At 48.9% G+C, this 70,458-nt stretch overlaps 13 non-coding genes across 13 annotated transcripts; 6 read left to right on the top strand and 7 right to left on the bottom strand.

The window, feature by feature from the left end:
* Window positions 1-313: 313 nt before the first annotated feature.
* On the bottom strand, window positions 314-384 carry TRNAG-CCC (transfer RNA glycine (anticodon CCC)). The gene has a single exon. It is a non-coding gene; the product is annotated as a tRNA-Gly (tRNA).
* Window positions 385-10,940: 10,556 nt separating this feature from the next.
* TRNAV-CAC (transfer RNA valine (anticodon CAC)) lies at window positions 10,941-11,013 on the top strand. Its single transcript has one exon. It is a non-coding gene; the product is annotated as a tRNA-Val (tRNA).
* Window positions 11,014-13,159: 2,146 nt separating this feature from the next.
* On the top strand, window positions 13,160-13,231 carry TRNAE-UUC (transfer RNA glutamic acid (anticodon UUC)). Its single transcript has one exon. It is a non-coding gene; the product is annotated as a tRNA-Glu (tRNA).
* Window positions 13,232-26,251: 13,020 nt separating this feature from the next.
* Window positions 26,252-26,323, bottom strand: TRNAE-UUC (transfer RNA glutamic acid (anticodon UUC)). Its single transcript has one exon. It is a non-coding gene; the product is annotated as a tRNA-Glu (tRNA).
* Window positions 26,324-28,431: 2,108 nt separating this feature from the next.
* On the bottom strand, window positions 28,432-28,504 carry TRNAV-CAC (transfer RNA valine (anticodon CAC)). The gene has a single exon. It is a non-coding gene; the product is annotated as a tRNA-Val (tRNA).
* Window positions 28,505-33,182: 4,678 nt separating this feature from the next.
* On the bottom strand, window positions 33,183-33,346 carry LOC142438268 (U1 spliceosomal RNA). Its single transcript, XR_012782680.1, has one exon. It is a non-coding gene; the product is annotated as a U1 spliceosomal RNA (small nuclear RNA).
* A 3,185-nt stretch (window positions 33,347-36,531) lies between these two features.
* TRNAE-UUC (transfer RNA glutamic acid (anticodon UUC)) lies at window positions 36,532-36,603 on the top strand. The gene has a single exon. It is a non-coding gene; the product is annotated as a tRNA-Glu (tRNA).
* Window positions 36,604-39,058: 2,455 nt separating this feature from the next.
* On the bottom strand, window positions 39,059-39,130 carry TRNAE-UUC (transfer RNA glutamic acid (anticodon UUC)). Its single transcript has one exon. It is a non-coding gene; the product is annotated as a tRNA-Glu (tRNA).
* Window positions 39,131-42,311: 3,181 nt separating this feature from the next.
* LOC142438256 (U1 spliceosomal RNA) lies at window positions 42,312-42,475 on the top strand. The gene has a single exon (XR_012782671.1). It is a non-coding gene; the product is annotated as a U1 spliceosomal RNA (small nuclear RNA).
* Window positions 42,476-47,148: 4,673 nt separating this feature from the next.
* On the top strand, window positions 47,149-47,221 carry TRNAV-CAC (transfer RNA valine (anticodon CAC)). The gene has a single exon. It is a non-coding gene; the product is annotated as a tRNA-Val (tRNA).
* Window positions 47,222-49,352: 2,131 nt separating this feature from the next.
* Window positions 49,353-49,424, top strand: TRNAE-UUC (transfer RNA glutamic acid (anticodon UUC)). Its single transcript has one exon. It is a non-coding gene; the product is annotated as a tRNA-Glu (tRNA).
* A 13,025-nt stretch (window positions 49,425-62,449) lies between these two features.
* On the bottom strand, window positions 62,450-62,521 carry TRNAE-UUC (transfer RNA glutamic acid (anticodon UUC)). Its single transcript has one exon. It is a non-coding gene; the product is annotated as a tRNA-Glu (tRNA).
* Window positions 62,522-64,668: 2,147 nt separating this feature from the next.
* TRNAV-CAC (transfer RNA valine (anticodon CAC)) lies at window positions 64,669-64,741 on the bottom strand. The gene has a single exon. It is a non-coding gene; the product is annotated as a tRNA-Val (tRNA).
* Between the last annotated feature and the right edge of the window lie 5,717 nt (window positions 64,742-70,458).

Raw genomic sequence — 70,458 nt, 5'->3', positions numbered from 1 at the left:
TTTCCCCTCGGCTTCTTTACCGCGCAGGCCCGTTTACAGGGGCTGGTCTCTCCGGATACGATGTCCGAAGTCGCGAGTGCAAGTCTCACTATCTTCGCAACCCAGGAACATTCTGTGAACTTCTTCCAAGACGGATTTGTGTGTCAGGCTCCCCAAAGTCCATGTTTCTTGCTACGGAAATGTTCGATGATCTTCTCGGCTCAGGTCGTCTCCCTGAATCACCATATGGTCGGGCTTATTCTTGCAATAGATAATCCTGCACAGAAGGGAGACACTCTAAGAACCTCGTGTTGAAGAATAAAACAAAGCAAGTTGCACTGGCCGGGAATCGAACCCGGGCCACCCGCGTGGGAGGCGAGAATTCTACCACTGAACCACCAGTGCCCCTGTGCGGCTTGTAGCATAATCATACCTAGAAGTAGGACAGCCACTGAGTAACAACCTTCCCAAATAGGTCTTCTATATGTAGAAACCAAAAAACATGGTTTCATTAAAAGGAGACTTCCATCAGGCAACAGTCTAATGTGAAGACATTCAAATGGAAGTACTACACTATCAAAGTGAGATTTGTTGTGCTTGGTAGTTCAAACCACACACTGAAAAGGCTCTTTCCAACTGCATAACAGACCCAGAGGCACAACATGTCAGGAATTTATTCAGGCCACTTGTTTATGCCCTTTCTCTGAATTGTCAATCTCCATCTGCTACCTTATATTTTTATCGCAATTTTTAAACTGCGCCGCGGGCACGCGCACACACACACATAAAACAACAACCATCCCAAACGCAGGAGACTGGCAAATCCCCAGCCTTGGAAATAAGTAAGAACTGGAAAGGAGCTGGCGGGCTGACATGGACTTCTGCTCCCCTGGAGAATCGCTTTACAAAAGGGACTCCATTTTGAATGCGGTGACTTCAGCCTGGCTCTTAGAATTCACCTCTCATCCACCTCCCTCTAACCTACCTCCCCCTCCCCTGCTCAAGGCCAAATCCCTGGAGCCAGCTCATCCAGGAGCCAGAATGTTTTCTGAAGATATGCACACTCCCCTCTACCTGTCCTCAGACTGATGAATGATAAGATTAAGGACCTCTTCCTTGCTGAAGGCCCTGTGTGCCCAGCTTTCATCCTTCCCAGCTGTGCCTGCCAGCAAGGGGTATAAAAATGCTGCCTGAATTCCCCAAGGCATGGTTTCAATAGCTGAATACCCTGATTGCGGAACCCGCCAGCAAGCTTCTCAATAAAGCCTGCTTCTAAAACTTTGCCAATTGGATCTTCAGTTCTGTTTCGCGCCCCATTAAACCTTACACTTCTAACAGCAAATTCCTGAAGCTCTTTGGTAAGTATCTCAACGAGGAAGACCGCAACAGAAATGGAAAGATATGACTAGAGGTACGAAATGCCTTTGGGAGCAGTAACAGCACATGGTCACTGTACAGCTGTGTACTCGCCTTCATCTCTCCCATTGCCGTGAAGAGATAGGCAGATGTTGACTCTCTTGGTCCTTGATAAATTTTACCTTCTTACAGTCATTGAGCATGACCAAAAAAGCTGCCATGACCACTGCTGAACAAAAGCAAACACATAAATTACATTAAAATGAAAAGTGGCTTCCAATGTGGAGGAGAACTGGCAGCGAGCAGAGGGCAGCGCAGTCTGACCTGGGGGAAGTCTGTTGCCCTGCACCGTCAGGGAATCGGGAAAGCTTAGATGAAAAATGCCAAGGTCCAGGGAGGCGACCCAATGCAGGTACAAGGCCAAGTGCTAGCAAACAGGGAGACTTATTCCGAATCTGGATGCAGACCTGTTGAGGCAGAAGAGAGCTGTCTCAGCCGGGCTGAGGCACAGCACCCATCAGCGCTGAGCTCAAGGACTGGCGCCCCTATAAACTGCAGCGAAACGAGGAACACGGCTCCTCTGGGGTGGAAAATGCACGCGGAAGTTTTCCTGACCCATCGGCACCATCAACGCTCCAGTTGAGGAAAGGCAGGGACTCTGTAGACCCATGTCCACATTTGAAGGACAACAAGACAGGACCGTCTAAGGAATCCGACGTGGTGTCTGCAGGGAAAGCCTGGTCCCCAGGAGAAGGGGCTGAGCCCGTGGAAGGAGGGCGCTGCCACCAGCCAAGACTCGGGCAGCGCAGGGGCAGCGGGTTTTCCAGCGCAGGCCTGGAGGTCAGGAGTCGGGTGCCAGGGCCCTGTTTGCAAGTGTCTTCTAGCCACACGGCCCCCCCTTGGGCGCCTGCCTGTCCGAGACTGGAGATGGCAGAGGATCCATCCAGTCGCCCCCACCCGAGTCCCGGTCCCTATGTTTCTCCACGCTGTCTGCGCGCACTGGCGTGTCTCTGAGTGGGGTCCAAGGTGGGGCGGGGAGGAAAGAGCCTGGCGGGCCTGTGAGCGCCCACTGGGCTTATGGAGCAGGGTGAGGTCCACCGGTCGCCTCTTTGGAGAAAGAGGGCAGGCAGTGAAATTCGGGCTGATCTCCAGAGGAGAGGGAGGCCCCCAGGAGGGTAGAGGTCTGGCGTCCAAGTTTGTGCTAAGCGACAAAGTGTCAGTTGGAGGCAAATCAGATAGCTGCTTGTGATTCCCTGGTGGTCTAGTGGCTAGGATACTGTGCAGAATTGATTCCTGGTCAGGGAAAGTCTTTTAACTAGTCATGGCTTATAGACAACTTTCAAGCTTGGAAAGATGAAAAGTTATGGGTGGCATCCCCTGGGCACCCCAAGCAGTTACCTCCTGCTCAGAGGGTAATAGGCTACCACAGCTCTAGGTTTCCAATCATATTTTTCAAACATACAACGTTGAACAGATAGGAACATCATTTATTACTTCTGTTCCTTCAACTATGAAGATTTCCCATAGTTGCTTTTCCTGTGTACCTCCCTATATATCTACTAGCTACACCTTGAGAGTAACTTGCAGATTTCCTGAGTTTCTTGAATAGGGGAAGACTCTCATTTTGGCAAGTGTCTTTCCTCCCTGTCTTCTCCAAGAGGCCCCTGTTGTCCCTTAGCCAGGTAGTGCCCAGTCTCCTCAGGCCCTGGAAAAGCTTTATTCTGCTCTCCCCTTTAAAGGTGGAGGACAGGATGCTTGTCACTCAGAGGCCCCAGGGGCTGGGCAGAACTGCCCAGAGGGGTCTGAGACTGGGGCTCTTTATGGGAGTGGAAAGCAACTGTGGACCTGCGGATAGCAGCCCAATGCACAAGCATTTGGGAGTCCACTTGAGTCAGTGAGACTTTGAGCATGCTGGTGGTTAGTTGGAGTGTGCGCAGAACTGGGCCTCCTCCCAACTCCTCCTGGTTTCTGGGTTCAGTTGTTGTCCTGGGTCAGTCAGAGCTCTGGAGCTGCCTCCAGGGAAGGGGTCTTCAGGGAGTTTAGCTGTCCTCGGCACACTGTTCTCTACCTTTCACCGTCTACAGAGTCCTGACCAGACAGACAGACAGTAAGGCCTCTCTTATGGTAGGAGAGCAAAAGGAGCAGAGAAAATTGACGCACAGGGAGGAGGAAAACTCCCCGGGGCTTTCCAGAAGGATCTAGGCGGTGCTATAAGGTAGGCGTCGCCCTTCAGTCTGGTGTTCACCTGGCTTTGATCTCCTCCTAATTCTAACCCGCATCCAAGCAGAAAGATGTCCTGATTTGTGGAGTGCACTCAGTTGTGCTTCTGCCCAACGGAGAGCAGCCACTGAGCTTCTCTTGCCACAATGGCCCTGCAGTGCAAGGTGACTGTCCGTGTGTTTCCCCGTGCACTTCCATAGAAACCCTTGAGGAAAAAGATACATGAAGATATGTCACAAAAGGGCCTGCTTCTATTTGTCTTCAACCCTTATCTGAATCAGAAGCGAACAAATGCTAGAGTTGAATTAAGGATGCTTCTCTATGCTGTACTTAATCCTGAGTAAATCCTTACTTGATTATCTGAATCAGGAACTAAGGGGGGAGTGGAAGGGGAGGTAAAGAAAATATATCTGAAACAGTGACAAAACAGTTATTGGAAAGAAAAGAGCACAATTTTCATTAGCAAAGAATGTCATTACATGGAAAATATTGCTATCATCTACATAAAAATGTGATATGAAGAGAAACAAGAAAAATAGGGTCCATATGATATGTGGTACTTGGATCTCGGCCCTATGAAGTGGTGGACCTGGGCTACAAACTGCCATTATCAAGCAAATTTGGTCAGCCCCATAGAGACAGATACTGTATGCGGCCACTATTTTTATCTCTATCCTGGAACATTTATTATTATTTTTTATTCTTAAACGTTTTATTAGTGGCTAATACAACTCTTGTCACAATCCATACATACATTGATTGTGTAAAGCACATCTGTACATTCATTGCCCTCATCATTTTCAAAGCATTTGCTCTCCACTTAAGCCCTTGGCATTAGATCCACTTTTTTTCCCCTCCCTCCCTCCTCCCTCATGAGCCATCTTAATTTATAAATTATTATTTTGTCATATCTTTCCCTAACTGATGTCTCCCTTCACCCACTTTTCTGATGTCCATCCCCCAGGGAAGAGGTCACATGTAGATCCTTGTAATCGGTTCCCCCTTTCCTACCCACCCTCCCTGTATCCTCCCAGTATCGCCACTCACACCCCTGGTCCTGAAGATATCATCCGCCCTGGATTCCCTGTGCCTCCAGCTCCCATCTGCACCAGTGTCCATCCTCTGGTCTAGTTAGACTTGCAAGGTAGAATTTGGATCATGATATTAGGGGGGAGGTGGGAGGACACATTAGGAACTGGAGGAAAGCTGCATTTTTCATTGGTGCTACATTGCACCCTGACTGACTCATCTCCTCCCCTAGACCCCTCAGCCAGTCGATCTCTAGTGGCCGACAAATGGGGTTTGGGTCTCCACTCTGCACTTCACCCCTCATTCACTGTGGTAAGATTTTTTTGTTCTGATGATGCCTTATACCTGATCCCTTTGACACCTCGTGATCACAAAGGCTGGTGTGCTTCTTCCATGGGGGCTTTGTTGCTTCTGAGCTAGATGGCTGCTTGTTTACCTTCAAGCCTTTAAGACCCCAGACACTATACCATTTGATAGCCAGGCACCATCAGCTTTCTTTGCCACATTTGCTTATGCACCCGTTTGTCCTCAGTGATCATATCATGGAGGTGTGCAGCCAATGATATGTTTTTTTGGTGAGGCCACTATTACAAAATTAAGAAAAATATTTTCAAACCCAAAGAAGGAGTAGACTTTGATGGTTATGAGAAGCCTGGGGAGAAGGAGGGGAAGAAAGAGGAGGAAGAAAATAAATGAATAAAATTTATGGAAAAACAGATGAAGAAATGTACAGTCCCCAGAAGTCTAAGGAGTGGATTTGACGTGATGCCAGTGGGCCGTTCCGGCGCACACCCTGGCGACTCAGTGGGCAAGTGTTAGACTGTTAATCAAAGATCCAGGTGTGAGCCCACCAGCTGCTCTGCAGGACAAAGGCGTGCAGGCTGCTGTGGGAAGAGCACCGCCCTGGGGGCACTCTGGGCAGTTCCACTCTGTCCATACGCCATGTCCTGCTTCCCCGACCACTGGGGCATTTCGCTTTCTTTGCAGTTAGGTTTAATCCATAGTATGGGGAATATGGGAGATGGGAAAAATGACGGTTAGTATGCTGTACGTCGCAATAAGGCATACAGTAAATGGACGCAAGGCCCACAGATACAACTGCTTTAGTGCTCTGGGCTTGCATGCTGGCCCGTTGTAGAAGGCTCTCATTGTCAATAGCATCTTCAGTCTAAAGGTATCCTTTCTTTTCCTGACACATCTGGCCTGGTTTCTTGCTTAAGCTTGCATGGTAAGTGACAAGTTGGACAATGACTGAGACCGAAGGGCTGGATCATGGGGTGGAAGTACAGTGAGTGGAAAGGCTGGACAGAGGGAGCAGAGTACATCACCAAACCCTCCCAGCCATGATGGCAGAGCAGTGGGGGGCTCTGCTTTCACTTGCAGGTACTCAGTCTGTCCTGTGGTGCAGGAACAACACTGCTGGATGTAGTCCTGCCCACAACATGCCAATGTGGTTATTCGTCTCTTTTCACAGGTGAGACTATTACCTGAAAAATGAACATTTAACTCTCTCAGAGGACACTTTGGATGATATTGAGAATGGTGACTAAAAATTTTTTAAGATGAACATGGACACAGTGATATGAGTTTGTAAGATCAATTTTAGAGAAAGCTGAGCAGAGGTAAAATGATTAATTTCGTCACAGAAGTGTGATTGTCTGCTTAAAACTGGGGAGATCAAAAAGTGAATATGTAAGAAAGTTAGGTTTCTGAGAAAGTATTCCGTTTGAAGGCAAGTAGCTTAGTATTTCCATTTTATTCGTCAACGGAGAAAATCTGGCACAAGCATGTAAGTGGCCCATCTAGTGAGGACCAGGGCTGTTTCTCATAGTCAGACATTTCGGGTAGTTCCTGGGTGGAGCACATGGTTCCGTGCTGAAATACTAGCCAAAAGGCGGTGGTCCTAAATCGCCCAGAGACATAGCCGAAGGCAGGTCTGCAGAGGGGCTTTTGCGTGTTCAGAGACCTGAAAACGCCGAGGAGCAGTTCTCCTGTGTGCAGATGCGTCCCCACAGTCACCATCAACTAGGGGAACTGGTAGCATGCACATGGGCACTCTTTGTCTTGCCCTAGTCACGTCCTGCTCTAGAAATAATGGCTGTTTCCTGCGGAGTCTTTCTCTTCAGGGAGAGATATTGCCCCTGGAAATTAGAGTTTCCTTGTCGCCCCCCCTCCCTCCATTCTATGAAAGTGCCGGCCACTCCATCTTCTTTTGCTCAATTTCAGTCTGAGCACTCGAAGCTGGAATTGAGAGGATGGAGTCTCCTCAGGCATTCCATTTCCTTGGAGTACCCTGGTGAGCCTGGATGGAAAGGAGGGAGAGAGGAAGAAGGGACTTACTTCAGGTCACGAGGCCTAAGTATATCTCAGAACATATTTCTTTAACCCACTATTACCACTAACTCCTAGAGTCTGGAAGGCGTAGCTAGAATCTCATTGAATCTACACTGTAGCTCCTTCACTAAACTGTGCTCAGTTTGCCCCTGGCCTCCATCACCAGATGGCTCTCACTCTAGCCTCTCGTATTCAGCAGGGACTGAGAGAAGATTATCATTTGGACTCTCTCTGTGTCTGCTAACCAGGAATGCAGGAACCATGAAAAGATGGTCTCTCATTCTCCTCAGTTCCCAAATTGATGACCACGCTGGCACAACAGAACAGGTCAAAGTCCAACCCTGCACAAGATGAGAATCCGATGCCTCACTCACGGAGGATTTTCACTTCAAGTGGGTGCTTTGGTTGCCGAAATCACAACCCCTCTGCCTCCCACAGTGAAAACTGCCTGAAGCCTGGATGAGTAGCTTCTCAGGTGACCAAACCCCTTTGCTGCCCATCGCCACCCTCTGGAGTCAGCGTCACTGGAAGAAAGTCACAAGGACGTGAGGAGGTAAGAACTTCAGGGTAATGCCACTGTACACCATTCATCAGCTCTTTGGGGAGTAGATTCATTTTTCATTAAAAAATGAGATTTTAGGGGAGGGTGGAGGGAAGGGAAGGGAGAAAGGGGACACAGATTACAAGTCTCTCTATATAACCCGCTCCTTGGGGGATGGACACGGGAGAAGTGGCTGAAGGGAGATGTCAGACTGTGTAAGATATGACAAAATAATAATAATTTATAAATTATCAAGGGTTCATGGGGAAAGGGGAGTGGGGAGGGAAGGAAAAAATGAGGAGCAAATACCAGGGGCTCAGTGGAAAGGAAATGTTTTGAGAATGATGTGGGAAATAAATGCACAATGGATGTATGTGTGGGTGATAATAGTTGTACAAGCCCCCAATAAAACGATTTAATTTAAAAAATGAGATTTTATAAATCTTTGAAAATAATCTTTATTTTACATATTCTCAGAAGTCTATCATTTGTGTAGACATAAACGTATACTATTTTATTTTCCAAGCATATTAATATAAGAGCATATCATCGTTAATGCAGCCACTACATCTATACTTCAGAATAATAGGGGTCCAGTCTAGGAACCTCACTTCCTTCCAAAGTCAAATATTCCTAACCACCTGGTTTTAGATAGAAAACTTAAATTGAGTCTCAAGGCTCAGAGCACAGAAAATCAGCCATCCCTGCAGTGGGGCCTTCATAAACGCAAGCATTTGTACATCTGGACGCAGGGAAGCATTGCATCACATGTCCACAACTGGATTCCTAGAAAACAGCAAGGGAATCTCTACTGAAGAAGGACCGTGAAAGTTTGCTGTTGACACACGAGAAGAAAAATATTTCTTACAGGGCTAGCAGAAGTTCCAGCCTGCAACTCTCTGCTGAGAACCAGAAAAGATGGACAGAGTGCACCTGGATCAAACTGGGAGGGCTCAATAGCTTTAGGATCCTGGTTTTGGTCAATGTGGTTTGTTCCTGTTCCTCCTCACTCTGCCCTGAAATGAATGTTTAATAACTGAAGGAAACATCTTGTTCAGGAACTTTGAAATACACAAAGCAGCCCCAAACTTATCAGACTTCCAGTCTAGAGTAGACTGATTCATGGAAACAGTACTAAGGAGATACTGATGTGGATGAGTTTACACAGCAGATCAGTGATCTGTGTTTTCCTATGGCAATGACTGGTTCTGAAGACTGTCACCGTCTCCTGCAGGAGACACAAGGGCAATTTTTAGGCCAAGACTCTACCAGATCTTCAGTTTGCCAAAGTTCACAAGTACAACCCCCCAACTATTTACTGTACTTGGAAAATGTTCAAACCTGTAGAAAAAGTGGAATGAATAACACAAGGATTGCCGCATCCTGTTCTACTCATTTCACGCTGACCTTGAGAGTCAGATAATCTGTTGTCAATTTGAGGCTTAGGAGTGAAGGGGCGGAGTCTAGATGGTCAATCAGATTGCAGCTTGATGAAGTCATCTGGAGACACTAAGGAGGAAACTCTCACCCCATTCCAGACATTCCTGTGGACAAGGCACATGGAGCCACATACACTAGAGTCCTGCAGCTGATGAGCCAGGTGGATATCCCTGCCACTGCTGAGGTGTTTCCACTGCCACTGGATCCACAGGACTTTCCACCCACTGGCCTGTGACGTTGGAATCGGCATCAATGCATGTGATGTATAAGTCTGAAGGGGAGTATATAAATTGGTATTGGACATATGGGCTAATATCAGACTTATGGACTTGATCTGGACTGGCCTGGGATGTTTTTTGTAATATTCAATTGCTCTCGTCTATAAAGCTCTTTCTTAAACACGTATGCTTGAGTATGGATTTGTTTCTCCAGTCGACCTGGACTAACACAGTGCCATTCATTTGTTGTCGACATAACCCACACAAGCATACATATTTCTTTAGTGAATTCAGACAAATCTCTGAGTACATTAGTGTGTACATCCTGAGATTAACAGGCATTATCATGCATAACCATACTATAAATGAATTATCCAATCAGAGAACTATAATGTTAATTCAGCAAGTGTGGTCCTAGGGTCAAGTTACACATGCTGCAGTTGCGCTGGTCCATCCACCCTGTGGACAACAGACTTGCTCTGTCCTCACGATTGTTATGTTGACGCTTATGGCTTCCCATCACAGCCCTTTCCCTTCGGAGGCAAAAGTGCTAACCACTACACTCCTGAAAACTGTATACTCTTTGGGGCCTCAGACACTAAACAGGGAAATACCTAGGGCCTTTCTACTAGGAACCTGTATTTCAGGCCCAACTGACAAAATGCAACATTTCACCACAATTCCCAAATTTTTAAAGTGACACAGAAAGCCCTGCTGGACAGAGAGTGTGCACATCACAGTCGCGTCTGGAAGAGCAGACAATCTGCATGCAAAGGAGAGCCATCAAGACTGACTTGCACTGTGAAAGTTGATGGTGTCTGTACTCCTAAGAAAACCCAACCCAAAGCCTGAAATCTTGGGCAGACAACTGTCCTTAGGTCACACCCAGAGCTCCCCCCTAGAAGCAAGTCCTCAGGAGAAGAGTCCCGCCAGCACCTTGTGCATCTAAGTGTTCCCACCTGCTGTTTGTTTGGAAGACTGCTGCACTAACCAGTGCACAAGTAGCTGATTTCACTCCTGGAATTGCAGGCCTGACACCAGTGTGGCAATTCTTTGTTTAACTTTCTGAACACCCCAAGAAGGATTTCCACAGAGATGGAATCATTTACAGTCTACCAGCTGGTGACAGTTTCGATTTTGCACGTCTTGGACCATAGTTGTTTCCCGCTTTCCTGTGAATGGATGAAGCACCCCAATACTCACGTGCAGGCCAGTGCTGGGGCCCCCAGAGGCCCTGGGAAGACAGCCCGGCGACGGGTCTCTGAAAGACCACCTAGAAAACGCGGCGGAGCAGTTCGCGTTGCACACGTGGGGTACCGTGGAAAGGATCGCCTGCAGCCAACGTGAGTGCTTGTGGGTGTGTGTGGGCGGGTCGTAATGAGGAAGGACACTGAACATCCTTGGCTGGGAGCACTTACCTGTTGTCAAGAGTTCAGAGGAGTGACCACCGCTGAGGACTGGGTCGCAGCTCCGCAGAGAGGGCTGCAGCGAGCTGGAGGCCCGCGGGGAGGCTCGATCTGGACACAGGAGTGCTAACTCGTGAGCCGTGGGACCCCGAACCCGGCCACGCCCCACGCGCACCCCACCCCACCCCACCCCACCCCAGGGCTGTGCTTCTGGGTGGGGAGCAGACAACTACTCTGACAGCTCGCCTTGCCTGCGGGGACGGACTGTGGCGCTTTGCCGGCAATGTTGTCAGTAGTGGTTCCTAACTTTGGGAGGCGAGGTTCCTATGCAGCCTTTTGTCTGTTGGAACCACATACTTGGAGAAGGACGATTTCAGGATGTGGCTGCATAACCTGTGCTGTGCCTCCGTGTACCTGGTTTCCGTAGTGTAGTGGTTATCACGTTCGCCTCACACGCGAAAGGTCCCCGGTTCGAAACCGGGCGGAAACAAGATTCTTTTCTTGAAAATAATGTCGTCTACACCCTCCTAAGAAGCCACATGTGAAAAAAGAAAAAAAGAAACCACGGGTCTGATACCGCGTGCTAAGAGGCCAGGAAGCAAACCCAATCGTCTTGGGAGGAGACTACTGGTTACCAGCATCCATCTGAGCTCTGTTTCCGCACAGGGTCCGATGGGGGTCCAGACACAAGTCTCAGCTGGCTGTGGGGGGGCGAGCCCCGAACAAGCCTGCTTAGTGCTCCCTGGTTTTCCTTCCCGATGGTGCCAAAGCTTCTCTCGCTTCCCATCTGGACCTCAACTTCCCTACTGACTCTGAACGAAGACTGTGCGTTTGAAGGCGCCCTTCCTGCTGCGCCCAGTGTTTGCTGGATCCGCACAGAACAGCTGGGCTCTGAGGAAAGCCCACCAGAACCCTGGTGGTGGAGTGGAGTGGGCCACGCCCGCAGCTGCTAACCATAAGGTCTGCGGTTTGAGCCCACTCGCTGCTCCCTGGGAGAAAGATGAGGTTGCCGACTGCCACGCACATGTCAAATACTGGAACCTTAAGGGCCGTTCCGCCATGAATCCATATCAGCGGATGGTCAGTGCGTCGTGTTGTGGTTTTGTTTTGGAAAAGCACAAGGACCGTTTCCGCAGCCTCGCCCTACCCTCGCCCAAGGCCCAGTTGCTTCCTCTGGCCTGCAACGTAAGCCTTATGCCCACTGAGTCCCAGCAGGCGAATCCCGGATGGACAGTGGCAAACTCATCTGCAACTGTGACAAGGACACTGGTCCGCACGCTTCTGACAGATAGACTCACACTGGCAGCCCGTTCTCACCTTGGGAAACGTGGGCTCCACGGGGCACTGTGCCCCAACGGACGAGCCTCCTCTCTCTTCAGGGAGCACGCTTTGATCCCAGGCTGCCAACTCACTGTGTAGACCATGGTGCTCCACCTTCCTCAGGCCGTGACCTTTCCGACAGCGCCTCACGCTGGGGTGACCCCCAACCATAGTGTTTGCGTTGCTACGTCATAATGTTGCTGCCGTTATAAATCGTCATGTAAATATCTGATATGCACGATGCATTTTCATTCTTACCAAAGGCACAGGATTAAAGCACAGTGATTAATCACGAAAACAACAAGTAATTTTATTTTGTGAAGTATTTATTTCTCATGACAAAAATGAGAGTTTGTCTTGAAGCGCGGTGTAGCATGGGTCCCAGTCCTCACGCAGGGACCGTGGGCATCTCTGCACGTGGGCGGACCCGCCTGGAGACACAGAGAGGAGCGGTGTCCCGGTGTCTAAGGCCATCGGAAGCATGTGTTTCCTGATGGTCTTAGTCGATCCCCGTGAAAGGGTCGTTTGACCCCGCAAGGGGTAGCGAGCCGAAGGATGGGAACCGCTGGTGTAGACAAACGCATTGACATCCTTCGTTCCAAGTAACCTCAGAGCTTTCTTTACCCCACGTCTGTTTCCCCCTTAAAAACATCAGGTTTTGTTGGGATTCAGAATCTCTGGAAAGGCAGGGACTGTGTAGACCCACGTCCACATTTGAAGGACAACAAGACAGGACCGTCTAAGGAATCCGACGTGGTGTCTGCGGGAAAGCCTGGTCCCCAGGAGAAGGGGCTGAGCCCGTGGAAGGAGGGCGCTGCCACCAGCCAAGACTCGGGCAGCGCAGGGGCAGCGGGTTTTCCAGCGCAGGCCTGGAGGTCAGGAGTCGGGTGCCAGGGCCCTGTTTGCAAGTGTCTTCTAGCTGCACGGCCCTCCCTTGGGCGCCTGCCTGTCCGAGGCTGGAGATCGCGGAGGGTCGTGCTCCATCGTCACCCAGGGCGCCACCTTGTTAGAAAGTCGCCCCCGGCCCGGGTCCCCGTCCCTGTGCGTCCCCACGCGGTCTGCGCGCACCGGCGCGCCTCTGAGTGGAGTACAAGGTGCGGGGAGGACGCAGCCTGGAGGGCCTGTTAGTGCCCACTGGGCTCATGGTGCCGGGTTGAGGCGGACGGGTCACCTTTTTGGAGAAGGCCAGCCAGCAGTGAACTTCGGGGTGTTCTCCGGAGGAGAGGGAGGCGCCCAGGAGGGTAGAGGTTTGGCGTCCAAGTTTGTACTACACGACAAAGTATCAGGTGGAGCCAAGTCAGAGAGCTTATCATCGTTCCCTGGTGGTCTAGTGGCTAGGATTCGGCGCTTTCACCGCCGCGGCCCGGGTTCGATTCCCGGTCAGGGATGTCCTTTTAATTTCACCCACTCAATCCTGGGGAACCTGGTTCTCTATTGTCCTTTGGAAAGGTGAATGCTCATGAACACAGAGTGTCTAGGTCCCCCAAGAGCTGCGTCCTGCTTATGGAATACTGGGAACAGCCTCCAGCTCCCTCCATCTCAGGATTTCAGAATGTTCACCCCAACACAGCAAAGACAATGGAGTCCCAATCTCTCTCCCCCACCAAGTTGCAGTATCCACATAGGTGACACCTATCTTTAGGCCCAGAGAAGAAGCCTCTACAGCCAGGATCTGCAGATCCACCAGGCTGTACCTGGTTGGACATATCTGGGAACTGGGTGCCAAAAAGAGGCCCCAGGGCTCTTAGGCGGCTATTCTCCATCTCTCACCCGATGTGTCATCAACTCCCCAACCTTATACGGGGGTCCGACTTGGGGATAGAGGAGAGAGCCCGCTCCCTCTCACCGCAGAATAATCGTGTCATCTTTTACATCAGAGCTGGGAACTCAGCTAGCATTGTGCTTGTGGCCCTGGATTTTTTTGTCATTAAACAGAAGTGGTTCCTACTCTTTCATCATTAAGTAAAGAATAATTATAATATGTTTGATCAACACATATTATACGTATTCTTTATCCTTTACGACAGTGGTTCTCAACCTTCCTAATGCTTCGACCCTTTAGTACAGTTCCTCATGGTGCAGTGAGTCCCCAAGCATAACATGATTTTCATTGCTACTTCATAACTGTAATTTTCTGCTGTTATGAATCGGGCGACCCTGAGAAGGGGTCATTCGACCCCCAAAGGGTCGTGACCCACGGGTTGAGCACGCTGCTCTATGAGCTTACAGGTTACACCACCAGTCTACTAATCCTGTGTGGGAGACTGACGCTGAAGGAAATATGATGGGACTACATTCCCTAAGGGATAGCAGAGGGAATCTGGAAAGCTAATATTATTCCACGGCAGGAAAGCCACCACTGGGGTTCAGTCAGAGGTAAAGCCCAGGTGCACTATGCTGCGCACGGGGGTGATTCTGTCTCGCTGTAGAAGCAGACATTATTTGGTCATCTCCTCCCAGCGCGGCACCCATCCCCCCTCATGCCTTCCCCAATGCAGGTATGGGGTTTCCCCACCTGTGAGCTCACAGACTGTACTGTGGTTACCACCCACCTTGTGACGAATGTAACTACTGAATATGCATGTCTCATGGCTACCTCTGAATATCCCACGATAGAAAAGACTCTCTCTGTGCAGACCTCACTGGTGAGATCCTGGCCGGCCCGAGGGGAGCATGCTATCCTGAACTGTGTCTGACTCCTTTATTTTACGCTCTCTCCTAGCTCTCCTCCTCTTTATGACTTTACTATGATCCTTGTAGATTATAACCGTACAATTCCGCCTACAGGCCCTAGCTTGTTAGAGGCTGGCTTACTCTGACAGTTCTGCTGTGGTCTCTTCCACCGTCAGTAGTTAGGACATGCCTTGGAGTTCACGCGGAAGCCATCTCCAGGGCCAGCCGCATGCCTTTCCCAGAGTTACTGGAAGAGGGCCTTGGGCTTGCAGGCTTATGCCTGTAGGAGAAGGAGAGTACGTTTTAGACCTTCGTTTCTTCCTGCTCAGGGTTCCCTCTGGTTTCCCTAAAAAGAAAAGCTTTTGGATTTCTAGGCAACTATGAGTCACGTCTTTGTGTGAACAACGCCAAGAACCATAGGGAATGAATGAGCAAAAATGGGTTTTGACCTTGTACTATTCCTATTTTTCATTTCACCCCAAGGAGTAAAGTAGAAAACTGTTTCTCCAGGTTTGTAGCAGCCAAGAGAAGGTGGGACATCCACATAACAATCACTGTACTTTCGAGTAAGTGCTGGTGTCCCAATTTTACAAGGAATTAATGAGGACAAGCCAGCTCCAGCTAACGGTCCAGTGACTCCAAGTGTGCTTGGCTTCACAGCTCAGTCTGGCCACTGCCTCTGCAGTCTGCGCAGTCAGGGACCAGGCAGAAAGAGTGCTCTGCCCTGTGCAGATCATGTTTGCTAGACGTCTGGACCCAGGGTCCTATGTATTTCATTGTCCCTGCTTTTGTGCTCAATTCAAAGGTCTAACTTCTGCAAAGGAGACAAGGTGCTATGCATGCTGCATTTCCCTCTAAGAATACACTTCCATGTGGCCAGTGCAGGGTTCACGTGCATGTTTGGACTTAGGTACCAGAAATCACTCATTTCAAGTCCAGTGCTGCCCGGAGAGATGACAGGAACTGGCAAGCACAACGTTCCCGCACCCGCCATTCTTGCAGCTACTTACAGTGAGCTGTAACCTCTGGAGTACTACTCTTAGAAAGCACTCCCCCACCCCCACCCACCCTGCCACTCTCTCCCCTGAGGGAAACAGGTATCTTTTTAATTTTTTTAACCATTTAAATTCATCATTTCTCTGAGAGGCAATTTCCATCACTGCTTCTTCTTTGTTTCCTTTTGAGACAGAATTTCTGAGTCAACCAATGTCGTGGCTGGTGTGGCAGCTTCTTTGTGGGTTAATTCCCCCTTGCAAGGGGCTGGTCTGCGTTGTAGTCATGGTGTGGTAAGTGGTCTGTGTTGTGTGGCCAGGGAACTTTGACTGATCACTGTTACTGATAGACTTGGAGCCCCCCATGGTCTTGCTTTTCTGGGAGGATGAATGAAGGGGGTCTTGAAGGAGGTGGGGATCACACCTTTTATTGAGTTCTTAGTTTAAGTCAATCATTGTGCTAAAGACTTAACCAAGTTTAGCTCCATGATGTTAATTATCATCTGCTACAGTGCGGGTTGCAGCCCTTGGATGGAGTGAATGGTCTGGGGCTGTGCTAGTAACTGAGAAGTTGGTGGTTTGAGCTCATGCCTAGGAAGTCCCTCAGAAGAGTGCATGGAGATCTGCATGTGAGAACCCACAGCCTTGGGAACCCAGTGGGATGCACATAGCCTCTCCACACTTGGAGCATCACCCTGAGCCTGGATCCACTCAGGGACAATGGGTCTTGTTTGTTTCCCTGTTCATTTTGTAAATTGGGCATGGAGACGTGCTGGATACTGACTTAAATATGCAATTCCCTAAAGAGATTTGTCTTGGTTGAGAAGTTAAAAGGATCTTGCTCCTATTTGCTCAGTGCAGAAATGCATCCGTCTATACCCTTGACCATAACCCTTTAGAGGAGCCAGCCTCTTCCAGGGTGTGCTGAGTGGTGGAGGGGGGAGGGGTGGTAACCCTGTTCTCCAGTGCATGAATATCTCATAGGAGAATGTGGGTTGTGATGTTGTACCCGGCACAAACTCAGATTGCTCCAGGGCATAAAGCCCCTGGGTTTTCTGCTTGGCTGGGACTGACTGACACCTAGCATAGGACAGTGTGCAATTCAAATGTGTGACTTGTCTGGTGATTTTTATTCTCTGAGACAGTGTCCATGGACAGGCCTTCAAGCCCCACCACAGCTGTGCAACAAGAAAACACAAGGGAACTTCCTAAAGTTGGCGGGAAATCTCCATCATCTCTTCCTTCCCCTCATCCTTTTGTGGCAGCAAGTCAGAATTCTCAGGCTTCTGAGGGCAAAAGCCAATGCGAGGACACTTCCAGGTTCCTCTTATCTGTAGTGAAAACAAACAGAGGGGGATGGAGAGGACACAATTACGCAGGCTCTACAGCCCCAAATGCGACTAGTTATTCTCAACCTAGCTAAGACTCCAGATAATGAGGTCTATGTATCTTACTCACTCACATGTCTGGTTCTAGGGGCGAGTAGTTCTGAGAAATCACCATTTCATGTATAATGCCCTCCTCCTTTCTTTGGAGAAAACCTGAGGGGTCCCTGGCTGTCAGTTGGAAACTAGCTTAGTATCTGCCTTCCCCTCTTCCATCTGAGTGTGAAGCAGAACATCAGGTTTTGTCTGACTCTATGATGCAGGGAATTCTGTTAGGTCCATTCAGACTTCACTGCAGCTCTGTCTCGCTCTTCCTAGGCACGGCCCACGCAAGCCCAGATGTTCTCTTAGTGACTCCTTATTCATACTCCCAGATTCACCTTTCTGGCTCTGATAAGGAATTCCATGACATGATGCCTGGAAGGTCTGGCAGAACGTGGTCCAGGATTTCTCAGCCTCGATGTGCAGCATCATTTCCTATGTGGACTGGGAGACCTCAATCAGACATTACCTTTGTTTGAATGGATTAAATTAATAAATTATTATTTAAATGTGTTATTTGTGGTTTGCAGGTACTTATTGAATGCCTATAGAGAATAAAATCCATGTGGGAAACAATAAACTAAAATGGCCTTAAGTTAATGAAGGAAAGTTAAAAGAAAAATAATTTTCTTTATTAGCTCGCTCTGTTTCAGAAACCTAGAAAAGAGAAACTAGTGCTAGGGGGAGTTGAGAACTATTAACAGATAACAGGGTTGTTGTTATCTCCTGTTAAATGCATAGGAAGAACAGAAAAGCTGTCGTATGTGAAAGATAATAAGAGAAAAGATGCCTCCCCCCAACAACCATGATCCGAATCCTACCTTGCAGGGCTGGATAGGGCAGAGGTTGTACACTGGTGCATATGAGGGCTGGAGGCACAGGGAATCCAGGGTGGATGATACCTTCAGGACCAAGGGTGTGAGGGGTGATGCTGGGAGAGTGGAGGGTGAGTGGGTTGGAAAGGAGGAACTGATTACAAGGATCCACATGTGACCTCCTCCCTGGGAGATGGTCAGCAGAGAAGGGGGGTAAGGGAGACTCTGCATAGGGCAAGATATGACAAAATAACAATGCATAAATTACCAAGGGCACATGAGGGAGGGGGGAGCGGGGAGGGAGGGGGAAAAAAGAGGACCTGATGCAAAGGGCTTAAGTGGAGAGCAAATGCTTTGAGAATCATTGGGGCAGGGAATGTGCAGATGTGCTTTATAAAATTGATGCATGTATATGTATGGATTGTGATAAGAGTTGTATGAGCCCCTAATAAAATGTAAAAAAAGAAAAGAGGGGGGAAAAAGAAAATGATAAAGGAAAAGAATGTACAGATGTGATTTATACAATTGATGTATGTATATGTATGGATTGTGATAAGACTTGTATGAACCTCTAATAAAATCTTTTTAAAATATATAAGGAAAAAAATAAGAGAAAATATGAAAGTCTTCAATGTGAACAATTTGCAAGTCCCTAGTGAACTGCACTCGGTAGAATCCCATAGCTTACCGTGCAGTGTGAATAAAGAAGTCATGAAGATCCATCACAAAGCTGCCATCAACCTAGAAGATATCCATATCTATGGAATAGTCTATTTTACTTGACCTTTTATTTTTTTAAAGGTAAGTTCATATTTTTTAGGTATCAATGTGATCGCCTAGAAAAGATGAGCTCTGGTACCTAGCACAAATGCACCTGGAACGGGTTAAGCCACATAAGAACACCAGACCAAAGTATGTCCCAGGTACTGTTCAAGTGACCCAAGGAATGTGAATTAGGCCCAGATGCTCCATCTACTTGGCTATAGTTTTGAGAAAACTTTTGGGCAATAGCTTTTTTTTTTCCTCTAAGAGACATAATTTAACCATAGTTCATAAACCATGGTGAGTGAAAAAAATGTTTTATGGAGAAAAGTTAGCTCAGAAGAAAAAACAATCATGTCTTAGCATAAGTTCCATCAAGTATTTGGCTGGCTATGATATGGAAGTGAAATTAGACTTTGTCTGTGGCAGGACAGAGGGCAGAATAAGTTCCAGTGAGTGAAACTAACAGGAAGGCTTAGGTGGACTTAATAGAGGGTCATTTCTAACAACTGGGCAGTGTGGTACGGCTCATTATCCAGTGAGCTCCCTGTCTGTCTTTAAAAGGATTCAAGGCCACAGCATGTGGGATACAGAAAGATTTCTCCCAAGTTGTCTCTCCCAAAGATATGCCAAACACAAGGCGCTGCTTGCTACACATGGTAAATGACTGTACACTAGGAGTTCAATGAAAGTAGATCAGAGGTTATTTCCTTAAGAGTATCCAGAGCAACCAGACTGTATAGTCTGACTCACCTTCAGTAGGGCCCACTCCCTTCTGACATTGTTCCCAAAGGCAAGCCCAGGACCCCTCAAGGATGACTAAGGTTAGGCCACTATATGGAATCTAGGTCCACTCATCTTGCCACATATGTACCCCAATTCTCTCCCTTTACTATTGCGTGCACTCCCCTAGGTCACCCCCTCCTCTTGCCTGTATTGCCTGTTACAACCCCTTCCTATGATGTAGGTCATTAGCTGTAACCAGGGGGCTGGCATGCCCCAACGATATGGAAGGTTTGGTTAGAAATAAAACCTCACGACTCAATAGAAAGTAAATGTCTAGAAGACAATGAGGGCAACACATGTACAAACATGCCCGATTTAACTGATGTATGGACTGAAATAAGAGTCGTATGAGCCCTCAGTAAAACGATTTTATTTAAAATGAAAAGAAATGAAACCTCACGAGATCTCTCTCCTGTCCTCCCGTCTCCCCCCTGCACGTGGACCACCAAGGGAGCTGAGGTGAGCATGCTACCATGAAATGTGACTCCTTTATTCCACTCTCTCTCTCCTTTCTGTCTATGACTTTACTCTAATCTTTGTATATCTTAACCTTACACTTGCGCCTACCAATCCCTTGATTAGTTGTGGGGGGCTGGTTACCCCCACAAGAGCAGATGTCTGCTCCATGCGGAATGTCTTAGAGCACACCCAGGAAGGGAGATAACAGCCCAACCATAAGGCTCTGTGATTCTGTAACTGATTTCTGTAACTTGAGCTCTTGGACCAATAGCTATGTTGCCATATAGACTGTGTAGAAGCCAGGCTTCTCAGCACATTTTTATTCTGTTTTTGTGGTCAAATTAGGTGCCTCAGCTGATATCCGGGTCAGCTCATACTTGAGAATATATGGCACGTAGTTTTTGTCTTTTCATGTTGGACTTTACTGTACTCTACCTTATCGAATGCTATCACAAAGGAGCCTACAGTACCTCAACGATGTCCCCTACACACACACACACACACACACACACACACACACACACATATACACGGCACACTCCCCCATGCCCGGGCCCTCTGCTCAGCTTCCTAGGTTTCAGGCACCACTTTACTTCCCTGAACTCAGATAAATGGCAGCTGAGCATCACTAGGATAGTGCCATCCAGGGAAGTAACAAGATGCCGTCCTCTCCCATGGGCCTCCTCCCAAACCAGACCATATCGAATCCCTAGTAATGTTTATTATCCATTTTAATCTAGAATAAGCTGTGGTATAGCTGTAAATTGCTGAAATGTAATATTTCTTAGATTATATGAACACTAACAACCAAATTGTTTTATAACATCTTTCAACATTTCATCCTTAAGTCAACTATGTAAGGGTTGAAGACAAATAGAAGCAGGCCCTTTTGTGACATATCTTCATGTATCTTTTTTCTCAAGGGTTTCTATGGAAGTGCACGGGGAAACACACGGACAGTCACCTTGCACTGCAGGGCCATTGTGGCAAGAGAAGCTCAATGGCTGCTCTCCTTTGGGCAGAAGCACAACTGAGTGTACTCCACAAATCAGGACATCTTTCTGCTTGGATGCGGGTTGGAATCAGGAGGAGATCAAAGCCAGGTGAAGACCAGACTGAGGTGCGACGCCTACCTGATAGCACCGCCTAGATCCCTCTGGAAAGCTCCGGGGAGTTTTCCTCCTCCCTGTGCGTCAATTTTCTCTGCTCCTTTTGCTCTCCTACCATGAGAGAGGCCTTACTGTCTGTCTGTCTGGTCAGGACTCTGCAGACGCTGAAAGGTAGAGAACAGTGTGGCGAGGACAGCTACCCTCCCTGAAGACCCCTTCCCTGGAGGCAGCTCCAGAGCTCTGACTGACCCAGGACAACAACTGAACCCAGAAACCAGGAGGAGTTGGGAGGAGGCCCAGTTCTGCGCACATTCCAACTAACCACCAGCATGCTCAAAGTCTCACTGACTCAAGTGGACTCCCAAATGCTTGTGCATTGGGCTGCTATCCGCAGGTCCACAGTTGCTTTCCACTCCCATAAAGAGCCGCAGTCTCAGACCCCTCTGGGCAGTTCTGCCCTAGCCCCTGGGACCTCTGAGTGAGAGCAGAATAAAGCTTTTCCAGGGTCTGAGCAGACTGGGCACTAAGTGGCTGCGGGGCAAGAGGGGCCTGTTGGAGAAGACAGGGAGGAAAGACACTTGCCAAAATAAAAGTCTTCCCTTATTCAAGAAACTCAGGAAATCTGCAAGTTACTCTCCAAGGTGTAGCAAGTAGCTATATAGGGAGAAAGACAGACAAAGCAACTACAAGAAATTCATCATTAAAGCTACAGAAATAGGGCTTTTTGTTCTTATTGTAATCTAGCAGAGTATTGTAGATTTTTGTAATAAGGCATTTGTCTGATGTGTCATTGCTAAAGATGTTTTCCCAGTCTGTGGGCCCTTACTACTCTCTTGATGACTCTTTCAATGTACTCAGGTGTTTTATCTGCAGTATATACCACTAGTCAATTTGTGCCTCCACTGTGCTTGTGTCCTTCCCTGTTTCTGATAGCCTATGGATTCCCTGTGCCAAAGTTCTCAGGTTTGTCCCAATTCCTTCATTGATGGTCCTAATAATTTGCAGTTTTACCTCAAGGTCTGTGATCCACCTTGAGTTTATTCTTGTGCGTGCAGTGAAGTAAGGGTCTTGCTTCATTTTTCTGCAGGTAGAGATCCATTTTTCCCCCAGCACCACTTGTTGAAGAGGGCATCTGCTTTCCATTTGATATTTTTGCGGGTCCTTTTCAAAAAATCAGTTGTCTGTATGTTGGTGATTGTATTTCTGGGTTTTCAGTTCTTTTCCATTGGTCTGAGCGTCTGTCAATATACCGAAACCACACTGTTTTGACCACTGTGGCTCTACAGGAGGTGCTAAAGTCAGGTAAAGCAAGCCCTCCCACTTTATCCTTGTTCTTGAGGAGTTCTCTGCTAATTCTGAGCTTCTTACCTCTCCACATGAAGTTGGTAATTAGTTATTCCAATTCTTTGAAGAAAGATGATGGTATTTGTATCAGGATAGCATTAAACTTATATAGTGCCTTTGGCAGAACTGACATTTTTACTATATTGAGTCTTCCCATCCAAGAGCATAGGATATTCTCTTCCACTTGTTGAGGTCACTCTTGGCTGCTTATAATAGTGTTCTGTGGTTTTCCTTGTAGAAATCTTTTGGAGTGTTTTTAGTCAGTTATATCCTTAGATATTTCAATCTGTGCTTGGCTATTATAGTATGTACTACCTTTTGGATCCCGTCTTCCATGGTCTTGTCCAATGTAGATAGCAGTCCATTAGACTTTTGATTGTTCATCTTGTGGAGGTGGGCAAAGGACCCGAACAGAAGTTTCACAAGGGCAGAAATCTGAATGGCCAATAAATATATGAGAAAATGTTCCTGATCCTTAGCCATAAGAGAAATGCAAATTGAAACAACTATGAGATACCACCTAACACCTTTAAAGATAGCCCAATTCAAAAACTCAGACAGCAACAAGTGTTGTAGTAGCTGTGGTGACATAGGAAATCTGGTCCACTGCTGAGAGACCTGTAGGTATGTATAGCCACTATGGAAATCAATTTGGCAATATCTATAACAGATGTAGATCTAGCTACCATCTGGCCCACCAATCCCCCTACTGGACATATATCTAAAAGAGGCAAGAAACAAACCATGGCCAGACATCTGGGCTCCACCGTTCATGGCAGCACAGTTCACAATTGCAAGGACTTGCTAACAATCCAAATTTCCATCAATGGACGAATGGAAAACACTGTGGTACATACATATAATGGAGCGCTACACATCCCTAAAAATCAGTGATGAACGCATGAAGCACATTGCCACATGGCAATAACTGGAGGAAATTATGCTAAGTGAAGTAAGCCAATCAGAAAAGGACAAACACAACATGAGTTTGCTGAGGTAAGCTTTAAAAATGCAAAAGGGGGATAGGGAAAAAGCTACTGTACACAAACATTCTTGGGGTGAGGTCCAGGTAGTATGGCATGGGATGGACCAAATCCAGGGATACATATGGCAGCCAAATAAAAAGGAGGGGGGAAGAAAGATAGATAGAAAGAAAGAAGGAAAGACAAGGGAAGCAGGGGCACAGGGCACTAACACCTAAGGGGAGGGTATTGCTTAAGTCTCCCCAGGAGAGGGAGAGAGGGACCAGATTCCAACCCAGCGTGCCAAGACATACCAGCACAAAGCAGGGAACCAATACAGAGGCCTACCTGGCTGGCCCTACTCCCAACTATGTGGACCCCCACAACCCCCGAAGAATGCACTTCAGAAGACAGCACTGAAGCTACAGCTCAGAGGGAGGGAAACTTCTGATCAGAGCACACAGGAGCAAACCAAGAGGGAAGGAGAGAAACCGGAACACATCTCAGCCCACCAAGCCCTGAGGATGATATTCCTGCTCAGAGCGGCCAATGCACAGAGAGGACCATAGGGTCAGCCCTACCACAAGACATGACATCTTTCACTAACCCATAGCACTCCAGGGGACAACACTGGAGACGCAGTGCAGGAACTGTGCCCCATCTGACCCCCACCACAAGGGGGATGGCGGGGGAGGAGGGGAGACACACTGAGGGCATACAACAGAGCAGGAAGGGGAGACACACTGAGTGCATACAACAGAACAGGAAGGGAGCAAAGCAATGAAGTCCCTGAGGGAACACCAAAAATAGACTTTGGGGCCCAGGGGTGGCACCCCATCAGACTGGAACAGAAAACACTCCTAAAGGTCAAACAAAATTTATAGGCATTTTTTTGGGGGGGGTTGGTTTTTTTGTGTGTTTTCTTTTATTATTTTGTCTAGTTTCTGTGTTTATTGTCTCTGCATATTGAGCTAGATAAGACAGACAGGCTAAACAATCTGGACGAGAAAACAATGGGACTGAGGATTGGGGACGCAGGGACACGAGAGAGTGAAGCAGGGGAAAGGAAGTGGGTGTCAACAAACCCAGGGACAAGGGAACAAGTGATCTAAAATCGATGGTGAGGACGGCATAGGTTGTCTGGTGGAGCTTGATCAAGGGCAAGTTAGCCAAGAAGAATTAGTGACCCTGAATGGAGGCTGAGCATGATTAGTGGGATAGAGGAAAGGAAACGGAAATAGAGGAAAGAACTAGGAGGCAAAGGACATTTACAGAGGTCTAAATATAGGTATGTGCATATGTAAATATATTTATATATAATGATAGGGAAATAGATCTAAGTACACATGTGTTAAATATTAAGTTAACATGGAAGAAGCACAGCAGCCTGTGTGATCATGAGATGTTGATGGAATCAGGTATCAGGCACCAAAGACCCAGAACAAAAAGTCATATCAATGTGAATGACAAGGAGTACGGAGTGGAGACCCAAAGCCCATCTGTAGACAACTGGACATCCCCTTACAGAGGGGGTCACAAGGAAGAGCCAACCAGTCAGGTTGTAGTATATCACCGATGAAACATACTACTTTCCTCTAGTTCTTTAATGCTTTCTTCCCCCCTCTCCCCCCATCATGACCCCAATTCTACCTTACAAATCCAAATAGACCATATCATGTACAGGGAATCCAAGACAGATAAAATTCTCAGAACCAATAATGAGAGTAGCGATTCCAGCAGGGGAAGGGGAAGATGGGAGAGAAAGGGGGAATTGATCACAATGATCTACATACAACCTCCTCCCAAGGGCACAGACAACAGAAAAGTAGGTGAAGGGAGACAGTGGTTGGTGTAAGACATGAAAAAAATGATACATTATCAAGGGTTCATGAGGGAGGGTGGCAGAGCGGGGAAATGAGCTGATAACAAGGGCTGAGTGGAAAGAAAATGTTTTGAATGTGATGAGGCAACGCGTGGACAAATGTACTTGGCACAATGGATGGCCTGGGACAAGGGCTGTAAGAGCTTCCAGTAACATGAGTTTACAAAGGAAAGAGAAAGCACCATTCCGCCGCGAAGCAACAAGTCCACATGGAGGAAGCACACGTGTGACCGTGAGGTGTCACTGGGACCAGGTAACAGGCATCAGAAGACCCATAACCAACCAATAATCAAACAAAACGTATTGCTGGTCACGAGGGGCATCGGAGCAGAGACCCAAGGCCCATCTGTACACAACGCAACACCCCCCACAGAGGGATCGCTGGGAAGGGAAGAGTCGACTAGGGTGCACTAAAGCGCCCGTGAAACACAATATTCCTCTGGCTCCTTGAGGTTTCCTCACCCCCCTCTATCATAACCCCAGTGCTGATCTCACTCTGGACTAGAGCGGAGCTTGCACACAGGGGCAGATAAGAGATAAACGCTCACGACACACGGAATGCAGGAACAGGAAGGGGAATAGCGCTACCACAAGGGTTGTGGGAAGGGGGGGGTGAGGTGGGGAGCAAGGGGAACCGATGGCAATGATCGACACACCCCTCCAGGGGGAAGAGCAACAGAAATCATGAGGGAAGGGGATAGCGGTCGGTGTGAGAGATGAAAATAATAATTAATAATCTATCAAGGGGTCACAAGGGTGGAGGGGAGGGAAAGAGAAAAGAGGAGCTGATACCGAGGGCTCAATAGAAAGGAGCTGTCTCGAGGAGAACGCTGGCAGCATATGTACAAATATGCCTGCTACAATAGATGTGTGGATTGTGATAAGAGTTGTAGAACCCCAATAAAATGACCTTTTAATTTAAAAAGGTACAGAAATAATAAATGATGTGCCTATCTGTCCAACTTTCTTGTAAGTTCGAAAAGTACGATTGGGACCCTTGTGCCTGATTCCAGGTGGCTCCGCTGAGATGGAAAGTATGAACGAAGAGTTAGAACAACCAGTGTAAACGGCTGCAGAGCCATGGTAGCCTACTCTCCTCTGAGCAGGAGGTCTCTGCTGGGGATGGGGGGTTCATTTCTCTAAACTTGAAAGTTGCCCAACACTTCGGATGATAAATGATGGACAAAGTAAAAGGGCTTCCCTGACCGGGAATCGAACCCGGGCCGCGGCGGTGAAAGCGCCGAATCCTAGCCACTAGACCACCAGGGAATGACGGCAAGGCGCCTGACTTTCCTCCACGTCTCACTTTATTCCTAAACACAAACTTGGAGGCAGAACCTCTACTCTCCCGGGGACCTCCCTATCCCCCCGAGATCAATGCCTGCCCAACTTCTCCAAAAAGGCGACCAGTGGGCTTCACTCCGGCGCCATGAGCCCAGTGGGCACTAATAGGCCCTCCAGGCTGCGTCCTCTCCGCCCCCTTGGACCCCACTCAGAGGCGCGCCGGTGCGCGCAGACCGCGTGGGGACGCACAGGGACCGGGACCCGGGCAGGGGGCGACTTTCTAACAAGGTGGCGCCCTGGGTGACGATGGAGCACGGCCCTCCGCGATCTCCAGTCTCGGACAGGCAGGCGCCCAAGGGGGGGCCGTGTGGCTAGAAGACACTTGCAAACAGGGCCCTGGCACCCGACTCCTGACCTCCAGGCCTGCGCTGGAAAACCCGCTGCCCCTGCGCTGCCCGAGTCTTGGCTGGTGGCAGCGCCCTCCTTCCACGGGCTCAGCCCCTTCTCCTGGGGACCAGGCTTTCCCGCAGACACCACGTCGGATTCCTTAGACGGTCCTGTCTTGTTGTCCTTCAAATGTGGACGTGGGTCTACACAGTCCCTGCCTTTCCAGAGATTCTGAATCCCAACAAAACCTGATGTTTTCAAGGGAGAAACAGACGTGGGGTAACGAAAGCTCTGAGGTTACTTGGAACGAAGGATGTCAATGCGTTTGTCTACACCAGCGGTTCCCATCCTTCGGCTCGCGACCCCTTGCGGGGTCAAACGACCCTTTCACGGGGATCGACTAAGACCATCAGGAAACACATGCTTCCGATGGCCTTGGACACCGGGACACCGCTCCTCTCTGTGTCTCCAGGCGGGTCCGCCCACGTGCAGAGATGCCCACGGTCCCTGCGTGAGGACTGGGACCCATGCTACACCGCGCTTCAAGACAAACTCTCATTTTTGTCAGGAGAAATAAATAATTCACAAAATAAAATTACTTGTTGTTTTGTGATTAATCACCGTCCTTTAATCCAGTGCCTTTGGTAAGAATGAAAATGCATCGTGCATATCAGATATTTACATGACGATTTATAAGCAAACCCTATGGTTGGGGGTCACCCCAGCGTGAGGCGCTGTCGGAAAGGTCACGGCCTGAGGAAGGTGGAGCACCATGGTCTACACAGTGAGTTGGCAGCCTGGGATCAAAGCGTGCTCCCTGAAGAGAGAGGAGGCTCGGCCGGCGGGGCACAGCGCCCCGTGGAGCCCACGTTTCCCAAGGTGAGAACGGGCTGCCAGTGTGAGTCTATCTGTCAGAAGCGTGCGGACCAGTGTCCTTGTCACAGTTGCAGATGAGTTTGCCACTGTCCATCCGGGATTCGCCTGCTGGGACTCGGTGGGCATAAGGCTTACGATGCAGGCCAGAGGAAGCAACTGGGCCTTGGGCGAGGGTAGGGCGAGGCTGCGGAAACGGTCCTTGTGCTTTTCCAAAACAAAACCACAACACGACTCACTGACCATCCGCTGATATGGATTCATGGCGGAACGGCCCTTAAGGTTCCAGTATTTGACATGTGCGTGGCAGTCGGCAACCTCATCTTTCTCCCAGGGAGCAGCGAGTGGGCTCAAACCGCAGACCTTATGGTTAGCAGCTGCGGGCGTGGCCCACTCCACTCCACCACCAGGGCTCTGGTGGGCTTTCCTCAGAGACCAGCTGTTCTGTGCGGATCCAGCAAACACTGTGCGCCGCAGGAAGGGCGCCTTCAAACGCACAGTCTTCGTTCAGAGTCAGTAGGGAAGTTGAGGTCCAGATGGGAAGCGAGAGAAGCTTTGGCACCATCGGGAAGGAAAACCAGGGAGCACTAAGCAGGCTTGTTCGGGGCTCGCCCCCCCACAGCCAGGTGAGACTTGCGTTGGAACCCCATCTGACCCTGTGCAGAGACGTGAGCGCAGATGGATGCTGGTAACCAGCAGTCTCCTCCCAAGACGATTGGGTTTGCTTCCTGGCCTCTTAGCACGCGGTATCAGACCCATGGTTTCTTTTTTTCTTTTTTCACATGTGGCTTCTTAGGAGGGTGTAGACGACATTATTTTCAAGAAAAGAATCTTGTTTCCGCCCGGTTTCGAACCGGGGACCTTTCGCGTGTGAGGCGAACGTGATAACCACTACACTACGGAAACCAGGTACACGAAGGCACAGCACAGGTTATGCACCCACATCCTGAGATCGTCCTTCTCCAAGTATGTGGTTCCAACAGACAAAAGGCTGCACATGAACCTCGACTCCCAAAGTTAGGAACCACTACTGACAGCTCTGCGGGCAAAGCGCCACAGTCCGTCCCCGCAGGCAAGGCGAGCAGTCAGAGTAGTTGTCTGCTCCCCACCCAGAAGCACAGCCCTGGGGTGGGGTGGGGTGCGCGTGCGGCGTGCCCGGGTTCGGGGTCCCAGGGCTCACGAGTTAGCACTCCTGTGTCCAGATCGAGCCTCCCCGCGGGCCTCCAGCTCGCTGCAGCCCTCTCTGCGGAGCTGCGACCCAGTCCTCAGCGGTGGTCACTCCTCTGAACTCTTGACAACAGGTAAGTGCTCCCAGCCAAGGATGTTCAGTGTCCTTCCTCATTACGACCCGCCCACACACACCCACAAGCACTCATGTTGGCTGCAGGCGATCCTTTCCACGGTACCCCACGTGTGCAACGCGAACTGCTCCGCCGCGTTTTCTAGGTGGTCTTTCAGAGACCCGTCGCCGGGCTGTCTTCCCAGGGCCTCTGCGTGTCCCAGCACTAGCCTGCAGGTGAGTATTGGGGTGCTTCATCCATTCACAGGAAAGCGGGAAACAACTATGGTCCAAGACGTGCAAAATCGAAACTGTCACCAGCTGGTAGACTGTAAATGATTCCATCTCTGTGGAAATCCTTCTTGGGGTGTTCAGAAAGTTAAACAAAGAATTGCCACACTGGTGTCAGGCCTGCAATTCCGGGAGTGAAATCAGCTACTTGTACACCGGTTAGTGCAGCAGTCTTCCAAACAGACAGCAGGTGGGAACACTCGGATGCACAAGGTACTGGCGGGACTCTTCTCCTGAGGACTTGCTTCTGGGGGGAGCTCTGGGTGTGACCTAAGGACAGTTGTCTGCCCAAGATTTCAGGCTTTGGTTTCGGTTTTCTTAGGAGTTCAGACAACATCAACTTTCACAGTGCAAGTCAATCTTGATGGCTCCCCTTGCCATGCAGATTGCCTGCTCTTCCAGAAGGGACTGTGATGTGCACACTCTCTGTCCAGCAGGGCTTTCTGTGTCACTTTAAAACATTTGGGCATTGCAGTGAAATGTTGCAGTTTGTCAGTTGGGTCTGAAATACAAGTTCCTAGAGGACAGGTCCTAGGGATTTCCCTGGGCAGCTTCTGAGGCCCAAAGAGTACATCGTTTACAGTAGAGTAGTGGTGAGCACTTTTGCCTCAGAAGGGAAAGGCTCTGATTGGAATCATAATCACCAACATAACATTTGTGAGGACAGAGAACGTCAGGTGGTTTCTGTTGTCCACAGGGTGGATGGCACCCAGCACAACCGCAGCATGTGGGACTTGACCCTATGATCAGACTTGCTGAATTAACATTATAATTTTTTTAACGTTATAATTCTTCGATTTGATAATTGATTTATACTATGGCTATATAGGATAATGCCTGTTAATCTCAGCATGTACACACTAATGTATTCATAGGTTTGTCTGAATACACTAAAGAAATATGTATGCTTGTGTGGATTGTGTAGACCACAAGTGAATGGCACAGTGTTAATCCAGGTAGACTAGAGAAACAAATCCATACACTGTTGTCCCAACAGAAACAATGAAAACCGTATTTGAAATAAGGTGATACACATAAAAAATAATCATATAAAAACCAAAATTCAGATAATGAGGAAGAAAGAACAGACCCTCACCAAAAGTCCAAAAGTCAGGGAAGAAATTTCTGTAAGAGATGCTTGTGTAAGGAATTTTGGGGCACGAAACGGAACCAAAGATCCAATCGGCAAAATTTAGAAGCAGCCTTTATTGGGAGGCTTGTGGGCGGATTCAGCAACTCGGGGAATTGAGCTATTGAAACCGTTCTTTGGGAAATTTAGGCTGCAGTTTTTATACCCCTGCTGGCAGGCACAGCTGGGAAGGGTCCAAGCTGGAGAGGATCTGTGCACACAGGTGCTTCAGAAGGGAGAAGGTCTTTGACCTTATCTATATGCCAAGGACGGCTAGAGTGGAGTGTGCATATCTTCAGAAAACATTCTGGCTCTGGGAGGAGCTGGCTCCAGGAATTTGAGGGTTGAGCAGGGGAGGGGGAGATCAGAAGAGGGACATCAGTGAGAGGGAGGTCTGTGAGAGGTGAATTCTGAGAGCCAAGCTGAAGGCACCGGATTCAAAATGGAGGCCCTTTTGCCAAGACCAGGCAACTTGGACACAGAACCAACTCAGGTCGGGTCTATGGGGAGGCCATCTGGGGGAGCCGCTTTCCTGTGGCGAGAGCAATCTGCCAGTGGCTCAGCCTGATGAGATACTCAGCAGACAGGTTTTGGGCTTCTACTACTGTCCTCCTGTGGCCTTCTACAAATTGGGTGTTCATAATTTGAACTCTGATACTTTTCCTTCACCGTAGTTGAACTTTTCCATTGTCTTTGGGTCATACAAGCTGGCGTGCTTCTTCCGTGTGGACTTAGTCGACTCCTGGCTTAAACGGATGTTTGTTTCAATACAAGCATTTAAGGCCCCAGACACTATTCTGATTGATAGTTTGGCACCATCTACTGTCTTCACTACAATTTGCTGAAGTGATCCTTTCATAAGGTGAGTATTGAGCAGGGCCAAATTATCAGAACTAGTTGTTCTTAAACTGAGGGTAAAAAAAGTAAGAGCCTAGACTCCATCTGCTTTTCCCTGGGGTTTGCGCCTCTTAGGTTGACGTTGGTGGTTGTAACATGATAAATCACAACCCCATAATCATCAGCAGCCACACAGCTAATCAGCAACCCAATAACCAGAAGACACATACCCAAAAAGGAAGGAAGAAACAAAGGAAAGAAGGAAAACGCAAATAAAATCCTACGAGCAGAAGAGCCAGACCCCACACAAATACAGATGTCCTGCATCGTCAATCACCCCTAGGGCTTATGTTGATTGCTCCACTGTGGTCATCAGTCTTCCCGATGGCCCAGCGCTCCACACACTGGCAGCTCCAGGAGTCCATGCGAGCACAGTGAGTTTTTGTCCCAAGCAGTTTGATCTCGCATTCCATTGGGCTCCGTTGACCCTAAGTGTGGGGGTGGATGTCAGCAGGGGTCTTCCTGGGCCAACTCCAAATGTAGATCCCAGTTCAACGTGTCCACCCTGTCAAGTCACTACAGGGTGGGCATGGAGCCATTACATGTGTGGTGATCCTGGGTCCCTTTCCACTGGACACCCACCAAGCCGGGGGTTCCCCCACAAAGTCCAATGACCACCACAATCCCAGGGCAGCCACTCTGTGCTTCCTCTCCCATCAAAGTACTTCAGTTCAGGGGTGCGGGCAGCTTTGAGGTAAAGTTCATTCAGTGGAGCCTCTATGTTAAGTTCTGGTGTCGCCCCTGCATTGTGCCCTGCTACCTGCCAGGTTGGCTTCTGTGATCATCAGCGGCTTAGTCCATAGTGTGGTTCACCGAAGGTTGGTTACAAACGAATTTATGGTGTGTACGCAGGTCCCTAACATCTGTTTGTTGCCCTAAGTTCACTGTTTAGCATCCCTTCCTGCTCTGTAGTGAGCTCTCCCCAATCACCCACACTGGCAGCTCTCAAGCCTTGAAGGACTGCTAGTGTCTCACTGCTATATAATTTAACTGTTCATTTCTTGTATCATCTATCTGTATATAATTTAACGGTTCATTTCCTGAATTATATATCTATCTTTATAAATATATTTCTATATAATTACTAGCAATCTGGTTTGTCTCTTCTATAGACCCCTGTCCAATACACCCACTATACTCACCAATAGAACTACCAGTGTCTCCCCCACAAGGCAAGTGGCCCCCTCTTGGGGTCTTGGCCTGAATTTCTGGAAAGCTTCTTGTTCCGTTCCTGTGTGTATGTGTGTGTTTTGGTGGTGGTGGGGTATCCAGTGATCTGGCCCAGTCTTGTGGTGATGTTGTATTGCCTGAAGTGGATGGTTATCTCCCAATTCCCCCTTCCAGAAGGAGTGGCCCTAGACAATGTGGGGTCGTCTCCTCCTTCCCACGGGGTCGTAGACTTCAGTAAATGCTGCATGCAGTCTTAGAACCTCACAGGAGCAGCCTACCCCGTCCTGGAGCCTCACTCTGACTCCACGCAGGGAGTTTGTTTCTAAGGGAGCAGGACTTCAAACACTTCCTGATGAAGATCAAGGACTGCCGCCTCCATTATGGAGTACCACAAATTGTAGAAATCAAAATCTTGACGACTGGACCAAAAGCTAAGGTGACATGATGAAAGGAAAAAAAGATTGAAGATATCAAGTCGTCTGTTTGTCACGTTAGCATCTACAATCAGTGCTCCCGGAAGCAACAGTGAAGACATCAAGTAAGTAAACAGGCTGCAAGAGAGCCTCTTTCCAGCGTTCAGAAGCAAGGTTGTCTTCTTACTGGTGCCTCACCCAAGCCCCGTGGCATTTCCAAGCACCTCCCCTCAGTAAGAAAGCAGGAAACCAATTTACCAGTGGAGAATTACACACAAGTTAATGAAAAGCAACCCACTAAGAGAAATCCCAAAGCAAACTAACTAAATGCTACACTAATCAAGCGCTCCTGCTTCTATAAGTACCACTCACATAAGCAACTCTGACTTTGGAAGACTCAAAGTACAGGGGAGAGCGCGAACGCAGTCCCCCACTACCACAAATTATGCAGTCGAGTTTCCCACATTTGGGGAAATCGCAGAGGTCAGCACATCCGGAGTGCAATGGATAAGCCTCGCCCTGGGAAAACCACCTTCGTGATCATGGTGTCTCCCCTGCCAGGTAAGTATGACTTGCTCGCCCGCTCGCCCGACGCAGCCTCACAACCCATGCACTTTACACACACGGACTTTTCACTCCTTTCACTTGTGAGACCTCCCACACCCTCTCCGGTCCTACAAACAGAAAACTCCACTCAGCGACTGTTTCCAACAGTAAGAAAAATGACGTGCTTCAGTACCATGTGCTGCTCCACCAGCCACTGCGCTTCCTCGTCTACATAAGACACGCCCCTCTCTAAGGGCACAATTCTTTCTTACAGCACCAAAGGCACCCGACGCCCATCCCCAGACGACTCCTTCCTCCTCTCATTCGACCTTGCCCGCCAGACAGCCGGCCCACAGCCACGGGGGAAGGGACGCCGGCGTCGCCCCCCAGTCCCGCCCATCTTCCAGTCTCTATCAGGTTCACTTGGGAACTGGAGCACAGAGCTTTGAGGATTCATTAACAAAATAGTGTTTGCCGCGAGAACTAGAGCCTTACTGATAAAAGCAGAGAGGAAGACCTTCTGTTGACATTGTTGTTGGTGTTGGGTGCCGTCACGTGACTGAGCACCACAGGACCTGTGCCCAGTCCTCTGCAATTCTCACCCCCTTTGCTCTTTGACCACGGCAGAGGGTAGCCTGGACTCGAGAAAAATGCACTCCCGCGCGTGGGAAGCAGCCCCTTATCCTCAGTCGTGTGTGGAGAAGAATCAGAGAAAGAGAGGCAGGAGCAGGAAGAGAAGGGGAAAAGGGCGGGAAGTACGGAGGGGTGAGGAGGAATAGAAAGCTGGGAGAGATAAAGCTAGACTCAAGTACTTAGCAATTTATGTCAATAGGTTGACCTATGTTTAACACTGAAGTCTCATATTAGTGTTTGATTAGCCGAGGGCTCTTCATGACAAAGGCAAATCTGTCTGCATCTTAGGTGTGAATCTGATTTGCTGAGTTTGGTTTCTATTATTTGAATTTTTTTGTCTTTGTGTGAGTGTATCAAGAAAGGAATACAGGAGAGGCTGTATTTTCTTTCTACATGGTAAAAATATAGTCAACTGGCTTTCCTCAAGGAATATTCTCAGTCATATAATTTTCAGTACACGCTTCAAAATATTTTAAACTACAAAAAAAAAGAAAAAATTTTTAAACTATTACAGTCACAAGATTCAGTGTCTTAAAATGCTGTTTTTCACTGGCTGTCTACATGCATCAGTGCTGCTTAAAGAGCTAGATTAAAAAATTCAATATGCCAGGTCAACAATTGGCCTGTTTGGCCAGAGCAGTGGTTCTCAACCTTCCTAATGCCTTGACCCTTTAGTACAGTTCCTCATATTGTGGTGACTCGCCAACCATCAAATTATTTTCGTTGCTATTCCTTAACTGAAATTCTGCTAGTTATGAATCAGGCAACCCTTTGAAGGGGTCTCGGCCCACAGGTTGAGAACCCATGGTCTAGTGCAACAGAAGAAGGAGAGTCAGGAATAAGAAGTGAAAATAGGATGTGTGGCTCACTGCCTCCAGTGAGCTGTTTGCTAAGTAACTTCTTCATATTGAGACCGGGGAAAAACTGGATGATGCCCGGCCACCACAGCTTCCTAGCAAGGGTTACTAAAATTGGCCAAAGCCTTCATCAGTTGGAGCGCCTCGCTGTGCATATCAGAAGTCACACAGGGAGAGAGGCCTTATTCATGTAAGGCATGCATGCTGGAAAGCATGAGCCACTCCTCACACCTCACTCGGCCCCTGAGAAGTCACCAAGGAGAGAAGCTTTAAGGGATGCAGAAAAAACGGGTGGAGAGAGGCCTCAGGAATGTCCGGAATGTGGCAAAACCTTTCAGGGGTCCTCGCACTTCACTGGGCTCACAGTGAGAACCCTGAAGTAAGGACTGTTTCATACACAGTGCTCTAACTTCTAACAGCAAATTCCTGAAGCTCTTTGGTAAGTATCTCAACGAGGAAGACCGCAACAGAAATGGAAAGATATGACTAGAGGTACGTAATGCCTTTGGGAGCAGTAACAGCACATGGTCACTGTACAGCTGTGTACTCGCCTTCATCTCTCCCATTGCCGTGAAGAGATAGGCAGATGTTGACTCTCTTGGTCCTTGATAAATTTTACCTTCTTACAGTCATTGAGCATGACCAAAAAAGCTGCCATGACCACTGCTGAACAAAAGCAAACACATAAATTACTTTAAAATGAAAAGTGGCTTCCAATGTGGAGGAGAACTGGCAGCGAGCAGAGGGCAGCGCAGTCTGACCTGGGGGAAGTCTGTTGCCCTGCACCGTCAGGGAATCGGGAAAGCTTAGATGAAAAATGCCAAGGTCCAGGGAGGCGACCCAATGCAGGTACAAGGCCAAGTGCTAGCAAACAGGGAGACTTATTCCGAATCTGGATGCAGACCTGTTGAGGCAGAAGAGAGCTGTCTCAGCCGGGCTGAGGCACAGCACCCATCAGCGCTGAGCTCAAGGACTGGCGCCCCTATAAACTGCGGCGAAACGAGGAACACGGCTCCTCTGGGGTGGAGAATGCACGCGGAAGTTTTCCTGACCCATGGGCACCATCAACGCTCCAGTTGCGGAAAGGCAGGGACTGTGTAGACCCACGTCCACATTTGAAGGACAACAAGACAGGACCGTCTAAGGAATCCGACGTGGTGTCTGCGGGAAAGCCTGGTCCCCAGGAGAAGGGGCTGAGCCCGTGGAAGGAGGGCACTGCCACCAGCCAAGACTCGGGCAGCGCAGGGGCAGCGGGTTTTCCAGCGCAGGCCTGGAGGTCAGGAGTCGGGTGCCAGGGCCCTGTTTGCAAGTGTCTTCTAGCCACACGGCCCCCCCTTGGGCGCCTGCCTGTCCGAGACTGGAGATCGCGGAGGGCCGTGCTCCATCGTCACCCAGGGCGCCACCCTGTTAGAAAGTCGCCCCCTGCCCGGGTCCCGGTCCCTGTGCGTCCCCACGCGGTCTGCGCGCACCGGCGCGTCTCTGAGTGGGGTCCAAGGGGGCGGAGAGGACGCAGCCTGGAGGGCCTGTGAGCGCCCACTGGGCTCATGGCGCCGGAGTGAGGCCGACGGGTTGCCGTTTTGGAGAAGGCCAGCCGGCAGTGAAGTTCGGGGTGACCTAGGGAGGAGAGGGAGGCCCCCAGGAGGGTAGAGGTCTGGCGTCCAAGTTTGTACTAAGCGACAAAGTGTCAGGTGGAGGCAAGTCAGAGGCTTTGTCATCGTTCCCTGGTGGTCTAGTGGCTAGGATTCGGCGCTTTCACCGCCGCGGCCCGGGTTCGATTCCCGGTCAGGGAAGTCATTTTAATTTGCCCCACTCTGTCCAGGAGAACCTGGTTCTCTGTTGTCCTTTGGAAAGGTGAACGCTCATGAACACAGAGTGTCTAGGTCCCCCAAGAGCTGCGTCCTGCCTATGGAATACTGGGAACAGCCTCCAACTCCCTCCATCTCAAGATTTCAGAATGTTCACCCCAACACAGCAAAGGAGAACCGTGGCCTAATTTCTCTCCCTGTCCAAGTTGCAAACATGGCGCGTCTCTGAGTGGGGCATGAGGTGCGGTGCGGCTGTGAGGAAGGAGCCTGGCGGGCCTGTGAGGGCCCACTGGGCTGATGGCGCCTGGGTGAGGCCTACGGGTCGCCTTTTTAGAGAAGTTGGGCAAGCCGTGAACTTTGTGATGATCTCGGGAGGAGAGGGAGGCCCCCAGGAGAGTAGAGGTCCCGCCTCCAAGTTTGTACTAAGCGACAAAGTGTCCGGTGCAGGTAAGTCAGAGAGTTTGTCATCATTCCCTGCTGGTATATTGGCTATGATTCAGTGCTTTCACTGCCACCATCAAGGTTAGATTCCAAGTCAGGGATGCTTTTTTTAACTTGCCATGACGCTTTGACAACTTTCAAGCTTGGAAAGATGAAAAGAGATGAGTGAGGTACTGCTCAGAGGGTACTAGTCTACCAGGGCTCTCCAACTGTTTACATCTAGCTTTTCTGGCTCTTCCTTCACAGTTTTCATCTCAGTTGAGCCATGTAGAACCAGGCTCAAGGGTTCCAATCGTATTTTTCAAACATACAACGTTGAACAGATAGTAACATCATTTATTACTTCTGTACCTTTAATGATGCAGATTTCCCACAATTGCTTGTCTGTGTATCTCCCTATATATCTACTTGCTACACCTTGGAGAGTAACTTGCAGATTTCCTGAGTTTCTTGAATAAGGGAAGACTCTCATTTTGGCAAGTGTCTTTCCTCCCTGTCTTCTCCAAGAGGCCCCTCTTGCCCTTCAGCCACTTAGTGCCCATTCTCCTAAGACCCTGGAAATGTTTTATTCTGCTCTCACTCAGAGGCCCCAGGGGCTAGGGCAGAACTGCCCAGAGGGGTCTGAGACTGCGGCTCTTTATGGGAGTGGAAAGCAACTGTGGACCTGCGGATAGCAGCCCAATGCACAAGCATTTGGGAGTCCACTTGAGTCAGTGAGACTTTGAGCATGCTGGTGGTTAGTTGGAGTGTGCGCAGAACTGGGCCTCCTCCCAACTCCTCCTGGTTTCTGGGTTCAGTTGTCCTGGGTCAGTCAGAGCTCTGGAGCTGCCTCCAGGGAAGGGGTCTTCAGGGAGGTTAGCTGTCCTCGTCACACTGTTCTCTACCTTTCAGCGTCTGCAGAGTCCTGACCAGACAGACAGACAGTAAGGCCTCTCTTATGGTAGGAGAGCAAAAGGAGCAGAGAAAATTGACTCACAGGGAGGAGGAAAACTCCCCAGGAGCTTTCCAGAAGGATCTAGGCGGTGCTATCAGATTGACAACATCAACTTTCACAGCCCAAAACAGTCTTGACGTCTTCTTTCTGGCCTGCAGATTGCCTGCTGTTCCAGAAGGGACTGTTATGTTCACACCCTCTTGCCACCAAAGGGAGAAAGACAGGCAAAGCAATTGTGGGAAATCTGCATCATTAAAGGTACAGAAGTAATAAATGATGTTACTATCTGTTCAACGTTGTATGTTTGAAAAATACGATTGGAACCCTTGAGCCTGGTTCTACATGGCTCAACTGAGATGAAAACTGTGAAGGAAGAGCCAGAAAAGCTAGATGTAAACAGTTGGAGAGCCCTGGTAGACTAGTACCCTCTGAGCAGTACCTCACTCATCTCTTTTCATCTTTCCAAGCTTGAAAGTTGTCAAAGCGTCATGGCAAGTTAAAAAAAGCATCCCTGACTTGGAATCTAACCTTGATGGTGGCAGTGAAAGCACTGAATCATAGCCAATATACCAGCAGGGAATGATGACAAACTCTCTGACTTACCTGCACCGGACACTTTGTCGCTTAGTACAAACTTGGAGGCGGGACCTCTACTCTCCTGGGGGCCTCCCTCTCCTCCCGAGATCATCACAAAGTTCACGGCTTGCCCAACTTCTCTAAAAAGGCAACCCGTAGGCCTCACCCAGGCGCCATCAGCCCAGTGGGCCCTCACAGGCCCGCCAGGCTCCTTCCTCACAGCCGCACCGCACCTCATGCCCCACTCAGAGACGCGCCATGTTTGCAACTTGGACAGGGAGAGAGATTAGGCCACGGTTCTCCTTTGCTGTGTTGGGGTGAACATTCTGAAATCTTGAGATGGAGGGAGTTGGAGGCTGTTCCCAGTATTCCATAGGCAGGACGCAGCTCTTGGGGGACCTAGACACTCTGTGTTCATGAGCGTTCACCTTTCCAAAGGACAACAGAGAACCAGGTTCTCCTGGACGGAGTGGGGCAAATTAAAATGACTTCCCTGACCGGGAATCGAACCCGGGCCGCGGCGGTGAAAGCGCCGAATCCTAGCCACTAGACCACCAGGGAACGATGACAAAGCCTCTGACTTGCCTCCACCTGACACTTTGTCGCTTAGTACAAACTTGGACGCCAGACCTCTACCCTCCTGGGGGCCTCCCTCTCCTCCCTAGGTCACCCCGAACTTCACGGCCGGCTGGCCTTCTCCAAAACGGCAACCCGTCGGCCTCACTCCGGCGCCATGAGCCCAGTGGGCGCTCACAGGCCCTCCAGGCTGCGTCCTCTCCGCCCCCTTGGACCCCACTCAGAGACGCGCCGGTGCGCGCAGACCGCGTGGGGACGCACAGGGACCGGGACCCGGGCAGGGGGCGACTTTCTAACAAGGTGGCGCCCTGGGTGACGATGGAGCACGGCCCTCCGCGATCTCCAGTCTCGGACAGGCAGGCGCCCAAGGGGGGGCCGTGTGGCTAGAAGACACTTGCAAACAGGGCCCTGGCACCCGACTCCTGACCTCCAGGCCTGCGCTGGAAAACCCGCTGCCCCTGCGCTGCCCGAGTCTTGGCTGGTGGCAGCGCCCTCCTTCCACGGGCTCAGCCCCTTCTCCTGGGGACCAGGCTTTCCCGCAGACACCACGTCGGATTCCTTAGACGGTCCTGTCTTGTTGTCCTTCAAATGTGGACGTGGGTCTACACAGTCCCTGCCTTTCCGCAACTGGAGCGTTGATGGTGCCCATGGGTCAGGAAAACTTCCGCGTGCATTCTCCACCCCAGAGGAGCCGTGTTCCTCGTTTCGCTGCAGTTTATAGGGGCGCCAGTCCTTGAGCTCAGCGCTGATGGGTGCTGTGCCTCAGCCGGGCTGAGACAGCTCTCTTCTGCCTCAACAGGTCTGCATCCAGATTCGGAATAAGTCTCCCTGTTTGCTAGCACTTGGCCTTGTACCTGCATTGGGTCGCCTCCCTGGACCTTGGCATTTTTCATCTAAGCTTTCCCGATTCCCTGACGGTGCAGGGCAACAGACTTCCCCCAGGTCAGACTGCGCTGCCCTCTGCTCGCTGCCAGTTCTCCTCCACATTGGAAGCCACTTTTCATTTTAAAGTAATTTATGTGTTTGCTTTTGTTCAGCAGTGGTCATGGCAGCTTTTTTGGTCATGCTCAATGACTGTAAGAAGGTAAAATTTATCAAGGACCAAGAGAGTCAACATCTGCCTATCTCTTCACGGCAATGGGAGAGATGAAGGCGAGTACACAGCTGTACAGTGACCATGTGCTGTTACTGCTCCCAAAGGCATTACGTACCTCTAGTCATATCTTTCCATTTCTGTTGCGGTCTTCCTCATTGAGATACTTAACCAAAGAGCTTCAGGAATTTGCTGTTAGAAGTTAGAGCACTGTGTATGAAACAGTCCTTACTTCAGGGTTCTCACTGTGAGCCCAGTGAAGTGCGAGGACCCCTGAAAGGTTTTGCCACATTCCGGACATTCCTGAGGCCTCTCTCCACCCGTTTTTTCTGCATCCCTTAAAGCTTCTCTCCTTGGTGACTTCTCAGGGGCCGAGTGAGGTGTGAGGAGTGGCTCATGCTTTCCAGCATGCATGCCTTACATGAATAAGGCCTCTCTCCCTGTGTGACTTCTGATATGCACAGCGAGGCGCTCCAACTGATGAAGGCTTTGGCCAATTTTAGTAACCCTTGCTAGGAAGCTGTGGTGGCCGGGCATCATCCAGTTTTTCCCCGGTCTCAATATGAAGAAGTTACTTAGCAAACAGCTCACTGGAGGCAGTGAGCCACACATCCTATTTTCACTTCTTATTCCTGACTCTCCTTCTTCTGTTGCACTAGACCATGGGTTCTCAACCTGTGGGCCGAGACCCCTTCAAAGGGTTGCCTGATTCATAACTAGCAGAATTTCAGTTAAGGAATAGCAACGAAAATAATTTGATGGTTGGCGAGTCACCACAATATGAGGAACTGTACTAAAGGGTCAAGGCATTAGGAAGGTTGAGAACCACTGCTCTGGCCAAACAGGCCAATTGTTGACCTGGCATATTGAATTTTTTAATCTAGCTCTTTAAGCAGCACTGATGCATGTAGACAGCCAGTGAAAAACAGCATTTTAAGACACTGAATCTTGTGACTGTAATAGTTTAAAATTTTTTTCTTTTTTTTTTGTAGTTTAAAATATTTTGAAGCGTGTACTGAAAATTATATGACTGAGAATATTCCTTGAGGAAAGCCAGTTGACTATATTTTTACCATGTAGAAAGAAAATACAGCCTCTCCTGTATTCCTTTCTTGATACACTCACACAAAGACAAAAAAATTCAAATAATAGAAACCAAACTCAGCAAATCAGATTCACACCTAAGATGCAGACAGATTTGCCTTTGTCATGAAGAGCCCTCGGCTAATCAAACACTAATATGAGACTTCAGTGTTAAACATAGGTCAACCTATTGACATAAATTGCCAAGTACTTGAGTCTAGCTTTATCTCTCCCAGCTTTCTATTCCTCCTCACCCCTCCGTACTTCCCGCCCTTTTCCCCCTCTCTTCCTGCTCCTGCCTCTCTTTCTCTGATTCTTCTCCACACACGACTGAGGATAAGGGGCTGCTTCCCACCCGCGGGAGTGCATTTTTCTCGAGTCCAGGCTACCCTCTGCCGTGGTCAAAGAGCAAAGGGGGTGAGAATTGCAGAGGACTGGGCACAGGTCCTGTGGTGCTCAGTCACGTGACGGCACCCAACAACAATGTCAACAGAAGGTCTTCCTCTCTGCTTTTATCAGTAAGGCTCTAGTTCTCGCGGCAAACACTATTTTGTTAATGAATCCTCAAAGCTCTGTGCTCCAGTTCCCAAGTGAACCTGATAGAGACTGGAAGATGGGCGGGACTGGGGGGCGACGCCGGCGTCCCTTCCCCCGTGGCTGTGGGCCGGCTGTCTGGCGGGCAAGGTCGAATGAGAGGAGGAAGGAGTCGTCTGGGGATGGGCGTCGGGTGCCTTTGGTGCTGTAAGAAAGAATTGTGCCCTTAGAGAGGGGCGTGTCTTATGTAGACGAGGAAGCGCAGTGGCTGGTGGAGCAGCACACGGTACTGAAGCACGTCATTTTTCTTACTGTTGGAAACAGTCGCTGAGTGGAGTTTTCTGTTTGTAGGACCGGAGAGGGTGTGGGAGGTCTCACAAGTGAAAGGAGTGAAAAGTCCGTGTGTGTAAAGTGCATGGGTTGTGAGGCTGCGTCGGGCGATCGGGCGAGCAAGTCATACTTACCTGGCAGGGGAGACACCATGATCACGAAGGTGGTTTTCCCAGGGCGAGGCTTATCCATTGCACTCCGGATGTGCTGACCTCTGCGATTTCCCCAAATGTGGGAAACTCGACTGCATAATTTGTGGTAGTGGGGGACTGCGTTCGCGCTCTCCCCTGTACTTTGAGTCTTCCAAAGTCAGAGTTGCTTATGTGAGTGGTACTTATAGAAGCAGGAGCGCTTGATTAGTGTAGCGTTTAGTTAGTTTGCTTTGGGATTTCTCTTAGTGGGTTGCTTTTCATTAACTTGTGTGTAATTCTCCACTGGTAAATTGGTTTCCTGCTTTCTTCCTGAGGGGAGGTGCTTGGAAATGCCACGGGGCTTGGGTGAGGCACCAGTAAGACAACCTTGCTTCTGAACGCTGGAAAGAGGCTCTCTTGCAGCCTGTTTACTTACTTGATGTCTTCACTGTTGCTTCCGGGAGCACTGATTGTAGATGCTAACGTGACAAACAGACGACTTGATATCTTCAATCTTTTTTTCCTTTCATCATGTCACCTTAGCTTTTGGTCCAGTCGTCAAGATTTTGATTTCTACAATTTGTGGTACTCCATAATGGAGGCGGCAGTCCTTGATCTTCATCAGGAAGTGTTTGAAGTCCTGCTCCCTTAGAAACAAACTCCCTGCGTGGAGTCAGAGTGAGGCTCCAGGACGGGGTAGGCTGCTCCTGTGAGGTTCTAAGACTGCATGCAGCATTTACTGAAGTCTACGACCCCGTGGGAAGGAGGAGACGACCCCACATTGTCTAGGGCCACTCCTTCTGGAAGGGGGAATTGGGAGATAACCATCCACTTCAGGCAATACAACATCACCACAAGACTGGGCCAGATCACTGGATACCCCACCACCACCAAAACACACACATACACACAGGAACGGAACAAGAAGCTTTCCAGAAATTCAGGCCAAGACCCCAAGAGGGGGCCACTTGCCTTGTGGGGGAGACACTGGTAGTTCTATTGGTGAGTATAGTGGGTGTATTGGACAGGGGTCTATAGAAGAGAAAAACCAGATTGCTAGTAATTATATAGAAATATATTTATAAAGATAGATATATAATTCAGGAAATGAACCGTTAAATTATATACAGATAGATGATACAAGAAATGAACAGTTAAATTATATAGCAGTGAGACACTAGCAGTCCTTCAAGGCTTGAGAGCTGCCAGTGTGGGTGATTGGGGAGAGCTCACTACAGAGCAGGAAGGGATGCTAAACAGTGAACTTAGGGCAACAAACAGATGTTAGGGACCTGCGTACACACCATAAATTCGTTTGTAACCAACCTTCGGTGAACCACACTATGGACTAAGCCGCTGATGATCACAGAAGCCAACCTGGCAGGTAGCAGGGCACAATGCAGGGGCGACACCAGAACTTAACATAGAGGCTCCACTGAATGAACTTTACCTCAAAGCTGCCCGCACCCCTGAACTGAAGTACTTTGATGGGAGAGGAAGCACAGAGTGGCTGCCCTGGGATTGTGGTGGTCATTGGACTTTGTGGGGGAACCCCCGGCTTGGTGGGTGTCCAGTGGAAAGGGACCCAGGATCACCACACATGTAATGGCTCCATGCCCACCCTGTAGTGACTTGACAGGGTGGACACGTTGAACTGGGATCTACATTTGGAGTTGGCCCAGGAAGACCCCTGCTGACATCCACCCCCACACTTAGGGTCAACGGAGCCCAATGGAATGCGAGATCAAACTGCTTGGGACAAAAACTCACTGTGCTCGCATGGACTCCTGGAGCTGCCAGTGTGTGGAGCGCTGGGCCATCGGGAAAACTGATGACCACAGTGGAGCAATCAACATAAGCCCTAGGGGTGATTGACGATGCAGGACATCTTTATTTGTGTGGGGTCTGGCTCTTCTGCTCGTAGGATTTTATTTGCGTTTCCCTTCTTTCCTTTGTTTCTTCCTTCCTTTTTGGGTATGTGTCTTCTGGTTATTGGGTTGCTGATTAGCTGTGTGGCTGCTGATGATTATGGGGTTGTGATTTATCATGTTACAACCACCAACGTCAACCTAAGAGGCGCAAACCCCGGGGAAAAGCAGATGGAGTCTAGGCTCTTACTTTTTTTACCCTCAGTTTAAGAACAACTAGTTCTGATAATTTGGCCCTGCTCAATACTCACCTTATGAAAGGATCACTTCAGCAAATTGTAGTGAAGACAGTAGATGGTGCCAAACTATCAATCAGAATAGTGTCTGGGGCCTTAAATGCTTGTATTGAAACAAACATCCGTTTAAGCCAGGAGTCGACTAAGTCCACACGGAAGAAGCACGCCAGCTTGTATGACCCAAAGACAATGGAAAAGTTCAACTACGGTGAAGGAAAAGTATCAGAGTTCAAATTATGAACACCCAATTTGTAGAAGGCCACAGGAGGACAGTAGTAGAAGCCCAAAACCTGTCTGCTGAGTATCTCATCAGGCTGAGCCACTGGCAGATTGCTCTCGCCACAGGAAAGCGGCTCCCCCAGATGGCCTCCCCATAGACCCGACCTGAGTTGGTTCTGTGTCCAAGTTGCCTGGTCTTGGCAAAAGGGCCTCCATTTTGAATCCGGTGCCTTCAGCTTGGCTCTCAGAATTCACCTCTCACAGACCTCCCTCTCACTGATGTCCCTCTTCTGATCTCCCCCTCCCCTGCTCAACCCTCAAATTCCTGGAGCCAGCTCCTCCCAGAGCCAGAATGTTTTCTGAAGATATGCACACTCCACTCTAGCCATCCTTGGCATATAGATAAGGTCAAAGACCTTCTCCCTTCTGAAGCACCTGTGTGCACAGATCCTCTCCAGCTTGGACCCTTCCCAGCTGTGCCTGCCAGCAGGGGTATAAAAACTGCAGCCTAAATTTCCCAAAGAACGGTTTCAATAGATCAATTCCCCGAGTTGCTGAATCCGCCCACAAGCCTCCCAATAAAGGCTGCTTCTAAATTTTGCCGATTGGATCTTTGGTTCCGTTTCGTGCCCCAAAATTCCTTACACAAGCATCTCTTACAGAAATTTCTTCCCTGACTTTTGGACTTTTGGTGAGGGTCTGTTCTTTCTTCCTCATTATCTGAATTTTGGTTTTTATATGATTATTTTTTATGTGTATCACCTTATTTCAAATACGGTTTTCATTGTTTCTGTTGGGACAACAGTGTATGGATTTGTTTCTCTAGTCTACCTGGATTAACACTGTGCCATTCACTTGTGGTCTACACAATCCACACAAGCATACATATTTCTTTAGTGTATTCAGACAAACCTATGAATACATTAGTGTGTACATGCTGAGATTAACAGGCATTATCCTATATAGCCATAGTATAAATCAATTATCAAATCGAAGAATTATAACGTTAAAAAAATTATAATGTTAATTCAGCAAGTCTGATCATAGGGTCAAGTCCCACATGCTGCGGTTGTGCTGGGTGCCATCCACCCTGTGGACAACAGAAACCACCTGACGTTCTCTGTCCTCACAAATGTTATGTTGGTGATTATGATTCCAATCAGAGCCTTTCCCTTCTGAGGCAAAAGTGCTCACCACTACTCTACTGTAAACGATGTACTCTTTGGGCCTCAGAAGCTGCCCAGGGAAATCCCTAGGACCTGTCCTCTAGGAACTTGTATTTCAGACCCAACTGACAAACTGCAACATTTCACTGCAATGCCCAAATGTTTTAAAGTGACACAGAAAGCCCTGCTGGACAGAGAGTTTGCACATCACAGTCCCTTCTGGAAGAGCAGGCAATCTGCATGGCAAGGGGAGCCATCAAGATTGACTTGCACTGTGAAAGTTGATGTTGTCTGAACTCCTAAGAAAACCGAAACCAAAGCCTGAAATCTTGGGCAGACAACTGTCCTTAGGTCACACCCAGAGCTCCCCCCAGAAGCAAGTCCTCAGGAGAAGAGTCCCGCCAGTACCTTGTGCATCCAGTGTTCCCACCTGCTGACTGTTTGGAAGACTGCTGCATAACCCGTGTACAAGTAGCTGATTTCACTCCCGGAATTGCAGGCCTGACACCAGTGTGGCAATTCTTTGTTTAACTTTCTGAACACCCCAAGAAGGATTTCCACAGAGATGGAATCATTTACAGTCTACCAGCTGGTGACAGTTTCGATTTTGCACGTCTTGGACCATAGTTGTTTCCCGCTTTCCTGTGAATGGATGAAGCACCCCAATACTCACCTGCAGGCTAGTGCTGGGACACGCAGAGGCCCTGGGAAGACAGCCCGGCGACGGGTCTCTGAAAGACCACCTAGAAAACCCGGCAGAGCAGTTCGCGTTGCTCACGTGGGGTACCGTGGAAAGGATCGCCTGCAGCCAACGTGAGTGCTTGTGGGTGTGTGTGGGCGGGTCGTAATGAGGAAGGACACTGAACATCCTTGGCTGGGAGCACTTACCTGTTGTCAAGAGTTCAGAGGAGTGACCACCGCTGAGGACTGGGTCGCAGCTCCGCAGAGAGGGCTGCAGCGAGCTGGAGGCCCGCGGGGAGGCTCGATCTGGACACAGGAGTGCTAACTCGTGAGCCGTGGGACCCCGAAGCCGGGCACGCCCCACGCGCACCCCACCCCACCCCAGGGCTGTGCTTCTGGGTGGGGAGCAGACAACTACTCTGACAGCTCGCCTTGCCTGCGGGGACGGACTGTGGCGCTTTGCCCGCAGAGCTGTCAGTAGTGGTTCCTAACTTTGGGAGTCGAGGTTCATGTGCAGCCTTTTGTCTGTTGGAACCACATACTTGGAGAAGGACGATCTCAGGATGTGGGTGCATAACCTGTGCTGTGCCTTCGTGTACCTGGTTTCCGTAGTGTAGTGGTTATCACGTTCGCCTCACACGCGAAAGGTCCCCGGTTCGAAACCGGGCGGAAACAAGATTCTTTTCTTGAAAATAATGTCGTTTACACCCTCCTAAGGAGCCACATGTGAAAAAAGAAAAAAAGAAACCACGGGTCTGATACCGCGTGCTAAGAGGCCAGGAAGCAAACCCAATCGTCTTGGGAGGAGACTGCTGGTTACCAGCATCCATCTGCGCTCTGTCTCCGCACAGGGTCCGATGGGGGTCCAGACGCAAGTCTCACCTGGCAGTGGGGGGGCGAGCCCCGAACAAGCCTGCTTAGTGCTCCCTGGTTTTCCTTCCCGATGGTGCCAAAGCTTCTCTCGCTTCCCATCTGGACCTCAACTTCCCTACTGACTCTGAACGAAGACTGTGCGTTTGAAGGCGCCCTTCCTGCGGCGCCCAGTGTTTGCTGGATCCGCACAGAACAGCTGGTCTCTGAGGAAAGCCCACCAGAGCCCTGGTGGTGGAGTGGTGTGGGCCAAGCCCGCAGCTGCTAACCATAAGGTCTGCGGTTTGAGCCCACTCGCTGCTCCCTGGGAGAAAGATGAGGTTGCCGACTGCCACGCACATGTCAAATACTGGAACCTTAAGGGCCGTTCCGCCATGAATCCATATCAGCGGATGGGCAGTGAGTCGTGCTGTGGTTTTGTTTTGGAAAAGCACAAGGACCGTTTCCGCAGCCTCGCACTACCCTCGCCCAAGGCCCAGTTGCTTCCTCTGGCCTGCATCGTAAGCCTTATGCCCACCGAGTCCCAGCAGGCGAATCCCGGATGGACAGTGGCAAACTCATCTGCAACTGTGACAAGGACACTGGTCCGCACGCTTCTGACAGATAGACTCACACTGGCAGCCCGTTCTCACCTTGGGAAACGTGGGCTCCACGGGGCGCTGTGCCCCGCCGGCCGAGCCTCCTCTCTCTTCAGGGAGCACGCTTTGATCCCAGGCTGCCAACTCACTGTGTAGACCATGGTGCTCCACCTTCCTCAGGCCGTGACCTTTCCGACAGCGCCTCACGCTGGGGTGACCCCCAACCATAGGGTTTGCCTTGCTACGTCATAATGTTGCTGCCGTTATAAATCGTCATGTAAATATCTGATATGCACGATGCATTTTCATTCTTACCAAAGGCACAGGATTAAAGGACGGTGATTAATCACAAAACAACAAGTAATTTTATTTTGTGAAGTATTTATTTCTCATGACAAAAATGAGAGTTTGTCTTGAAGCGCGGTGTAGCATGGGTCCCAGTCCTCAGCAGGGACCGTGGGCATCTCTGCACGTGGGCGGACCCGCCTGGAGACACAGAGAGGAGCGGTGTCCCGGTGTCTAAGTCCATCGGAAGCATGTGTTTCCTGATGGTCTTAGTCGATCCCCGTGAAAGGGTCGTTTGACCCCGCAAGGGGTCGCGAGCCCAAGGATGGGAACCGCTGGTGTAGACAAACGCATTGACATCCTTCGTTCCAAGTAACCTCAGAGCTTTCTTTACCCCACGTCTGTTTCTCCCTTAAAAACATCAGGTTTTGTTGGGATTCAGAATCTCTGGAAAGGCAGGGACTGTGTAGACCCACGTCCACCTTTGAAGGACAACAAGACAGGACCGTCTAAGGAATCCGACGTGGTGTCTGCGGGAAAGCCTGGTCCCCAGGAGAAGGGGCTGAGCCCGTGGAAGGAGGGCGCTGCCACCAGCCAAGACTCGGGCAGCGCTGGGGCAGCGGGTTTTCCAGCGCAGACTGGAGGTCAGGAATCGGGTGCCAGGGCCCTGTTTGCAAGTGTCTTCTAGCCACACGGCCCCCCCTTGGGCGCCTGCCTGTCCGAGACTGGAGATCGCGGAGGGCCGTGCTCCATCGTCACCCAGGGCGCCACCTTGTTAGAAAGTCGCCCCCTGCCCGGGTCCTGGTCCCTGTGCGTCCCCACGCGGTCTGCGCGCACCGGCGCGTCTCTGAGTGGGGTCCTAGGTGCGGGGAGGACGCAGCCTGGAGGGCCTGTTAGTGCCCAGTGGGCTCATGGCGCCGGAGTGAAGCCCACTGGTCGCCTTTTTGGAGAAGTTGGGCAGGCAGTGATCTCGGGGGGATAGGGAGGTCCCCGGGAGAGTAGAGGTTCTGCCTCCAAGTTTGTGTTTAGGAATAAAGTGAGATGTGGAGGAAAGTCAGGACCCTTGTCGTCATTCCCTGGTGGTCTAGTGGCTAGGATTCGGCGCTTTCACCGCCGCGGCCCGGGTTCGATTCCCGGTCAGGGAAGCCCTTTTACTTTGTCCATCATTTATCATCCGAAGTGTTGGGCAACTTTCAAGTTTAGAGAAATGAACCCCCCATCCCCAGCAGAGACCTCCTGCTCAGAGGAGAGTAGGCTACCACGGCTCTGCAGCCGTTTACACTGGTTGTTCTAACTCTTCGTTCATACTTTCCATCTCAGCGGAGCCACCTGGAATCAGGCACAAGGGTCCCAATCGTACTTTTCGAACTTACAAGAAAGTTGGACAGATAGGCACATCATTTATTATTTCTGTACCTTTTTAAATTAAAAGATCATTTTATTGGGGTTCTACAACTCTTATCACAATCCACACATCTATTGTAGCAGGCATATTTGTACATATGCTGCCAGCGTTCTCCTCGAGACAGCTCCTTTCTATTGAGCCCTCGGTATCAGCTCCTCTTTTCTCTTTCCCTCCCCTCCACCCTTGTGACCCCTTGATAGATTATTAATTATTATTTTCATCTCTCACACCGACCGCTATCCCCTTCCCTCATGATTTCTGTTGCTCTTCCCCCTGGAGGGGTGTGTCGATCATTGCCATCGGTTCCCCTTCCTCCCCACCTCACCCCCCCCTTCCCACAACCCTTGTGGTAGCGCTATTCCCCTTCCTGTTCCTGCATTCCGTGTGTCGTGAGCGTTTATCTCTTATCTGCCCCTGTGTGCAAGCTCCGCTCTAGTCCAGAGTGAGATCAGCACTGGGGTTATGATAGAGGGGGGTGAGGAAACCTCAAGGAGCCAGAGGAATATTGTGTTTCACGGGCGCTTTAGTGCACCCTAGTCGACTCTTCCCTTCCCAGCGATCCCTCTGTGGGGGGTGTTGCGTTGTGTACAGATGGGCCTTGGGTCTCTGCTCCGATGCCCCTCGTGACCAGCAATACGTTTTGTTTGATTATTGGTTGGTTATGGGTCTTCTGATGCCTGTTACCTGGTCCCAGTGACACCTCACGGTCACACGTGTGCTTCCTCCATGTGGACTTGTTGCTTCGCGGCGGAATGGTGCTTTCTCTTTCCTTTGTAAACTCATGTTACTGGAAGCTCTTACAGCCCTTGTCCCAGGCCATCCATTGTGCCAAGTACATTTGTCCACGCGTTGCCTCATCACATTCAAAACATTTTCTTTCCACTCAGCCCTTGTTATCAGCTCATTTCCCCGCTCTGCCACCCTCCCTCATGAACCCTTGATAATGTATCATTTTTTTCATGTCTTACACCAACCACTGTCTCCCTTCACCTACTTTTCTGTTGTCTGTGCCCTTGGGAGGAGGTTGTATGTAGATCATTGTGATCAATTCCCCCTTTCTCTCCCATCTTCCCCTTCCCCTGCTGGAATCGCTACTCTCATTATTGGTTCTGAGAATTTTATCTGTCTTGGATTCCCTGTACATGATATGGTCTATTTGGATTTGTAAGGTAGAATTGGGGTCATGATGGGGGGAGAGGGGGGAAGAAAGCATTAAAGAACTAGAGGAAAGTAGTATGTTTCATCGGTGATATACTACAACCTGACTGGTTGGCTCTTCCTTGTGACCCCCTCTGTAAGGGGATGTCCAGTTGTCTACAGATGGGCTTTGGGTCTCCACTCCGTACTCCTTGTCATTCACATTGATATGACTTTTTGTTCTGGGTCTTTGGTGCCTGATACCTGATTCCATCAACATCTCATGATCACACAGGCTGCTGTGCTTCTTCCATGTTAACTTAATATTTAACACATGTGTACTTAGATCTATTTCCCTATCATTATATATAAATATATTTACATATGCACATACCTATATTTAGACCTCTGTAAATGTCCTTTGCCTCCTAGTTCTTTCCTCTATTTCCTTTTCCTTTCCTCTATCCCACTAATCATGATCAGCCTCCATTCAGGGTCACTAATTCTTCTTGGCTAACTTGCCCTTGATCAAGCTCCACCAGACAACCTATGCCGTCCTCACCATCGATTTTAGATCACTTGTTCCCTTGTCCCTGGGTTTGTTGACACCCACTTCCTTTCCCCTGCTTCACTCTCTCGTGTCCCTGCGTCCCCAATCCTCAGTCCCATTGTTTTCTCGTCCAGATTGTTTAGCCTGTCTGTCTTATCTAGCTCAATATGCAGAGACAATAAACACAGAAACTAGACAAAATAATGAAAGAAAACACACAAAAAAACCAGCCCCCCCCAAAAAAAATGCCTATAAATTTTGTTTGACCTTTAGGAGTGTTTTCTGTTCCAGTCTGATGGGGTGCCACCCCTGGGCCCCAAAGTCTATTTTTGGTGTTCCCTCAGGGACTTCATTGCTTTGCTCCCTTCCTGTTCTGTTGTATGCACTCAGTGTGTCTCCCCTTCCTGCTCTGTTGTATGCCCTCAGTGTGTCTCCCCTCCTCCCCCGCCATCCCCCTTGTGGTGGGGGTCAGATGGGGCACAGTTCCTGCACTGCGTCTCCAGTGTTGTCCCCTGGAGTGCTATGGGTTAGTGAAAGATGTCATGTCTTGTGGTAGGGCTGACCCTATGGTCCTCTCTGTGCATTGGCCGCTCTGAGCAGGAATATCATCCTCAGGGCTTGGTGGGCTGAGATGTGTTCCGGTTTCTCTCCTTCCCTCTTGGTTTGCTCCTGTGTGCTCTGATCAGAAGTTTCCCTCCCTCTGAGCTGTAGCTTCAGTGCTGTCTTCTGAAGTGCATTCTTCGGGGGTTGTGGGGGTCCACATAGTTGGGAGTAGGGCCAGCCAGGTAGGCCTCTGTATTGGTTCCCTGCTTCGTGCTGGTATGTCTTGGCACGCTGGGTTGGAATCTGGTCCCTCTCTCCCTCTCCTGGGGAGACTTAAGCAATACCCTCCCCTTAGGTGTTAGTGCCTTGTGCCCCTGCTTCCCTTGTCTTTCCTTCTTTCTTTCTTTCTATCTTTCTTCCCCCCTCCTTTTTATTTGGCTGCCATATGTATCCCTGGATTTGGTCCATCCCATGCCATACTACCTGGACCTCACCCCAAGAATGTTTGTGTACAGTAGCTTTTTCCCTATCCCCCTTTTGCATTTTTTTAAGCTTACCTCAGCAAACTCATGTTGTGTTTGTCCTTTTCTGATTGGCTTACTTCACTTAGCATAATTTCCTCCAGTTATTGCCATGTGGCAATGTGCTTCATGCGTTCATCACTGATTTTTAGGGATGTGTAGCGCTCCATTATATGTATGTACCACAGTGTTTTCCATTCGTCCATTGATGGAAATTTGGATTGTTACCAAGTCCTTGCACTTGTGAACTGTGCTGCCACGAATGGTGGAGCCCAGATGTCTGGCCATGGTTTGTTTCTTGCCTCTTTTAGATATATATTTCCAGTAGGGGGATTGGTGGGCCAGATGGTAGCTAGATCTACATCTGTTATAGATATTGCCAAATTGATTTCCATAGTGGCTATACATACCTACAGGTCTCTCAGCAGTGGACCAGATTTCCTATGTCACCACAGCTACTACAACACTTGTTGCTGTCTGAGTTTTTGAATTGGGCTATCTTTAAAGGTGTTAGGTGGTATCTCATAGTTGTTTCAATTTGGATTTCTCTTATGGCTAAGGATCAGGAACATTTTCTCATATATTTATTGGCCATTCAGATTTCTGCCCTTGTGAAACTTCTGTTCGGGTCCTTTGCCCACCTCCACAAGATGAACAATCAAAAGTCTAATGGACTGCTATCTACATTGGACAAGACCATGGAAGACGGGATCCAAAAGGTAGTACATACTATAATAGCCAAGCACAGATTGAAATATCTAAGGATATAACTGACTAAAAACACTCCAAAAGATTTCTACAAGGAAAACCACAGAACACTATTATAAGCAGCCAAGAGTGACCTCAACAAGTGGAAGAGAATATCCTATGCTCTTGGATGGGAAGACTCAATATAGTAAAAATGTCAGTTCTGCCAAAGGCACTATATAAGTTTAATGCTATCCTGATACAAATACCATCATCTTTCTTCAAAGAATTGGAATAACTAATTACCAACTTCATGTGGAGAGGTAAGAAGCTCAGAATTAGCAGAGAACTCCTCAAGAACAAGGATAAAGTGGGAGGGCTTGCTTTACCTGACTTTAGCACCTCCTGTAGAGCCACAGTGGTCAAAACAGTGTGGTTTCGGTATATTGACAGACGCTCAGACCAATGGAAAAGAACTGAAAACCCAGAAATACAATCACCAACATACAGACAACTGATTTTTTGAAAAGGACCCGCAAAAATATCAAATGGAAAGCAGATGCCCTCTTCAACAAGTGGTGCTGGGGGAAAAATGGATCTCTACCTGCAGAAAAATGAAGCAAGACCCTTACTTCACTGCACGCACAAGAATAAACTCAAGGTGGATCACAGACCTTGAGGTAAAACTGCAAATTATTAGGACCATCAATGAAGGAATTGGGACAAACCTGAGAACTTTGGCACAGGGAATCCATAGGCTATCAGAAACAGGGAAGGACACAAGCACAGTGGAGGCACAAATTGACTAGTGGTATATACTGCAGATAAAACACCTGAGTACATTGAAAGAGTCATCAAGAGAGTAGTAAGGGCCCACAGACTGGGAAAACATCTTTAGCAATGACACATCAGACAAATGCCTTATTACAAAAATCTACAATACTCTGCTAGATTACAATAAGAACAAAAAGCCCTATTTCTGTAGCTTTAATGATGAATTTCTTGTAGTTGCTTTGTCTGTCTTTCTCCCTATATAGCTACTTGCTACACCTTGGAGAGTAACTTGCAGATTTCCTGAGTTTCTTGAATAAGGGAAGACTTTTATTTTGGCAAGTGTCTTTCCTCCCTGTCTTCTCCAACAGGCCCCTCTTGCCCCGCAGCCACTTAGTGCCCAGTCTGCTCAGACCCTGGAAAAGCTTTATTCTGCTCTCACTCAGAGGTCCCAGGGGCTAGGGCAGAACTGCCCAGAGGGGTCTGAGACTGCGGCTCTTTATGGGAGTGGAAAGCAACTGTGGACCTGCGGATAGCAGCCCAATGCACAAGCATTTGGGAGTCCACTTGAGTCAGTGAGACTTTGAGCATGCTGGTGGTTAGTTGGAATGTGCGCAGAACTGGGCCTCCTCCCAACTCCTCCTGGTTTCTGGGTTCAGTTGTTGTCCTGGGTCAGTCAGAGCTCTGGAGCTGCCTCCAGGGAAGGGGTCTTCAGGGAGGGTAGCTGTCCTCGCCACACTGTTCTCTACCTTTCAGCGTCTGCAGAGTCCTGACCAGACAGACAGACAGTAAGGCCTCTCTCATGGTAGGAGAGCAAAAGGAGCAGAGAAAATTGACGCACAGGGAGGAGGAAAACTCCCCGGAGCTTTCCAGAGGGATCTAGGCGGTGCTATCAGGTAGGCGTCGCACCTCAGTCTGGTCTTCACCTGGCTTTGATCTCCTCCTGATTCCAACCCGCATCCAAGCAGAAAGATGTCCTGATTTGTGGAGTACACTCAGTTGTGCTTCTGCCCAAAGGAGAGCAGCCATTGAGCTTCTCTTGCCACAATGGCCCTGCAGTGCAAGGTGACTGTCCGTGTGTTTCCCCGTGCACTTCCATAGAAACCCTTGAGAAAAAAGATACATGAAGATATGTCACAAAAGGGCCTGCTTCTATTTGTCTTCAACCCTTACATAGTTGACTTAAGGATGAAATGTTGAAAGATGTTATAAAACAATTTGGTTGTTAGTGTTCATATAATCTAAGAAATATTACATTTCAGCAATTTACAGCTATACCACAGCTTATTCTAGATTAAAATGGATAATAAACATTACTAGGGATTCGATATGGTCTGGTTTGGGAGGAGGCCCATGGGAGAGGACGGCATCTTGTTACTTCCCTGGATGGCACTATCCTAGTGATGCTCAGCTGCCATTTATCTGAGTTCAGGGAAGTAAAGTGGTGCCTGAAACCTAGGAAGCTGAGCAGAGGGCCCGGGCATGGGGGAGTGTGCCGTGTATATGTGTGTGTGTGTGTGTGTGTGTGTGTGTGTGTGTGTGTGTAGGGGACATCGTTGAGGTACTGTAGGCTCCTTTGTGATAGCATTCGATAAGGTAGAGTACAGTAAAGTCCAACATGAAAAGACAAAAACTACGTGCCATATATTCTCAAGTATGAGCTGACCCGGATATCCGCTGAGGCACCTAATCTGACCACAAAAACAGAATAAAAATGTGCTGAGAAGCCTGGCTTCTACACAGTCTATATGGCAACATAGCTATTGGTCCAAGAGCTCAAGTTACAGAAATCAGTTACAGAATCACAGAGCCTTATGGTTGGGCTGTTATCTCCCTTCCTGGATGTGCTCTAAGACATTCCGCATGGAGCAGACATCTGCTCTTGTGGGGGTAACCAGCCCCCCACAACTAATCATGGGATTGGTAGGCGCAACTGTACGGTTAAGATATACAAAGATTAGAGTAAAGTCATAGAGAGGAAGGCGAGAGAGTGGAATAAAGGAGTCACATTTCATGGTAGCATGCTCACCTCAGCTCCCTTGGTGGTCCACGTGCAGGGGGGAGACGGGAGGACAGGAGAGAGATCTCGTGAGGTTTCATTTCTTTTCTTTTTAAATAAAATCGTTTTACTGAGGGCTCATACGACTCTTATTTCAGTCCATACATCAGTTAAATCGGGCATGTTTGTACATGTGTTGCCCTCATTGTCTTCTAGACATCTACTTTCTATTGAGTCGTGAGGTTTTATTTCTAACCAAACCTTCCATATCGTTGGGGCATGCCAGCCCCCTGGTTACAGCTAATGACCTACATCATAGGAAGGGGTTGTAACAGGCAATACAGGCAAGAGGAGGGGGTGACCTAGGGGAGTGCACGCAATAGTAAAGGGAGAGAATTGGGGTACATATGTGGCAAGATGAGTGGACCTAGACTCCATATAGTGGCCTAACCTTAGTCATCCTTGAGGGGTCCTGGGCTTGCCTTTGGGAACAATGTCAGAAGGGAGTGGGCCCTACTGAAGGTGAGTCAGACTATACAGTCTGGTTGCTCTGGATACTCTTAAGGAAATAACCTCTGATCTACTTTCATTGAACTCCTAGTGTACAGTCATTTACCATGTGTAGCAAGCAGCGCCTTGTGTTTGGCATATCTTTGGGAGAGACAACTTGGGAGAAATCTTTCTGTATCCCACATGCTGTGGCCTTGAATCCTTTTAAAGACAGACAGGGAGCTCACTGGATAATGAGCCGTACCACACTGCCCAGTTGTTAGAAATGACCCTCTATTAAGTCCACCTAAGCCTTCCTGTTAGTTTCACTCACTGGAACTTATTCTGCCCTCTGTCCTGCCACAGACAAAGTCTAATTTCACTTCCATATCATAGCCAGCCAAATACTTGATGGAACTTATGCTAAGACATGATTGTTTTTTCTTCTGAGCTAACTTTTCTCCATAAAACATTTTTTTCACTCACCATGGTTTATGAACTATGGTTAAATTATGTCTCTTAGAGGAAAAAAAAAAGCTATTGCCCAAAAGTTTTCTCAAAACTATAGCCAAGTAGATGGAGCATCTGGGCCTAATTCACATTCCTTGGGTCACTTGAACAGTACCTGGGACATACTTTGGTCTGGTGTTCTTATGTGGCTTAACCCGTTCCAGGTGCATTTGTGCTAGGTACCAGAGCTCATCTTTTCTAGGCGATCACATTGATACCTAAAAAATATGAACTTACCTTTAAAAAAATAAAAGGTCAAGTAAAATAGACTATTCCATAGATATGGATATCTTCTAGGTTGATGGCAACTTTGTGATGGATCTTCATGACTTCTTTATTCACACTGCACGGTAAGCTATGGGATTCTACCGAGTACAGTTCACTAGGGACTTGCAAATTGTTCACATTGAAGACTTTCATATTTTCTCTTATTTTTTTTCCTTATATATTTTAAAAACATTTTATTAGAGGTTCATACAAGTCTTATCACAATCCATACATATACATACATCAATTGTATAAATCACATCTGTACATTCTTTTCCCTTATCATTTTCTTTTTCCCCCCTTTTTTCTTTTTTTACATTTTATTAGGGGCTCATACAACTCTTACCACAATCCATACATATACATGCATCAATTTTATAAAGCACATCTGCACATTCCCTGCCCCAATGATTCTCAAAGCATTTGCTCTCTACTTAAGCCCTTTGCATCAGGTCCTCTTTTTTCCCCCTCCCTCCCCGCTCCCCCCTCCCTCATGTGCCCTTGGTAATTTATGCATTGTTATTTTGTCATATCTTGCCCTATGCAGAGTCTCCCTTACCCCCCTTCTCTGCTGACCATCTCCCAGGGAGGAGGTCACATGTGGATCCTTGTAATCAGTTCCTCCTTTCCAACCCACTCACCCTCCACTCTCCCAGCATCACCCCTCACACCCTTGGTCCTGAAGGTATCATCCACCCTGGATTCCCTGTGCCTCCAGCCCTCATATGCACCAGTGTACAACCTCTGCCCTATCCAGCCCTGCAAGGTAGGATTCGGATCATGGTTGTTGGGGGGAGGCATCTTTTCTCTTATTATCTTTCACATACGACAGCTTTTCTGTTCTTCCTATGCATTTAACAGGAGATAACAACAACCCTGTTATCTGTTAATAGTTCTCAACTCCCCCTAGCACTAGTTTCTCTTTTCTAGGTTTCTGAAACAGAGCGAGCTAATAAAGAAAATTATTTTTCTTTTAACTTTCCTTCATTAACTTAAGGCCATTTTAGCTTTATTGTTTCCCACATGGATTTTATTCTCTATAGGCATTCAATAAGTACCTGCAAACCACAAATAACACATTTAAATAATAATTTATTAATTTAATCCATTCAAACAAAGGTAATGTCTGATTGAGGTTTCCCAGTCCACATAGGAAATGATGCTGCACATCGAGGCTGAGAAATCCTGGACCACGTTCTGCCAGACCTTCCAGGCATCATGTCATGGAATTCCTTATCAGAGCCAGAAAGGTGAATCTGGGAGTATGAATAAGGAGTCACTAAGAGAACATCTGGGCTTGCGTGGGCCGTGCCTAGGAAGAGCGAGACAGAGCTGCAGTGAAGTCTGAATGGACCTAACAGAATTCCCTGCATCATAGAGTCAGACAAAACCTGATGTTCTGCTTCACACTCAGATGGAAGAGGGGAAGGCAGATACTAAGCTAGTTTCCAACTGACAGCCAGGGACCCCTCAGGTTTTCTCCAAAGAAAGGAGGAGGGCATTATACATGAAATGGTGATTTCTCAGAACTACTCGCCCCTAGAACCAGACATGTGAGTGAGTAAGATACATAGACCTCATTATCTGGAGTCTTAGCTAGGTTGAGAATAACTAGTCGCATTTGGGGCTGTAGAGCCTGCGTAATTGTGTCCTCTCCATCCCCCTCTGTTTGTTTTCACTACAGATAAGAGGAACCTGGAAGTGTCCTTGCATTGGCTTTTGCCCTCAGAAGCCTGAGAATTCTGACTTGCTGCCACAAAAGGATGAGGGGAAGGAAGAGATGATGGAGATTTCCCACCAACTTTAGGAAGTTCCCTTGTGTTTTCTTGTTGCACAGCTGTGGTGGGGCTTGAAGGCCTGTCCATGGACACTTCTCAGAGAATAAAAACCACCAGACAAGTCACACATTTGAATTGCACACTGTCCTATGCTAGGTGTCAGTCAGTCCCAGCCAAGCAGAAAACCCAGGGGCTTTATGCCCTGGAGCAATCTGAGTTTGTGCCGGGTACAACATCTCAACCCACATTCTCCTATGAGATATTCATGCACTGGAGAACAGGGTTACCACCCCTCCCCCCTCCACCACTCAGCACACCCTGGAAGAGGCTGGCTCCTCTAAAGGGTTATGGTCAAGGGTATAGACGGATGCATTTCTGCACTGAGCAAATAGGAGCAAGATCCTTTTAACTTCTCAACCAAGACAAATCTCTTTAGGGAATTGCATATTTAAGTCAGTATCCAGCACGTCTCCATCCCCAATTTACAAAATGAACAGGGAAACAAACAAGACCCATTGTCCCTGAGTGGATCCAGGCTCAGGGTGATGCTCCAAGTGTGGAGAGGCTATGTGCATCCCACTGGGTTCCCAAGGCTGTGGGTTCTCACATGCAGATCTCCATGCACTCTTCTGAGGGACTTCCTAGGCGTGAGCTCAAACCACCAACTTCTCAGTTACTAGCACAGCCCCAGACCATTCACTCCATCCAAGGGCTGCAACCCGCACTGTAGCAGATGATAATTAACATCATGGAGCTAAACTTGGTTAAGTCTTTAGCACAATGATTGACTTAAACTAAGAACTCAATAAAAGGTGTGATCCCCACCTCCTTCAAGACCCCCTTCATTCATCCTCCCAGAAAAGCAAGACCATGGGGGGCTCCAAGTCTATCAGTAACAGTGATCAGTCAAAGTTCCCTGGCCACACAACACAGACCACTTACCACACCGTGACTACAATGCAGACCAGCCCCTTGCAAGGGGGAATTAACCCACAAAGAAGCTGCCACACCAGCCACGACATTGGTTGACTCAGAAATTCTGTCTCAAAAGCAAACAAAGAAGAAGCAGTGATGGAAATTGCCTCTCAGAGAAATGATGAATTTAAATGGTTAAAAAAATTAAAAAGATACCTGTTTCCCTCAGGGGAGAGAGCGGCAAGGTGGGTGGGGGTGGGGGAGTGCTTTCTAAGAGTAGTACTCCAGAGGTTACAGCTCAGTGTAAGTAGCTGCAAGAATGGCAGGTGCGGGAACGTTGTGCTTGCCAGTTCCTGTCATCTCTCCGGGCAGCACTGGACTTGAAATGAGTGATTTCTGGTACCTAAGTCCAAGCATGCATGTGAACCCTGCACTGGCCACATGGAAGTGTATTCTTAGAGGGAAATGCAGCATGCATAGCACCTTGTCTCCTTTGCAGAAGTTAGACCTTTGAATTGAGCACAAAAGCAGGGACAATGAAATACATAGCACCCTGGCTCCAGACGTCTAGCAAACATGATCTGCACAGGGCAGAGCACTCTTTCTGCCTGGTCCCTGACTGCGCAGACTGCAGAGGCAGTGGCCAGACTGAGCTGTGAAGCCAAGCACACTTGGAGTCACTGGACCGTTAGCTGGAGCTGGCTTGTCCTCATTAATTCCTTGTAAAATTGGGACACCAGCACTTACTCGAAAGTACAGTGATTGTTATGTGGATGTCCCACCTTCCCTTGGCTGCTACAAACCTGGAGAAACAGTTTTCTACTTTACTCCTTGGGGTGAAATGAAAAATAGGAATAGTACAAGGTCAAAACCCATTTTTGCTCATTCATTCCCTATGGTTCTTGGCGTTGTTCACACAAAGACGTGACTCATAGTTGCCTAGAAATCCAAAAGCTTTTCTTTTTAGGGAAACCAGAGGGAACCCTGAGCAGGAAGAAACGAAGGTCTAAAACGTACTCTCCTTCTCCTACAGGCATAAGCCTGCAAGCCCAAGGCCCTCTTTGAGTAACTCTGGGAAAGGCATGCGGCTGGCCCTGGAGATGGCTTCCGCGTGAACTCCAAGGCATGTCCTAACTACTGACGGTGGAAGAGACCACAGCAGAACTGTCAGCGTAAGCCAGCCTCTAACAAGCTAGGGCCTGTAGGCGGAATTGTACGGTTATAATCTACAAGGATCATAGTAAAGTCATAGAGAGGAGGAGAGCTAGGAGAGAGCGTAAAATAAAGGAGTCAGACACAGTTCAGGATAGCATGCTCCCCTCAGGCCGGCCAGGATCTCACCAGTGAGGTCTGCACAGAGAGAGTCTTTTCTATCGTGGGATATTCAGAGGTAGCCATGAGACATGCATATTCAGTAGTTACATTCGTCACAAGGTGGGTGGTAACCACAGTACAGTCTGTGAGCTCACAGGTGGGGAAACCCCATACCTGCATTGGGGAAGGCATGAGGGGGGATGGGTGCCGCGCTGGGAGGAGATGACCAAATAATGTCTGCTTCTACAGCGAGACAGAATCACCCCCGTGCGCAGCATAGTGCACCTGGGCTTTACCTCTGACTGAACCCCAGTGGTGGCTTTCCTGCCGTGGAATAATATTAGCTTTCCAGATTCCCTCTGCTATCCCTTAGGGAATGTAGTCCCATCATATTTCCTTCAGCGTCAGTCTCCCACACAGGATTAGTAGACTGGTGGTGTAACCTGTAAGCTCATAGAGCAGCGTGCTCAACCCGTGGGTCACGACCCTTTGGGGGTCGAATGACCCCTTCTCAGGGTCGCCCGATTCATAACAGCAGAAAATTACAGTTATGAAGTAGCAATGAAAATCATGTTATGCTTGGGGACTCACTGCACCATGAGGAACTGTACTAAAGGGTCGAAGCATTAGGAAGGTTGAGAACCACTGTCGTAAAGGATAAAGAATACGTATAATATGTGTTGATCAAACATATTATAATTATTCTTTACTTAATGATGAAAGAGTAGGAACCACTTCTGTTTAATGACAAAAAAATCCAGGGCCACAAGCACAATGCTAGCTGAGTTCCCAGCTCTGATGTAAAAGATGACACGATTATTCTGCGGTGAGAGGGAGCGGGCTCTCTCCTCTATCCCCAAGTCGGACCCCCGTATAAGGTTGGGGAGTTGATGACACATCGGGTGAGAGATGGAGAATAGCCGCCTAAGAGCCCTGGGGCCTCTTTTTGGCACCCAGTTCCCAGATATGTCCAACCAGGTACAGCCTGGTGGATCTGCAGATCCTGGCTGTAGAGGCTTCTTCTCTGGGCCTAAAGATAGGTGTCACCTATGTGGATACTGCAACTTGGTGGGGGAGAGAGATTGGGACTCCATTGTCTTTGCTGTGTTGGGGTGAACATTCTGAAATCCTGAGATGGAGGGAGCTGGAGGCTGTTCCCAGTATTCCATAAGCAGGACGCAGCTCTTGGGGGACCTAGACACTCTGTGTTCATGAGCGTTCACCTTTCCAAAGGACAACAGAGAACCAGGTTCCCCAGGATTGAGTGGGTGAAATTAAAAGGACTTCCCTGACCGGGAATCGAACCCGGGCCGCGGCGGTGAAAGCGCCGAATCCTAGCCACTAGACCACCAGGGAACGATGATAAGCGCTCTGACTTGGCTCCACCTGATACTTTGTCGTTTAGTACAAACTTGGACGCCAGACCTCTACCCTCCTGGGCGCCTCCCTCTCCTCCGGAGAACACCCCGAAGTTCACTGCTGGCTGGCCTTCTCCAAAAAGGTGACCCGTCCGCCTCAACCCGGCACCATGAGCCCAGTGGGCACTAACAGGCCCTCCAGGCTGCGTCCTCCCCGCACCTTGTACCCCACTCAGAGGCGCGCCGGTGCGCGCAGACCGCGTGGGGACGCACAGGGACAGGGACCCGGGCAGGGGGCGACTTTCTAACAAGGTGGCGCCCTGGGTGACGATGGAGCACGACCCTCCGCGATCTCCAGCCTCGGACAGGCAGGCGCCCAAGGGAGGGCCGTGGGGCTAGAAGACACTTGCAAACAGGGCCCTGGCACCCGACTCCTGACCTGCAGGTCTGCGCTGGAAAACCCGCTGCCCCTGCGCTGCCCGAGTCTTGGCTGGTGGCAGCGCCCTCCTTCCACGGGCTCAGCCCCTTCTCCTGGGGACCAGGCTTTCCCGCAGACACCACGTCGGATTCCTTAGACGGTCCTGTCTTGTTGTCCTTCAAATGTGGACGTGGGTCTACACAGTCCCTGCCTTTCCAGAGATTCTGAATCCCAACAAAACCTGATGTTTTTAAGGGGGAAACAGACGTGGGGTAAAGAAAGCTCTGAGGTTACTTGGAACGAAGGATGTCAATGCGTTTGTCTACACCAGCGGTTCCCATCCTTCGGCTCGCGACCCCTTGCGGGGTCAAACGACCCTTTCACGGGGATCGACTAAGACCATCAGGAAACACATGCTTCCGATGGCCTTGGACACCGGGACACCGCTCCTCTCTGTGTCTCCAGGCGGGTCCGCCCACGTGTAGAGATGCCCACGGTCCCTGCGTGAGGACTGGGACCCATGCTACACCGCGCTTCAAGACAAACTCTCATTTTTGTCATGAGAAATAAATACTTCACAAAATAAAATTACTTGTTGTTTTCGTGATTAATCACTGTGCTTTAATCCTGTGCCTTTGGTAAGAATGAAAATGCATCGTGCATATCAGATATTTACATGACGATTTATAACGGCAGCAACATTATGACGTAGCAAGGCAAACACTATGGTTGGGGATCACCCCAGCGTGAGGCGCTGTCGGAAAGGTCACGGCCTGAGGAAGGTGGAGCACCATGGTCTACACAGTGAGTTGGCAGCCTGGGATCAAAGCGTGCTCCCTGAAGAGAGAGGAGGCTCGGCCGGCGGGGCACAGCGCCCCGTGGAGCCCACGTTTCCCAAGGTGAGAACGGGCTGCCAGTGTGAGTCTATCTGTCAGAAGCGTGCGGACCAGTGTCCTTGTCACAGTTGCAGATGAGTTTGCCACTGTCCATCCGGGATTCGCCTGCTGGGACTCGGTGGGCATAAGGCTTACGATGCAGGCCAGAGGAAGCAACTGGGCCTTGGGCGAGGGTAGTGCGAGGCTGCGGAAACGGTCCTTGTGCTTTTCCAAAACAAAACCACAACACGACTCACTGCCCATCCGCTGATATGGATTCATGGCGGAACGGCCCTTAAGGTTCCAGTATTTGACATGTGCGTGGCAGTCGGCAACCTCATCTTTCTCCCAGGGAGCAGCGAGTGGGCTCAAACCGCAGACCTTATGGTTAGCAGCTGCGGGCGTGGCCCACTCCACTCCACCACCAGGGTTCTGGTGGGCTTTCCTCAGAGACCAGCTGTTCTGTGCGGATCCAGCAAACACTGGGCGCAGCAGGAAGGGCGCCTTCAAACGCACAGGCTTCGTTCAGAGTCAGTAGGGAAGTTGAGGTCCAGATGGGAAGCGAGAGAAGCTTTGGCACCATCGGGAAGGAAAACCAGGGAGCACTAAGCAGGCTTGTTCGGGGCTCGCCCCCCCCACAGCCAGCTGAGACTTGCGTCTGGACCCCCATCGGACCCTGTGCGGAAACAGAGCTCAGATGGATGCTGGTAACCAGTAGTCTCCTCCCAAGAGGATTGGGTTTGCTTCCTGGCCTCTTAGCACGCGGTATCAGACCCGTGGTTTCTTTTTTTCTTTTTTCACATGTGGCTTCTTAGGAGGGTGTAGACGACATTATTTTCAAGAAAAGAATTTTGTTTCCGCCCGGTTTCGAACCGGGGACCTTTCGCGTGTGAGGCGAACGTGATAACCACTACACTACGGAAACCAGGTACACGAAGGCACAGCACAGGTTATGCAGCCACATCCTAAAATCGTCCTTCTCCAAGTATGTGGTTCCAACAGACAAAAGGCTGCATAGGAACCTCGCCTCCCAAAGTTAGGAACCACTACTGACAACATTGCGGGCAAAGCGCCACAGTCCGTCCCCGCAATCAAGGCGAGCTGTCAGAGTAGTTGTCTGCTCCCCACCCAGAAGCACAGCCCTGGGGTGGGGTGGGGTGCGCGTGGGGAGTGCCCGGCTTCGGGGTCCCATGGCTCACGAGTTAGTACTCCTGTGTCCAGATCGAGCCTCCCCGCGGGCCTCCAGCTCGCTGCAGCCCTCTCTGCGGAGCTGCGACCCGGTCACTCCTCTGAACTCTTGACAACAGGTAAGTGCTCCCAGCCAAGGATGTTCAGTGTCCTTCCTCATTACGACCCGCCCACACACACCCACAAGCACTCATGTTGGCTGCAGGCGATCCTTTCCACGGTACCCCACGTGTGCAACGCGAACTGCTCTGCCGCGTTTTCTAGGTGGTCTTTCAGAGACCTGTCGTCGGGCTGTCTTCCCAGGGCCTCTGGGGGCCCCAGCACTAGCCTGCAGGTGAGTATTGGGGTGCTTCATCCATTCACAGGAAAGCGGGAAACAACTATGGTCCAAGACGTGCAAAATCGAAACTGTCACCAGCTGGTAGACTGTAAATGATTCCATCTCTGTGGAAATCCTTCTTGGGGTGTTCAGAAAGTTAAACAAAGAATTGCCACACTGGTGTCAGGCCTGCAATTCCAGGAGTGAAATCAGCTACTTGTGCACCGGTTAGTGCAGCAGTCTTCCAAACAGACAGCAGGTGGGAACACTCGGATGCACAAGGTGCTGGCGGGACTCTTCTCCTGAGGACTTGCTTCTGGGGGGGAGCTCTGGGTGTGACCTAAGGACAGTTGTCTGCCCAAGATTTCAGGCTTTGGGTTGGGTTTTCTTAGGAGTACAGACACCATCAACTTTCACAGTGCAAGTCAGTCTTGATGGCTCTCCTTTGCATGCAGATTGTCTGCTCTTCCAGACGCGACTGTGATGTGCACACTCTCTGTCCAGCAGGGCTTTCTGTGTCACTTTAAAAATTTGGGAATTGTGGTGAAATGTTGCATTTTGTCAGTTGGGCCTGAAATACAGGTTCCTAGTAGAAAGGCCCTAGGTATTTCCCTGTTTAGTGTCTGAGGCCCCAAAGAGTATACAGTTTTCAGGAGTGTAGTGGTTAGCACTTTTGCCTCAGAAGGGAAAGGGCTGTGATGGGAAGCCATAAGCGTCAACATAACAATCGTGAGGACAGAGCAAGCCTGTTGTCCACAGGGTGGATGGACCAGCGCAACTGCAGCATGTGTAACTTGACCCTAGGACCACACTTGCTGAATTAACATTATAGTTCTCTGATTGGATAATTCATTTATAGTATGGTTATGCATGATAATGCCTGTTAATCTCAGGATGTACACACTAATGTACTCAGAGATTTGTCTGAATTCACTAAAGAAATATGTATGCTTGTGTGGGTTATGTCGACAACAAATGAATGGCACTGTGTTAGTCCAGGTCGACTGGAGAAACAAATCCATACTCAAGCATACGTGTTTAAGAAAGAGCTTTATAGACGAGAGCAATTGAATATTACAAAAAACATCCCAGGCCAGTCCAGATCAAGTCCATAAGTCTGATATTAGCCCATATGTCCAATACCAATTTATATACTCCCCTTCAGACTTATACATCACATGCATTGATGCCGATTCCAACGTCACAGGCCAGTGGGTGGAAAGTCCTGTGGATCCAGTGGCAGTGGAAACACCTCAGCAGTGGCAGGGATATCCACCTGGCTCATCAGCTGCAGGACTCTAGTGTATGTGGCTCCATGTGCCTTGTCCACAGGAATGTCTGGAATGGGGTGAGAGTTTCCTCCTTAGTGTCTCCAGATGACTTCATCAAGCTGCAATCTGATTGACCATCTAGACTCCGCCCCTTCACTCCTAAGCCTCAAATTGACAACAGATTATCTGACTCTCAAGGTCAGCGTGAAATGAGTAGAACAGGATGCGGCAATCCTTGTGTTATTCATTCCACTTTTTCTACAGGTTTGAACATTTTCCAAGTACAGTAAATAGTTGGGGGGTTGTACTTGTGAACTTTGGCAAACTGAAGATCTGGTAGAGTCTTGGCCTAAAAATTGCCCTTGTGTCTCCTGCAGGAGACGGTGACAGTCTTCAGAACCAGTCATTGCCATAGGAAAACACAGATCACTGATCTGCTGTGTAAACTCATCCACATCAGTATCTCCTTAGTACTGTTTCCATGAATCAGTCTACTCTAGACTGGAAGTCTGATAAGTTTGGGGCTGCTTTGTGTATTTCAAAGTTCCTGAGCAAGATGTTTCCTTCAGTTATTAAACATTCATTTCAGGGCAGAGTGAAGAGGAACAGGAACAAACCACATTGACCAAAACCAGGATCCTAAAGCTATTGAGCCCTCCCAGTTTGATCCAGGTGCACTCTGTCCATCTTTTCTGGTTCTCAGCAGAGAGTTGCAGGCTGGAACTTCTGCTAGCCCTGTAAGAAATATTTTTCTTCTCGTGTGTCAACAGCAAACTTTCACGGTCCTTCTTCAGTAGAGATTCCCTTGCTGTTTTCTAGGAATCCAGTTGTGGACATGTGATGCAATGCTTCCCTGGGTCCAGATGTACAAATGCTTGCGTTTATGAAGGCCTCACTGCAGGGATGGCTGATTTTCTGTGCTCTGAGCCTTGAGACTCAATTTAAGTTTTCTATCTAAAACCAGGTGGTTAGGAATATTTGACTTTGGAAGGAAGTGAGGTTCCTAGACTGGACCCCTATTATTCTGAAGTATAGATGTAGTGGCTGCATTAACGATGATATGCTCTTATATTAATATGCTTGGAAAATAAAATAGTATACGTTTATGTCTACACCAATGATAGACTTCGGAGAATATGTAAAATAAAGATTATTTTCAAAGATTTATAAAATCTCATTTTTTAAATTAAATCGTTTTATTGGGGGCTTGTACAACTATTATCACCCACACATACATCCATTGTGCATTTATTTCCCACATCATTCTCAAAACATTTCCTTTCCACTGAGCCCCTGGTATTTGCTCCTCATTTTTTCCTTCCCTCCCCACTCCCCTTTCCCCATGAACCCTTGATAATTTATAAATTATTATTATTTTGTCATATCTTACACAGTCTGACATCTCCCTTCAGCCACTTCTCCCGTGTCCATCCCCCAAGGAGCGGGTTATATATAGAGACTTGTAATCTGTGTCCCCTTTCTCCCTTCCCTTCCCTCCACCCTCCCCTAAAATCTCATTTTTTAATGAAAAATGAATCTACTCTCCAAAGAGCTGATGAATGGTGTACAGTGGCATTACCCTGAAGTTCTTACCTCCTCACGTCCTTGTGACTTTCTTCCCGTGACGCTGACTCCAGAGGGTGGCGATGGGCAGCAAAGGGGTTTGGTCACCTGAGAAGCTACTCATCCAGGCTTCAGGCAGTTTTCACTGTGGGAGGCAGAGGGGTTGTGATTTCGGCAACCAAAGCACCCACTTGAAGTGAAAATCATCCGTGAGTGAGGCATCGGATTCTCATCTTGTGCAGGGTTGGACTTTGACCTGTTCTGTTGTGCCAGCGTGGTCATCAATTTGGGAACTGAGGAGAATGAGAGACCATCTTTTCATGGTTCCTGCATTCCTGGTTAGCAGACACAGAGAGAGTCCAAATGATAATCTTCTCTCAGTCCCTGCTGAAAAGAGAGGCTAGAGTGAGAGCCATCTGGTGATGGAGGCCAGGGGCAAACTGAGCACAGTTTAGTGAAGGAGCTACAGTGTAGATTCAATGAGATTCTAGCTTCGCCTTCCAGACTCTAGGAGTTAGTGGTAATAGTGGGTTAAAGAAATATGTTCTGAGATATACTTAGGCCTTGTGACCTGAAGTAAGTCCCTCCTTCCTCTCTCCCTCCTTTCCATCCAGGCTCACCAGGGTACTCCAAGGAAATGGAATGTCTGAGGAGACTCCATCCTCTCAATTCCAGCTCCGAGTGCTCAGACTGAAATTGAGCAAAAGAAGATGGAGTGGCCGGCACTTTCATAGAACGGAGGGGGGGGGGGGCGACAAGGAAACTCTTATTTCCAGGGGCAATATCTCTCCCTGCAGAGAAAGACTCCGCAGGAAACAGCCATTATTTCTAGAGCAGGACGTGACTAGGGCAAGACAAAGAGTGCCCATGTGCATGCTACCAGTTGCCCTGAGTCGATGGTGACTGTGGGGACGCATCTGCACACAGGAGAACTGCTCCTCGGCGTTTTCAGGTCTCTGAACACGCAAAAGCCCCTCTGCAGACCTGCCTTCGGCTATGTCTCTGGGCGATTTAGGACCACCGCCTTTTGGCTAGTATTTCAGCACGGAACCATGTGCTCCACCCAGGAACTACTCGAAATGTCTGACTAGGAGAGACAGCCCTGGTCCTCACTAGATGGGCCACTTACATGCTTGTGCCAGATTTTCTCCGTTGACGAATAAAATGGAAATACTAAGCTACTTGCCTTCAAACGGAATACTTTCTCAGAAACCTAACTTTCTTACATATTCACTTTTTGATCTCCCCAGTTTTAAGCAGACAATCACACTTCTGTGACGAAATTAATCATTTTACCTCTGCTCAGCTTTCTCTAAAATTGATCTTACAAACTCATATCACTGTGTCCATGTTCATCTTAAAATATTTTTTAGTCACCATTCTCAATATAATCCAAAGGGTCCTCTGAGAGTGTTAAATGTTCATTTTTCAGGTAATAGTCTCACCTGTGAAAAGAGACGAATAACCACATTGGCATGTTGTGGGCAGGACTACATCCAGCAGTGTTGTTCCTGCACCACAGGACAGACTGAGTACCTGCAAGTGAAAGCAGAGCCACCCACTGCTCTGCCATCATGGCTGGGAGGGTTTGGTGATGTACTCTGCTCCCTCTGTCCAGCCTTTCCACTCACTGTACTTCCACCCCATGATCCAGCCCTTCGGTCTCAGTCATTGTCCAACTTGTCACTTACCATGCAAGCTTAAGCAAGAAACCAGGCCAGATGTGTCAGGAAAAGAAAGGATACCTTAGACTGAAGATGCTATTGACAATGAGAGCCTTCTACAATGGGCCAGCATGCAAGCCCAGAGCACTAAAGCAGTTGTATCTGTGGGCCTTGCGTCCATTTACTGTATGCCTTATTGCGACGTACAGCATACTAACCGTCATTTTTCCCATCTCCCATATTCCCCATACTATGGATTAAACCTAACTGCAAAGAAAGCAAAATGCTCCCGTGGTCGGGGAAGCAGGACATGGCGTATGGACAGAGTGGAACTGCCCAGAGTGCTCCCAGGGCGGTGCTCTTCCCACAGCAGCCCGCACGCCTTTGTCCTGCAGAGCAGCTGGTGGGCTCACACCTGGATCTTTGATTAACAGCCTAACACTTGCCCACTGAGTCGCCAGGGTCTGCGCCGGAACGGCCCACTGGCATCACGTCAAATCCACTCCTTAGACTTCTGGGGACTGTACATTTCTTCATCTGTTTTTCCATAAATTTTATTCATTTATTTTATTCCTCCTCTTTCTTCCCCTCCTCCTCCCCAGGCTTCTCATAACCATCTAAGTCTACTCCTTCTTTG

Source organism: Tenrec ecaudatus, chromosome 1, assembly GCF_050624435.1.
Source record: "Tenrec ecaudatus isolate mTenEca1 chromosome 1, mTenEca1.hap1, whole genome shotgun sequence".
In the NCBI taxonomy this organism is placed as follows: Eukaryota; Metazoa; Chordata; class Mammalia; order Afrosoricida; family Tenrecidae; genus Tenrec; species Tenrec ecaudatus.
The sequence above is the reverse complement of the archived record's forward strand: the minus strand, read 5'-3'. Positions and strand labels throughout refer to the sequence as shown.